The sequence below is a fragment of the Trachurus japonicus genome, chromosome 1 (genome assembly GCF_045865225.1).
Source record: "Trachurus japonicus isolate A0001 chromosome 1, Traja_1.0".
Taxonomy (NCBI): domain Eukaryota; kingdom Metazoa; phylum Chordata; class Actinopteri; order Carangiformes; family Carangidae; genus Trachurus; species Trachurus japonicus.
This window is the reverse complement of record NC_140907.1, coordinates 34,456,227-34,528,315: the sequence shown is the minus strand read 5'-3', so window position 1 is coordinate 34,528,315 and position 72,089 is coordinate 34,456,227. Positions and strand designations below refer to the sequence as shown.

Below are 72,089 nucleotides of genomic sequence, written 5' to 3'. Positions count from 1 at the left end.
TTTTGGGTGAACTATCCCTTTAAAATGAGCTTTTAAACTATTTGAAGCCAGATTTTTTTAAGATACACTTTTTACCTGTTTATTTGAACCTGATGAAGGGTTTTAGTCATCAGACGTGTGGATCTTAAGTTATCAGAAGAAAAAAAGAGCGAGCAAATGTTAGAAAGCTCAGCTCAGAGCCACTGAGCTGCTTAGTGAAACTACTTTATTCAGTGTTTTAATCTGCTGCTCAGTTTGTTATGGAGAGGAGGACACACAAAACAAACCTCTTGAACATCTGGATCATAGGTACAGTTCTCAACGGGTCTGAAAATTACAGCCTGACCCGACCCAGCCCGCGGGTTTTTTAGGTTTTTGTCTGCCCAAACCTGGCTTGCAGCTTACAACGGCACTGCTATAAAAGTTTAAAAAACGGCTGCGATCTCCAGCTGGTTCACCTGCAGCTCCACAGACGAGCTGTCAGAGGAGAATCTGCTGTTCAACAACATTGTTGATCATCCTCTCTCGACGATAGAGGAACGGGTTGCTGATCGGCGAGTCACAGACATTCAACAGAGCATTTTAATCTTATCAGTTAAAGGGATAGTTCAACATGTTGGCAAATTGGCCCATTTCCATAATCCCTATAGTCATAGCAGTAGGTTCGTTACCTTTAATTGTCGGTGCAAGCTATTTTTAGAACGGCGGAGCAGAGCCGCGAGCTGGTCAGAGCTATGCTACGGAGGTTCATGGGATTTCTTGGTTTCCCTCATCAAACTCATACAAATACACAATCCAACAACTCCACAACGCTCTGGTGGACAAGTTGTGACCTGCACATTCACCACGCTATGAGATAATAACAGAACATTACCAGACAGAGTTGTTTTAGAGGGAAATACATGCAAAACCGCTGATGCACGTTGCCTTCAGGGACAGTTTTTCAGCAGCAGTCTCTGCATTTCCCTCTAAAACAACTCTGTCCGGTAACGTTGTGTTATTATCTCATAGCGTGGTGAATGTGCAGGTCACAACTTGTCCACTAGAGCGTTGTGGAGTTGTTGGATTGTGTATTTGATGAGTTTGATGAGGGAAACCAAGAAATCCCATGAGCCTCCGTAGCGTAGCTCTGAGCAGCTCGCGGCTCTGCTCCGCCGTTCTAAAAACAGCTTGCACCGACAATTAAAGGTAACGAACCTACTGCTATGACTATAGGGATTATGGAAATGGGCCAATTTGCCAAAATGTTGAGCTTTCCCTTTAATGGTTAATGAGCGTTGGTTATCGGTCCGAAAAAAAAAAAGTGCATCCCTATGCACAACTTGCAACAAACAATAGGCCTATATAATTTACAACCACAAGAAATGTGTTTTATGAGAAAAAAAAGGAAGCGCGAGGCCTGACCCGACCTGAGTCATTTACATATTATTTTGTCGACCCGTTAAGAACTCTAATCATAGCTTATCATAGAAACAAAACAAACAACGTCCTTTGTTGTTGTTGCAGGCAGAAGTTACACACTCTGCATTTCAGGTTTTTCCTTTGGCGACTGGACTTGAATTATCTCAGGATGAAACAGTAACATTAGCAAAATGTGAGATGCTGCTCACAGAAAGTTGTTCACGGGGGTTTCATGTCAGACGGAGTCAGGAGGGAGGTGGGCGTCGGGCGGCGTCGTTCGTCTCTGTGAGTCACACCAGTTAAAGTGGTCGGCTTTTAAAAGAAGCCACGCTCTCGCACAACCAGATTGTATCTAATAAAAAAAAATAAAGAAAATATGTAGAGAAAAAAAAAAAGTGTCAAAGTGAAGTCAGTAACTCCAGGCAGATCTACACACATGCACCACAGACCATCTGGTGCCAGCCAGCCCACTGAGACAGGATATCACACTATACCTAAACCAGCATTTGCACGCCGACAAAAACACTTGGACAACCTTTTAGGGCAAGGTTAAACGAAGAACAAAAGTTTGGCAGCGACGCGGGTGTGATGCTGCGGGAGAAACATATGGTCTCTGCTCGGTTTGCAAAAAACTGTTAAACTGGTTTTGGCTGTGATACTCTGATATGCACGTTTTTAGTACACAGCAGCAGTGTGTGTGTGTGTCTGTGTGTGTGTGTGTGTGTGTTTTTAGCACAGACGCTCCTCAGAGATGACTCCACTAATAGAGCCGAAGCCGAAGCAGCTCTGTGTTGGCTGTCAGGATTTCTTGGCATTGTGTTGATTCTTCTTTTTGTCACATTTCTTTATTTATTTTATCATCTTTTAAATCTAATCTATCTAAAAAAAAATACCTAAACTACTCATACATTCTCAAACACCACAAAACTTCTGGAGTTGTTCAAACATTACACTTCGGAAAAAAAAATCCTCAATACCAAGTTAGTTTAGTAGCTTGTTATGCACCTTTATTAAACTTCTGCATTATATCGAGTGCTCCAGTTGTTTCTTTTGGGTTTAGTCCTCGTTGAAGTGACCCAAATGCACCTTTTTAGTTTAGTAGCTGTTGAGGAGCTCTCAGTCTTCTCACAAGGTCTTCATCAGCAGGTCCAGTCCAGTTTGTCTAATTATCAAAGAAATCTATGCACTCCAAGGACTTTGCAAAAAAAAAGAAAACTTGGAAAGTAGTTTCTGATAAAGGCCATGTGGAGTGATTGAAAAGCACTCGATGGACCTTGTGGCTCGACTGTTTTACTGAATGACCGTTTCTCAGGGTCAAGAATTGACCTTACAAAGATTTCTTCTACAATTGAGCGTGGACTTTGAAAACACATTTCTTTGGTCGAGTGTCCTACACACAAGGAGCTTTTAATCACACGTGAAGTATTTTAGTATTGCAGTGAAAAAAGCTACAACCTTGAGTTTGGAGTGATTTATCCTACGATTGAATAAAAATAGAGATTTCAGGACAAAAAAAAAACATTCAGAGAAACAAAAATCCTGCAAAGTGTTGGATGGTGTTGGATCAGATGGTGGACGGGGCTTTGGTGTGACTGCTCTGTTGTGACATCACAAAGGGATAGTTCACCCAAAATTCAAATTTCACTCATTATCTACTCACCCTCATGTCGACTAAGGGCTGGGAGAAGTTTCAGAGTCCTCCGTGCCTTCTCTGAGTTACAGGGGGCTCGGCGCAGCACTGCATGTCCATATGATGGTAGCGAACGGAGCTCACTTTTCGTCGTCCAAAAAGACACACCAAAAAACATCCAAATACCTCCATAGTGCTCGTCTGTAATGTCCCTCTTGTATTGAAGCCCCAACATGAGAAATTGTTCCGAAAAAAATGAAATAAGTAGTATATGTTTTAAGCTTGTTTGTAGCGGAAGCTCCCAGCACTGCTCTTCTTGGTCCGTCCAAATCTCGCGTGATTTGCATCGACACCCAGTTCACGGCTCCGCAAATCGCGCAAGATTCCGGCAGAGCAACACTGGGAGCTTCCGCTACAAACAAGCTTAAAACATAGACTTATTTTTAAAAAAATTCGGAACAATTTCTCATGTTGGGGCTTCAATACAAAAGGGACATTACAGACGAGCACTATGGAGGTATTTGGATGGTTTTTGGTGTGTCTTTTTGGACGAAGAAAAGTGAGCTCTGTTTGCTACCGTCATATGGACATGCAGTGCTGCATGGAGCCCCGCTGTAACTCCGAGAAGGCACGGAGGACTCTGAAACTTCTCCCAGCCCTTAGTCGACATGAGGGTGAGTAGATAATGAGTTTGAAATTTGAATTTTGGGTGAACTATCCCTTTAAGGCTCAGTTTCTGAATACAGGCTGTGTGCATTTCTCTGTGGACTGAGGCTTTGATACTTTCACAGTATTAATATAGAACCTAGAGCTGCTTTATAATCACACTACACATGGACATCTACCTTTTTACTGTATGGAGCTTGAAATGTCTTGGAATAAATCCAGATACTTAGATGCATCCTGTCACTTTGTAGTAGTTAATTTTTACCTGATAGTTCTTCTGACTTTGTACAACTCCTTATCTAAACAAAGGTGAAGTGCGTCCACTCTGTTGTGTAGCAGATTCAAATATTATGTTTCCAAAATATGCGTGACTGCACATTAACACCGATAGTTCAAGTAGCACTGCCGACTTGTCTCTAAGAGAGGTAATGGTGTGTGCAAGTGTGGAGTGTGAGTGTGTTAGGGGACTGTTGTCATGAACACAGATTGATGCGTGTCTCGGCGTCCATGCATGCAAAGTCACTGTTTGCACACAAACATGTATAGGTGCATGTCGGACAGAGGTCTGCGGTGTCACATGAATAATTCAGCGGCTTGCCGGTGGAAGACAGACAGACCCGGGGAGCGATCGGGTTACAGGAAGTAGGTCGGGGAACATCCACACACACACACACAACAGCCAGAAGCCATTTACTACTGTACTTCTCTTCCCCCGTGCGGTCATTTGACTTCTGTGCATTACCGCTATTGATTGACATAAAAGCCGGACAAATTCAGCTAAACCGTAATTAGCCCGAAGACCGTGACCCAACACGAGATTGGAGAGCGGCATTTCCAAAGGAGCTGAGCAACAGATTAGACAAGAGAGTCCGTCTGCAGGAACCAAATCCAAGGAGACTGGGAGGAGAGCGCTGTCCGTCACTGCTGCTACCGCTGCTGCTGATAATCTGAGCCTTCACTAAAGAGTAAACTGTTGGCTTCATGGTGGTCTGATGCCACTTGATTTCATTATGTTCAATGGTACCATTCACGCAGCTCTTCTGGCGCTCGCTATAGCAGACACAACCGCTGTGGGCGTTTTGCGGCCAGACGACCGACCGCGGCCTCTTTGACAGTCCGCGGAACAGTCCGTGAAATTCCCCGCCTCGGGCTCCCACTCCCCTCACTCCTCACTCGTCGGGGGGTCCTGCAGGCTGAAGAGATGGATTTAAGAGCCTGCTGACCTTCTTCTTTGGACCATATAGACTTAATCGAGTGTGTGGGGGCTTCGCACACATTTGCACATATGGATGGATGCAGAGGAGGAGGAGGAAAGACTTTGAAAATGGAATGCAGAGCTCCAGATTTAGTTTGGGACAAATCTCTTCTCCAAATCTCCTGTGAAAACCCGGCTGAGATTAGGCAGAGAGCAGCACTTTAAGCAGCCCTGACAGATGGACTGCCTAATTTACTTTGCCATTAGCTGGGAGCAAGGGACAACACTCACTTGCCTCACCCCTCTGCCTCCCCTCCTGTAAATCCCAATCCGCTGTCAGCCCTCCCCTCAGATCTTCCTCTCTCCTCTCTCCACCAGTTTCACGCCGCTCGGGAAGCCCTCGGTAAATCCTATTCCTCGCTTACAGCTGCTACGAGGAGCCCGGGACCTCCTCAGCCCACGTCCAACTGTGCCATATATCCAGTTATTCTCCTAAATCCCGCTGGGCCCGATAATAGAGGTCGGCAGGGAGAGACGCTCACTTCTTCCCCCCTCCCTCCCTCCTCCTTCTCCTCCTCTGACAGCCAACCTCCTGATCCTGCAGAGTAATCGCAGAATTAGGAGGAAAATTGGGTCTCACCTCCGTGGCGACATTTGAAGGGAGGCTCACCTTTTTGTCTGTTGGCACCAATTAATTATGCCGTGAACTGCGGAGTTAAAATAATCATCCGTCGTCTTAAACCTACATTTCTTCCCTACAATTACATTTGCATAAAATCTCCACATGCCCATAAAGTTGTAAAAATCTTGTGTTCATTCAACCTACAGCATATCATGATAATAATAATAATAATAATAATAATACACCTCATCTATATAGGCCTACATCATTTGACACAACCAAGGACACGTAACAATTTGAAAACATACGTCCATGTTACATGAGTCATGTTCATTGTGTAAAGTCACACAAACCAGACTATTTATTTTCTAAATAATAATAATAATCATTTTATTTATATAGCACTTTTCAAGCAAATGCACAAAGTGCTTTACAGATAAAACATCACAGGAAAAAGAACAAAAACAGAAGAAAAACCCATGCAAACCCCCCCTCCCTCTGAGGTCACATGACCCTCAATCAATAAAAATATAGCCCATAGTCAACAGCAGTGCACCCACCAAAACAGTAAAAGCACAAATTCACAAAGGTACAATACAAATGAATTTATATAAATACGTAGAAATGCTCTTGCAGTGCAGATAAAATGTTAGAATAATTAAACAAGAACAGGAAATAGTTAAGAGTATGCCATCCTATAAAAGTGGGTTTTAAGACGTTGTTTAAAAACTGCAGCGGAGTCAGCTGATCTAACACTAAAAAGAAGGCTGTTCCAAAGCCGGGGAGCCAGAGCTGAAAACGCGCGGTCACCAAATACAATGAAACCACAGCTCGGTGAAAACCTAAAACATGACGGACGACAGAGCATGGTGTCAACTGACCCTTGGCCATGTGAGGTCCTGAAAGGTCTCAAGGAAAGACCAGAGTGTCCGTCCCTAAGCTGCAGCATGTCGGTCTTCACCTCAGACCTTCTGGACCTCACGTTGGTCCAATTAAGTTCTTCTGTTTGCTGCATCACCTCTGACTTATTTTTCTTTCTGCACTTTGGAAGTAACTAAAGCTTTTCCAGAAACCTGTCTTTGCTTGAGCCAGGAAAGGTGAAATCCTGTGGATCAGCACCATAATACAGCCTGATATGATCGACACCTTTACTTCCTAATCTCTTCAATAAAGGGTCGACAAATCTTAAGACACTTAGAGTCGGATTTGGACAAAGCACACTGAATTTCATCAAGGTACAGACAGGAGGCCGAGTCTTAGACACATATACTGACAAATTAAAAACTAGACAGTCCTTCCTGTTGGTACTACCCCCCACACAAGATTACTTCAGTACTCATCTTTATATTGCTCTTCGTCTCATTGCCCCAAGAAATAAAGAAGATGCACATATTTCAACTGAAAAATATGTTTTAGCTTCTCAGCATCGCCGAACCACACAAATTCATTATTTGGATCTACCTTACTAAAATGTTTTTGTCTTATAAAGTCATAGAAAGGACGGATGTCACACAACATATCTCCCTGTCTCAATATGAAGACCAAGAATACCAGCATGCTAACCAGTTAGCCCTGTTTCATCACTTTCCGATAGAGAGTCCTATGGACGCAATGACGCACAAAGCTGTTGTCAAGTGACCACCAACTTTTTAAAGGGATAGTTCACTCAAAATTCAAATTGCACTCATTATCTACTCACCCTCACGTCGACAAAGGGCTGGGAGAAGTTTCAGAGTCCTCCGTGGCTTCTCTGAGTTACAGGGGGCTCCGTGCAGCACTGCATGTCCATATAACGGTTGCAAATGGATACCAACTGTCTTCGTAACAAAAAGACACACCAAAAAACATCCAAATACCTCCATGCTGCTCGTATGTAACGTCCGTCTTGTATTGAAGCCCCGAAATGCGACCCTGGTCTGTCCAAATTGGATGAACCAGGAAGAGGAGCTTCCGCTACAAACAAGCTTGAAATATAGACTTATTTATTTCGGAACAATTTCGCATTTCGGGGCTTCAATACAAGACGAACATTACATACGAGCAGCATGGAGGTATTTGGATGCAAGAAAAGTGGTATCCATTTGCAACCATTACATGGACATGCACTGCTATGCCGAGACCACAACAGGCGTCTCTCTTTGCATTTTGGATGCATGTATGAGGCAGTCATTCATTTGTGTATTTAGAAACACCTAATTCATGGAAACTATGTATGAGAACATGCTGCCCAAGATGTCGGGCATCAAAGTCCAGGGTCCATCGACTCCTATGACCTTTCTGCTTTGGGCCACGGATAGTTTATCTTTCCACTGAGCTCCATTGTCTGATATCAAGAACATTGCTCTCTATTTTCCTGCCTTGCATGAACAAATCATTTTGGAAACATAATAAAAAGTACAAACTGTGCTGGAGGCTTTATATCCTCTTGTATAGAGCTGCGTTTCATGGCCGCGAATTTGAATCTGAAGGCATTTAAACCTCTTTTTTTTTTTCTTTAGCACAAATAATTGCCTGGATGAAATGAATACATAAGATGTTATTGAGAGTAGAAGCCAAAACTTTGCCTCCAAAATGATTAAGTTCTCAAGGACGGACTCAACTATGCTTTTGTATAGTGGAGAAATTCAGTAAACACTTTTATTCAAATTGGACCCAAACCTCTCAAAAAATAATTGCCTGGGTAAATTGAACACATGGGATATTATTTACGGTATGAGACACATTAAAGTTGCCCTCCAAAATCATTCTGTTCTCAAGGATAGAGTCATCTGTGCTTTTCAGACCAAAATAATTCAGCCAGCACTTTTATTAAAATTGGATTGAAACAACTCACTTGTGATATAGAATAATAACAATATGAGCAGAAAGTCTGAGCAGCACAACAAGATTGTTTGGATTCTTTGCTGCTCTGGCTCAAGTGTGGGCATACATGGATCTATTGACTACCAAGAAGTATTGATAGGATGCAATGTTCTTATTTGTCCAGTTTCGTCATGTATCCTTTGGGGGGAAGGGGTGGGAGGATCAAATGAGCTTTGTCTACACCATTGAAACAGGATATTTTCCATGCATCAATTCATAACCAAACTGGAAGGTCTAAAACAGCAAATGAATAAATTAATTACCAAGGTCTTGTCCATTTGTAATCTTTTTCTTTTCTTTTTTTACTTCATCAGTGCTTATTGGAGGTTTTTATTCAGCTGCCTCTTCTATTCACTGCACTACAATGATTTGGAGAAAACACAGTGACCACAGAGGCTGAGGTGCTGCTAGAAATGTAGACAAGTTTTCCATAGAGATCACAGGTGTTGCCAAGGTGACAAAAGGTTGAGCCATTAGGACATAACAAAAAAAAGAAGCATAAACTGTTAAGGCTGAAACGAATCGAGTACAAAAAATGATCAAGGCAGTTTTTTCTGAATGAGGCTTCGTTTAATTACTTACTGTACACTCAAAATATACGGCATATACAGTGAATCATGTGTTTGTGTTTTTGGTTTTTATTGTTTTACGTTGTATTATCTTGTGTTGTATGTTGTGATTTTTGACAGCAAAAGGCTGTGATTTTGTGTTACTTTTCTGATGAGCTTGTCTTGTCAAAAAAACAAAATTTAAAATTAAAAAGAAAGTTAAATCATCATTTGCAAGATCGCAGTGGACTTGAACTTTGACCTCCAAAATCGAATCAGTACATTGTTGAGTCTTACATTTGTACCAAATTTGAAGAAACTCCCTTCATGCGTTCCCAAGACTGAAAACCTTGGACCTCCAGCTCCGATAGATCCTGATGATGATGATGGTGATGCTGTCTGAGACTTTGAAAAAAAACATCATCATAATTTATTGACCAATATTGTCTAATCCTAAAATCACAATCATTTGTTTTTAGCAAAGACCGAGAGCTGAACAGTAAATCTGACTAGATTCTAATGAGTAAAAGGAATAAACTCATATAAACATCAACAAACTGATTGGACTTTGTTTGTGCTGGATTAACGGTTAATAGATACCTGTTCACTTTGTGCTTCTGTTGTAGTGGAAGTCTAAAGCAGAAGGCGACGGCTCTTTGTGGATCTTTATAGCAGATTTTTCCTCTGTGGTGCATTCACTGTCAACTTTATAAAACTAAAACTGCTTTGTGCTGCTTTGTCGTCCAATTTGTGGCACTTAGTAGAATCAGTAGAAGTTCTCCTGATCCTGGCTGATCAATGATTTAGTAATTCACAGAAAATCTACGATGATTTAAGAGCCCATAAAATTTTGTGTTCTGTGTTTTAAAATTTATTTGTGTGTGTGTGTGTCTCCAGGTCTGCGTCATGGCCTGGGTCAGCTGACCTTCAGTGATGGGACGTGCTACACCGGACAGTTCGAGAACGGTCTCTTCAACGGCTGTGGGATCCTCGTCTTCCCCGACAGCTCCAGGTCTGAAGCTCACTCTTTGTCATATAAAACAAAAACAAACAAAAAAATCACTCTTTGTCCAGTTTGAAGCCACATCTTCCATCAGAAATCGCAGTTGTTTTAAAGGGATAGTTCAACATTTTGGCAAATTGGCCCATAATCGCTATAGTCATAGCAGTACAGTAGGTTTGTTACCTTTAATTGTCGGTGCAAGCTATTCTTAGAACGGCGGAGCAGAGCCGCGAGCTGCTCAGAGCTACGCTACGGAGGCTCATGGGATTTCTTGGTTTCCCTCATCAAACTCATCAAATACACAATCCAACAACTCCACAACGCTCTGGTGGACAAGTTGTGACCTGCACATTCACCACGCTATGAGATAATAACACAACGTTACCACACAGAGTTGTTTTAGAAGTAAATTCATGCAAAACCGCTGATTCATGTTGCCTTCAGGGACAGTTTTTCAGCAAGCAGTCTCTGTATTTACCTCTAAAACAACTCAGTCTGTTAACGTTAAGTTATTATCTCATAGCCTGTGTCCTTCTCTATTCATAAACTTTTCTTTTTTTTTAGCAGAGATCATCAGCTGAACTGTAAATCTGTCTGAATTTAATTACAAAAAGACTCAGTAACTCAAGAAACTGTATGAAAATATATAAAATCAAAACCTGTGTCCTCCAGAGACACATTGATTTGAAACTGCTGTACTGTATATATGGTCATTGATCATTTCTGTAGGTAAGAAGTAAAGGGTAAGAAAGTAAGAACTCAAACCGTCACATTTTGCTGAAGTTTCAGAGTCCATTCACAATGAAAGTCAGTCGGAGAAGAGAAATAATAAAGGAGAAGAAAGAAAACAGCGTGGATCAGGGCACAAAGACGGAGCTGCAGGTGGTGTGTGTGGTCAAAAAAAGAAAAAAGAAAAAAGAAATTCTTTCTAACTTCAGAATTGTTGCAGCACTTTCACGGCTAGTAAAACGGTGAACGTCAGACCGTCGGAGGCCGTTTCTTTCTTGTCCGTCGTATTAGCCGCAGTCATTCCAGAGCAGACTGAAAAATAAGCTTTTCATCTGCCGCTCTTTGTTTAGCGAAAAGGTGAAGAGTTCAAGTACAGCTGGGGATGGAGGAACCAAAGTGGAGCCTGTTCAAGGCCCATCGCTGCTGCTATTACCACTTGATTCATTCTTCAAATTCTTGCAGGGCCGTGGAAGCACTAAAACCAGTTTTTAAGGTATTGAATAAATCTTGGCCAGAAAAATCTGCCCTCGGCTTCAAGTTATTTGCTCCTGACGGCTCCATGAAGCTTGTGACACGTTTTTATTTTTAATTTTTAATCTGGCTGTGTGGTTGAGCTCGCTGAGGAATCTGCTGCTGCTTTTGGAGACTAAAAGTGACTAAAAAACTCAAGTGAGGATGTATTTAGTAGTTTTCTGGAGCTAGTTTTGATTATTTTCTCAATGAATCAATCGACTTTTAGTAGAAACGCAGTCCTAGAAGAACTCAGTTAGATAAAAGCAGAAGAAGTCGCCAGTTTACTGGTTTTAAAAACAAGATAAATCATAAATAAAATAGCTTTCATCACCATCCGATAAAATATTTCACTGATTGATTAAAAATACCTAAAAGGAGTCTGGATTTTTGTCTCAAACAGACGTTTTCAGGCTTGAGAGTCCAAACACTCAAGGACGACTAAGTGTCTTATTGTTCGTGGAGCGGTGAAAGTGTTTTTTTTTTCTTCTCGCTCTCTGTTTTCTTTTACTTACACTTCTGAAATTCCTTCAACTGATCTGTTATTGTATAGCTTCCAGTGTGGGAATGTAATTATTTTTATCCTTTTCTGGTAAATTGAGTGTGTGTGTGTGTGTGTTTTTTCTTTTTTTCTAGGTATGAAGGTGAGTTTGTTCAGGGGAAGTTCCAGGGCGCCGGCGTCTTCACTCGTTTCGACGGGATGAGGTTCGAGGGCGAGTTTAAAGGCGGATGTGTGGACGGCTACGGTAAGAACTCATCCCTCCCCACACGTCACAGTGTTTTAACAAGACAATCAGTGTCAGTCAGACTCACAATGAGACCAACAACACAAACAACAACTCCTCTGATTCACAACAACCAACCAACTTAAACCAGGACCTGACCACTGGGGGATTATTGGGACCACACACATTTGTAATGATCCTCAAATATGGTTCAAACACTTGTGACAACTGTTTAATAATAAATAACTTTCATTATTCATAATGGCCTCAGTGTATTGCTGCATTTAACTCCTGGAAAATGTCAATAAATTACATTTTAAAAAGCTAGAAAAAGGTCAAAAGAGGTAGAAAATCACTTTCTTCTTTTGCTCTTTCGCTTCTTCTTTTCTTCTTCTGAAGAAACACTGTTGCATACCTCCAAGTCAACAGTTGCTGAAGCTCAGCTGTTAATACTAATGCTAACTTTGTAGCAACAGCTAAATTTACAAACTGCCCCTTCAGTTAAAGGGATAGTTCAACATTTTGGCAAATTGGCTCATTGCCATAATCCCTATAGTCATAGCAGTAGGTTCGTTACCTTTAATTGTCCGTGCAAGCTATTTTTAGAACGGCGGAGCAGAGTTTACCTCTAGAACAACTCTGTCTGGTAACGTTGTGTTATTATCTCATAGCGTGGTGAATGTGCAGGTCACAACTTGTCCACCAGAGCGTTTTGGAGTTGTTGGATTGTGTATTTGATGAGTTTGATGAGGGAAACCAAGAAATCTCATGAGCCTCTGTAGCGTAGCTCTGAGCAGCTCACGGCTCTGCTCCGCCGTTCTAAAAATAGCTTGCACCGACAATTAAAGGTAACGAACCCACTCCTAAAACTACAGGGATTATGGCAATGGACCAATTTACCAAAATGTTGAACTATCCCTTTAAATTTAGATGCACGTTGAAGAGGTGCTTGAGCTAATTCTACACTAACTGTCAATTTAGTTCAATTAAATGATCTCATCTCTGCAGCTTCACTGAAAATAGTCGGACACAGAAATGTCCTGGTGGAACTTAAACACTTTTACATCCTATATTTACACGATACATACGTATACTTCTAACCAATAGTTTCATTCAGTTGTGAGTTTTTATAATTACTTCAAAGCTCGTGTCACTTTAGACAAATTAATTCAATTTATTCTCAACAGCGAGGATTTGAAATAAAAACCCGTCTGTCTCTGTCTCCGCTCTTCGCTCTTGTTGTGAAACGAGCATTTTAAATACTTTTTAATTATATTAAACAGTGAAACATGTTAATTGTCTGGGTTGGAGCCCCCAGCGAGTCACTGGAGGCAATCAACACGTTTTTTATTCAAAGGCTGGTGGCGTGCGGCGAGGGCGGAACAGTGTCACCGTGACAACTGGCTAATTTTTGTTCTTCTTGTAAAAATAGAGATGGAGCGGAAAGATTCCTCCAGATCGAGTCAGAAGGGGCTTCGCTCCCTGACATCGAGTCTGTGCAGTTAAACATTAACCTGAGCCTCAGGTAAGAGGCCACGCTTCACACGTGACCTCAAACACATCACGGAGATGAAGGTCAAGGAAGAGATCCGACACAAAAGAGCATGAACTCAAACCTTTTTTTACTGTAAAAGTTTAAATAAACCATCAAACTGTTGTGTAGAAAAAAATAGCTATGAATGAGTTTTCAGCCACAATTATAGTTTTGTTTTGATCGTAAAGAACCTTAATTTCATACCGTCAGGTGTTGAAAGTAGGAGTAGTAAAAAAATTAATTAAAAATTAAATGAACCATAAATCCTTCAATAAATACTTTAAGAGTTAATTCACACAAGCAGCATCAAACTTTCATCTAATAAAGAATCCAACAATAAATGTATCTTTAAAAAAATAATTGAATTTGCAAAACTATTTTTTAAAAAAAAGACTTTTTATTCATGAAGTTCTCCTGACCTTAAAGCCCCAGTGTGTAATAATTGTCAAGGTTTATTGACAAAATCTGAATACTACTAATGAATATATTTGTATAAGTGTATAATCGCTATAAAATAAAGTTTGTTTGGTTTTTGTAGCCTTATAATTCTTTTATATCAGGGTCAAGCTTTAGAGAGTGTCAACATCTTGCGCCGCCATATTTGTACGGAAGCCTGAATATAAAATCCAGCCAACCAGAGAGCACAATTCAAGAGTTATAAACCAATAAAGAAGAAGGAGTAGGAAACAGACATAGACATATCGTAAAATGGTTTAGATGGAGCCTCGTCCCAGTTGCGGTAAATACGTTTTTTTGTCCTCAGAGGCCACCGTCACTTTGCCGACAGGAGGGGTGAGTGCGAGTGAGGGAGCGAGTGAGCGCTGCAAACTAGAATCTGAACATTAGATATCACAGTTTTCCTCCAATTTTACACACTGGACCTATGTGAGATCTTTTAATGTGAGTTTTTATGTTGGTGTCTGTATGTTTATGTTTAACTGAGCCCAAACTGATGACAATTTTCTGTCCTTGTGACAGACAATAAAGTTTTTTGAATTGAATTGAATTGAAAGGATAAGTCAGCCAGCTGCAGCCTGTTAGCTTAGCCTAGCTAGCCTATCTTAGCTTAGCGTAACGACAGCAAACAGGAAGAAACCTGCAAGAACCTGAACACTTACGCCAGGATTCCACTGGATGCAGAACGATTCCGAAACGGGTCCGCTACGGACCGGCTGCGTACTCCGACTCCGTCAACTCACACCGGTTCCGTCCGTGATGTTGATTGTTGCGGCTCCGCCGCACAGCGGGAACACGTGATCTCGCGATAAAGCGGGTTGTAGTTTCCATAAAGTGAACCACAAAATCAAAAACAATTAATTTAATCCAGAGGAGTAGTAGAGAAACAACTTGGTGATTTTACAATCACTATCTCCTTGTCCATGGTGTAAATGGGGTGAAATGATGTCTGAAAACCTCCGAGCTGCTGACTTCAGGCCGGTCGCTGCCCATTACAACGTTTTTAAGGTGTAAAGCAGGAAATATGCTCCGCTGTAAACATGGTGTATTTTATTTTGAAAATTAACCGGGTGTTTTATATTGTATTTTGCCCGCGATTTCCTGTCATACACGACCTGCTCTGTGCTGCTTGATGCGCCGTGCTCCGGCGTCCGGCAAAAATAGAAGCTCTGCGTATGTGTTGCGAGGGCTGCCGGATGCCGGTGCCGTTCCGGACCCACGGCGCAGCGGACCCGGAGTCGGTGGACGCTCACATGGTGATTATAATTAATACGTTACGGCTCCACCGCCGTGCCGGAGCGGATCTGCAGCCGTTCCGCATCCAGTGGAATTTAGGCGTTAGGCTACATGTAGAAATTACAATTCACCGCTTTATAAGCTCCCCCGTGTTATGTTTGGTGAAGCTGAATATTTTCTTGTAGTTTATTTATTTTACAACACCTGTGATGTAGCCTAGCGCGTTAGCTCCTGTTTGCTCTGAGGAAACGCGCTATGAGGAGTCTGTCTGGTGCAGGAGTGCTGATGTTTGCGGACGGCGGCGGCGGCGGCGAGGGCCTGTTCGAGACCAACCAGCTGATGAGGAGGGAGAACAGCCAGGCAGCCGTGCAGAGGGCGCAGGCGGCGGCCGCCAAGGCCCGAGCTCTGGCCATGTGACCTACGGACTACATTACCCACAATGCCCCAGTGCCAGGACCATCCTCCTCCCGCCATGCTCCGGTGTTACCATTGGTTTTCTTTGAGTTTGTTTTTTTTACAGTAGAAATCACCAGCTGCAGTCGGTTCATGTGAATCATATGAACTCTTATTTTTTTTGCGATGGATTAAAAAAAAAAAAAAAAAAAAGCCACTGATTCAGGATCAGCTGAGCCAAAAAAAATAAAAAATCCCCAGAGTTCAGTTAACACACTGGTGCTAAATCTGCTTCAGGGTCAGCTCACCTGACAAAAACACAGCTCTGGATTCAAAAGTGCAAAACCAACGTTTCCCAGGAAGCTCTGATGTTGTGACTGTCACGTCGGAGAACGTCTGGGCCTCTGGGTTCGAACTCCGATAAATTCATCGTAAAGGTTCACAGGAGTCGTGTTTTATAAAACCAGAACATTATGTCTTTATTTCTTCAAACCCCCCTGATTGAATCCCTATCCGACTAATTAGATTCAGCTCTCAACATTTGCGAGTAATTAAAGTTATAAATAACTAAAACTCAAAGAATCAATTTAGATTTTTCATTATCTTTTGCTGATGAGGAGGAAGAAGAAAAATAGTTTAGTGGCAGCCTAATTAATGTTTACAACTTTTACCTTAAAATGAGATGAGCAGCAGAAGATAGAAAGTGTTGATTAAATGCGTCTGACACGTTGAAGTAACAGCTGCAGCTTTCCAACTCATATGTACATATATATTAACAAGCTACTTGCTTCAACTTTTGCAGATCCCACTTCAAAAGTGCTGCTGATCAGACTTTACTTTATTGATCGGAGTGATCGGTGAAGGTTTGGAGGTTTAGAAAGATTCAGATTTAAAATGTGAAAGCAAGAACTGAGCCATGGAGTCGTTTCTACTCTAGTCTGTGAAAAGAAAACAGTGAATGTTTGATTGGAGGTTTAGAGAATCCACAAACTGGTGCTAAATCCCAGATTTGAGGTCTGTTTACATCAACCAGCTTTATGTGCAGTTTGAAACTGTGAAAATGTAACAGGAGGCGATTCAACAAGGAAATATATAGAGTAGCTCGGCAGAAGCTCAGCGAGCCAAACAGTTAAACCTGAAGCATAAACTCCTCCCGCCTCTGACTGAATCTCATTTAAATGTTGTGTAACAGCTTTAACAACTTTTTAAACCAATTATCGATCCGATCGCTGAGGCTGAAAAATGAAGCAGCAACACTGAAGACTCGAAAGCTACAGTTCCTCCAGTTGCCACTAGAGTGAGTCGGTCTCCATAAACTCCAGATACGTTAAAATGTTCAGTGTTACTAGAAGTAAATATGTTTACAGCTTTTTTTTCTCTTCTCTTTTTTAATGATCAGGGATTTAGGGGGCGGAGTCAGACGCCACATTTCGGAGTCTGCGTCCGTCTTTTTTTTACGGTTTATGGATAAAACCAGGGACGTTAAAACTTTCGTTTTTTTGTGGGAGGAATAAGTCACGTATTACATGAGCGTATGCACCTAAACGCTACAGCGCTCAAATCCTGTTTATATTATCCATGTTTGTACCGTGTACAGTTCCTTCCATAATAAAACATGTAGGACCTAATCAGGAGATGGTGGACCTGGACAATGAAGCGTTATTATTATTAAACCACATTCATCCCAGTTTGAGCTCAGAATCCGAGACGTTTTCCGACCTCTGAATCACTGAATCGGTACTTTCTGGGTTTCCTGCCTTCCTCTTAAACAACAAACAAACAAAAAAAAGCCCATTTGTTCTGACATCTGGCCTCTCATTGGTGCTCTGGTATCAGAAAACATCCTCTTTACTTTCAGTTAGCGAGATGTCAGAGAGGTTAAGATCTGCTGGAGTATTTCTCTCTTTCCTTTTCACTCAGTGCCATTAAAGCTCAGTCTGATCTCAAATCAGCTGCAACATCCTCCCTCAGTGCCAAACACGCAGTGCCAACAGGCTGCAGCTGGTCCAGAGTCAGTGGCCTCCCCCATCCGCCCCCCCACGCATCAGAGAGGGGATGCTGGGAGGGAGCGGGAGGGGAGCTGCGGTAATGAGTGCAATTTCTGTTCTGGAGGTGCAATTTGATAACGACGTGAAATTTCTGGCTGAGAGCTTAAGATCGGCGTTGGGCAGCGGGTTGTACCAGGACGAAGCTGCAGGAGAGGCTTCCTGGGTCACAGGGGGGTGGTGGGGAGAAAGTTGGGGGGGGGGGGTCTGATGAAACAAAGCCGGGGTGTCGAGTGACTCCCTCCCTCAAGTCGAAAAGGTTTCATTCCAGATTTACATTCAAATGCTTTTTTGTTTGTTTTTTGGTATGACTATAGGGATTATGGCAATGGGCCAATTTGCCAAAATGTTGAACTATCCCTTTAAAGCCCCAGTATGTAACTTATTTGGCTTTTTATTAGCAAAAATCAAATATTTCTTTCATAAATACGTATTTCACTGAAGTGGAATCACACCCGCATACAAATGAAAGGTTCTCGTACCTTAGAATGAGTTGTTACAAGTCGTTACAAATACATAAGTGGGCGACGCACCGAACCGAGGCGGCCATGTTGCATCGCCATTTTTTTTATGTTGGGTGGCAGCGTGACCGTAGGTAACCACGGAAACTCAGCGGAGCTGTCGGCTCGGCCTGTTAAAACTGTCACCACTGTGTAGTGTGAGGAAGGACGGAGGCACTGGTGTTGCATTCAGGTGCAGTCAGGCAGACGGCCGCCGGCAAACCATTTTACTCTATGAGAGAAAGACGGTAAAACGTGGCTCAGGTAAACAATACGACATCACCATGACAACATATTGTCACGCCTGTTTACGCTTGTTTATCCTGTTACATGCAGCGTCTGTTGTCTGTCTGACGTCTGCCCGATTTCAGGTGAATGCAACATCAAGAATACGTTCAGATATGCAACCGCACCGCTAGATGGGGGGAATTCCTACATACTATACCTTTAGAGAAACAAAAAAGCAAAAGTCCAGTTTGAAGTGGCTGATCAGGAATCAATAATCAATAAGACTTTTGTGATTTTAGTGTTTATCTGGAATGAAACTCAAACTTGAAACGTGAAATCGCTCTCGTCGTCTGCTTCGTGTGTTTTTTTTCTTTCTTTCCACTTCTCACATCTTTAATTAATGATGTCACTTTCGGTGTTTAAGTGTGTTTGTGTGTAAATGACCAAAAAAAATCCCCCTCCCTCCCACCCCCCTCCTCCTCTTCCTCAGAGGACAACAAAAAACAAAACAAAAAAAAGAGGTGTAAGTGTCACTGTTGTGAACTTAACAAAGCTTGTGATGAGCTCTAACTAACACATACTTCACGTGTGTCGTGCCTGCTGGGAATCAGCGTCTGTCTGTTTAATGAGACTGGTGAGTAGACGTGTGTGTGTATATGTGTGTGTATGGGTGGATGTGGATGTGGATGTGGGTGTGGGTGGGGTGGGGGTATTAAATGGGAAATGGAGTTAATTGTCAGTTATGTGATTATCTCAGAGTACGATTAATTTCAGTTGTGGTTCGGGGGCCGATTCCACCCCCCCATCCCCCCTTCACCACCTCCTCCTCCTTCATCCCACTGAACAATTTGACTGCAACATGGAAAACAGCCGGACCGACGGAGGCACCACACACACACACACACACACACCTTTTTAATTGGCTCTGGGATCCGATCGGAGACACTGTTAAATGGAGCCGACTGTTGCCTTCGGCTGGTTTTTCAGATCTGGGAGGGGGTGGGTGTGTTAATATGCTGATGTGTGAGTCTTTGGACACCGTTGTGTTATTATTACCAGGCAAAAAAGAAACTAACCTTGTATTGTGACCACACTGTGTTTTTTTTTAATGGTTTTAATGTTACTGGACCGAGCGGAGTCGTCGTGAATCACTGAACCCTTTAAAGACAAAAAACGCACCTTAAAATCTCGACTTGAAAAGTTGCCATGTGACATTAACACTCAGAGTGTGACTGGTCCCATGTTTCACTGTGACGAGTCTCCATGAAGAAGAAAGGTGCAGGGCGAAATCCACCCGAAAAACAGAATTCAAAAAGTTTCACAAAAGAGACAGAGAGTTGAATCAATCAACGTTTATTTAAGTTGCACTTTATAACGTCCAAAACAGAGACCAGAGTGTTTACGTGGATAAAATAAAAGATGAACGATGAAAAGTAAAACACCAGGAGTGAGAATATATAAGTAGAAGTTACAGAAATAGTGAAACATGAGTGAGTATTGATTCTGAATGTGTAATGATGTGTAATGTGTCCACTTTAAAGTGTCTAGAACTGAACATATGTTACATATTGTTTATAGTTGTGTCCCTACATTATTGTCTGTACATATAAAGTAACGTATCGTGTCTTTTGGGTCGACCGTCGATTGCGCCACGATAAAAACTGGATGATGGACAGAAAACCTCACCTAACTAACCAAACTTGTTTGTAGCAGTCAGTTGGAGGTTTTGCCATTAAAGCAAAACCTATAGAGCGCTAACAAAGATGAAGCATACGGACACAGAAATACATGAATGAATAAAAACAGAAGCCAACAACTCCCATGATCCGTCACGACTTCATAAAAATGCGTCTTTTGCGATTGTTTTGATAAAGATCCCCCTAGTGGCTGAAACTATGTACTGCATGTTTAGTAGCATGTAAAACGACCACCCATCAGTGTTTACACCTTGACCTCAGGTTTTCTAAAGCTCTGTTCAGACTTAATGACTCTAAAGGCGTCTTACTGGGCGTCATCATCCCCTGTCCTGCGCTCTCATTGGCTGTTAGTTAGTTGGTAGGTGACTCATCCAGATATTTAACACACTATAGATATCTGGTCAAACAGCCTCAATAATCGCGTCTTTGTTCGCCAATCAACCGCCAATTTGTCTCGAGGCTTTTGTTGATAAGTCCGACTGTTAGACGGGTCGGGCCGAATGACCACAGAGCTCTGGTATGTGAGATCTCAGACAAATAAAGCAGGGTGAGGCCATTAATGGCTTAAAAAACAAACTTTAGAAGGTTAAAGTCAATCCTTTTCCACCAGCACTACTCGACTCAACTCTACCGGTTGTTTTTTGATTTCCCACCAAAGATAGTACCTTGTATCTGGTACATTTTTTGGTATGGCATTAGATGAGTTCCTTCGTTTAAGGCTGGAACTACGACGGTATCTGATCGTCTTCCAGCCTCCAACTTTCGTTCTTGATCAATGAAAACATTCTTGGCAAATGCTTTCGCTTTCGTCCACCTTGCGCTGGTCCAAGAATTTCACAGTGCACGCGGAGGCTCATGGGAAATGTAGTGGGAAAACACTTAACTTTCCAAAACTCCTTGTTGCCCCTTTAAGTTTGTTTATCTGCTATGTAATTGATGTAAACACAGTTGAAGCTAAGTGGCCGAGCTACAGGCGGTGGCTAAGAACAGCTATACCGCCATCAAAACGTAGTTGCTGGACGTGGCGATTACGACAAAGGCGGCTTCCATCTTCCTTTTTTTTCAAAGCCGGGTTTAGACTGAGAGTTATCGCTAATTAGAGGTGTTCAACACCCGGGGTTTATAACTGTAGCAGGCAGCAAAGACAGGAGACGCTACTGGATGGGTAGTGTGGCTCTGACTTAGCTCCTAACCAGTGGAAAAGCAAACTGGTTCTTTGGAGGCACCGAACTAGCACTGGAACCAGTTTGGTGGAAAAGGGATATGATTGGCCAGAGAGAGTCGTCACTGGAAGATTCATTAGCGCTACAATACAAGAATCACAACCGCTAATTTCAAAAACACACTGGCAACAGCGACCACTGATCTGTACTGAGACTGTTGTTATTCTGTCAGGAGAGTTAAATGGCTAAAACCAGGTGTAGACAAGTGCGTTTGGAGCTGATGAGAGGATTGAAAAAAAAAAAGCGCTAGATGGTGCGACTGTAGCCACCGTGCTATGACGACCACGTTGAGTAGGAACTATGACTACTCAGTTGCAATGGAAAATGACCAAAGCCGAGTAGAGCTCTAGCTGTGTGGTGGTCAATGGCCCAGAGTGATGCGTACAGTAGAACGACGAGTTGCAGCAATTTTAAGCAGTTGGAGGCGAGAACGAGCAAACTGGTCGGCTCCAACGTGAGCTTAGAAAAGCCTGAATTACTTTATCAAGCTTGTAAAACTGTAGAAACTGAGTCAATCTGTCAAACAGTTGTTGAACATTATCAGTATCGATTCTTAAATCCTGAGAAACGTAAGAAAAAACGATATATTTTGTAGGCTGCTAGCTGCAGCTTCCTCCAGGTGTCGTGCTAAGCTAAATACAGTTTGGAAATAAAGTATCAAGGTATCGAGATTATTAAAAATAAATAGATAAATAAAAGACTGAATTCTGTTTTCAAGGTGATTTCAAACAATCTGAGTAGACTTGATGCTTTTTTAAATTTGTATTTCAACAAAAATGTGTCAGTTTTGTGTTTGTGTTGATGTTTTTCTTCTTCATCGAGGCTCTGCGACTGTTTTACACTAAGACTCTTGTTGTTGTCGTTGTTGATGTTGTTGTTGTTGTTGCTGTTGCTGTTTTTCTCTCAAAATCTTAAGTTGAATGTAAAATTTGATTTTCTTTTTAATATTTAAAAGCCTGAAACTGTTTATACTCGAATCACAATATTCACCACACACATACACATACACACACCACACCACACCACACCACACACACTCTTTAGAGAAACAAAACCAAACCTGTCACCATGATCACCATAGTAATGAGAAAATATGGGCGGGGCCTCCCCACGGCTCCGAACAGGTGAATGAGAATGAAAAAAAAAAGAGAGAGAGAGAGAGGGAGTTAAACGAGTGCCTGAACTATAAATCCTTCCTCCTACTGTGCTTTGAATACTTTAAATACTGCCTGACTGTTTTACCAACTGTTCCTGAAATGTCACTGTTTGTTTTATTTAACGGCTGTTTGTCTTAACGAGGAGAGGGAAACGAGGCCGTGTGGAGGAGCAGCGTGTGTGTGTGTGTGTGTGTGTGTGTGTGTGTGTGTGTGTCTGTGTGTGTGTGTTAGCTACACTGTGGTGAGATGACTAACGACACCACTGACTCACTGCCTTCACTCACCACAGGCCTCCACATCTGATCCCAGTTCAGTTTCAGACACAGGAGCTCGAACAGATGAAGGGTGATAGTATATAAATATATATATATATACAGTATATAAATAAAAACATTGACTTTAAAGCTTCTAAAAGAAACTTTTGGGTTTTCAGCAGCAAAAAGAGACAAGATGAAATAGTTCAATTAAACCAGATAGTAAAGGTTAAAGGCTCATATTTATCTAACTGACATGGTTTTATTTTGAAAAACACCATGACTGCAAGAGCGATGCTACCAAAATAAAAGGTTTAGTTGTAAAACGTGATCTGTCGGTCTGCATTAGCTTCGTCAAGTTGGAGATAATGAAACAGCGATGCCATTAGACTAACTACCTGTCTTTTATTTTGAAAAACACCATGACCATGCAAGAGGAATGTTACCAAAATAAAAGGTTTATTTGTAAAACATAATCTGTCAGTCTGCATTAGCTTCGTCAAGTTGGAGATAATGACTCTGATGACGTCACAGCAATGCTATTAGACTGAGTACCTGTCTTTTATTTTGAAAAACACCATGACTGCAAGAGTGATGTTACCAAAATAAAAGGTTTAGCTAAAACGTAATCTGTCAGTCTGAATTAGCTTCGTCAAGTTGGAGATAATGAAACAGCGATGCCATTAGACTAACTAGTCTTTTATTTTGAAAAACACCATGACCATGCAAGTGGGATGTTACCAAAATAAAAGGTTCAGTTAAAGTTTTAAAACGTGATATATGAGTCTGGAAGAGCTTGGCCAGTCGGAGATGATTGACGACCCTAACTATGTCTCCAGAGTTACTACCTATCTTTTATTTTGAAAAACACCATGACTGCAAGAGGGATGTTACCAAAATAAAAGGTTCACCACCTCACTGACTTGATATAAACTCTGTTGACCCTGATGATGACAAGGCAGGGCAGTTTTATTGCTTTATCAGCTGCCAATGTTTTATTTTGAAAAAACACCATGGCTGCAAGGGTAACGTTACCAAAATAAAAGGTTTTGTTAAAGTTCACGGGCACAACAGTGATGTTACATTTAAAAAATCAGTTGTTCGATTTAAAACTTTTTAACAGAAACTCTGGATATAAAGTTAGAAGAAGCTGCCAGACAGAGAGAGAGAGAGTCTGAAAAGACTCAAACAAACAAACCAACACATTTCGTTTCGTTTCCATGTAGTGTTGCACTTTTAAACACAGACAGTGTTTATCCTGAGTGTTAATTCTTCCTGCTAAAACACATTCACGGCTGGTCTGAGATGTTGGTTTTTAACGAGCTTCTTCATCTTCATCTTCTCCGCTACTTTTGATGCCACATCAGGAGAAAAAGAAGAATAAGAAAATGTATTTAAACTGCAAAAGTCACAAAGTGTTAAACCAGAAAAAGAAAAAGATAATAAGTACAAAATGGAACAGAAATGTACTGAAAAAGCAGTCAAACAAAATGCCACAGCTACATTATGCCGCCCATGTCATTGTGTGTACGTGCACAACATAAATATATAAAGAAGCACTGAAAGGAAATGAAAAGGATTTATTTTCAACCCAGAAAAAACAAATAAAACAAATAAATAAAAACCATTTGCATTTCTGTTGTGTTAATGAAAACGATGGAGCCTTTCACTGCTTCCATACAAAGGTGTTTTTCAAAATAAAACTCCACAGCTCCGTCCCACTGTCTGAAACTGAACTGAGGCTCTTTAACTGTGAAGCTGAGGAAACATTTTAAGATTCAAACTAAAAAAAAAAGGGGAAAAAGAAGTGTGTAAAGTTGCACTTTGTGTGTTAAAGTTAAAGACATGTGAACATGAACTGTTTCTCTCGGGGCTTCGTCTCCTTCGCTCCTTCGCACCTTTAAACTCTTGAGGAAATCACCGAGGCCTGCTCGTCGTCACGAAGCCATAAACCAACCTCACTATTTTTTGGTCGTTTTTTTCTTATGAATCTGTTTGCAAGACGATGATGATGTCAAAACAAAAAAAAAAGACAGTATTTGGTATTTTGAATGGAAACTGATCCATGGATGAACAACAAAAAAAAAAAAAATGAAATAAAGGAAATGCATGAAAACAAACGAGATTAAGAGCTTTATATTTTCTCTTTTTATGTGCATGCATGTGTGTGTGTCTCTGTCTAACGTCAACGCACACACACACCTATAGAAGGATTTTGAACTCTGCTCACACATCTCGGCAGGTGTAGCGATTATTTGTGGAGCTCGGCTGTCAGAAACCGCCCCCCCACCCCCACCCTCATGCTCCGTCCTCCCCTCCTCTCCTCTCCTCGCCCCTCCCCCATGCACCCACTCTGCTCTGCTCTCTGCTGTCACTAAAATAGCTTTAAGGTGTGTTTAGGTTGGACTTTAACCCCGGCCGCCTATTTCGTCTCCTTGGAAACCGTCCAGAGTTTCTCCCCCCCCAACCCGCCCCCCTTCTACCTTAATTTGTATCATCTCAATCCCAAGTGCTGCAGCAGTTCTTTTTTTTTTTTCTTTTTTCTTTTTTTTTGCCTGTTTGGCCCTAATCATGGATCCTGTTGCCATGGCGAAGTATTTAAATATGCTCTGCAGATCATCTCCACCTCAACACAGCACAAGTATGGAGAGAGATAAATGAATTCCTTCCTCCTCTAACCTCCGTATCTGTCCCTTATATCTCACTCTCTTTGTTTTTTCTATTTCATTTTTCCATTTTTCATTTTCAGATCACACGATTCTTCCTCCTTTCTTTCTCTCTTTCTCTTTCTCTCTGCTTTTCTCTCCATCATCCTACAGTACAGTAACTCCTCAGGGAGGGATCGCCTATTTTCTTATTTCACGCCTTCCTTAAAGAGAGGAGGCTTTGTCTGTTATCTTATCAGCAAAGCTTCACGGCTCCCAAAAGCTTTGGCCATGTTTAGAGAGGAAGTGCACACGGCATGCTGATAAGCAGCGGAGAGGGGAAGAGAGGAGAGGAGAGGAGAGGAGAGGAGAGGAGAAGAGAGGAGAGGAGAGGAGAGGAGAGGAGGCCCGGGCTCTGCAGGGACAACGCTCGCTGTCGCCGCCGCAGCACGAAACACGCAACATGATCCAGGCTGAAATACAAACTGGCAGCCAAAAGAGACAAGGAGGAGGAGGAGGAGGGTTTTTCTTTTTTTTTTTTTACCTGGTTTTTAATTGCTCTGGGTTCCCATCGCTCACTGAGGCACATTTGGGAGTTTGTGCATGTGAGTGTGTGTGTTTCAGTTTCAGTGTGAGTGTGTGTTTGAGTGTGTAAACATGCACAAGTGCGCTGGGGGAGGTTTATGAGAAGTGTAGTCATTCATCTGCTAAATAAAAATTTTAGCAGCAGCTCTGACTCTTGTACTCTGAGCTGCTGCAGCTGAAGGAGAAAGAGGAGGAGGGAGAGGAGAGAAACTAGGAAGAGGACGAGGAGGAGGAGAACTTGGTGAAGGAGAAGAAGAGGAAGATGAGGTAGAAAGAGGAAGAGAAGAGGAGGGAGGAGAAGAAGATTAGAAAGAGGAGGAGGAGAGGAAGAGATAGAGAAAGAGGAAGAAGAGAAAGAAGAGGAGTAGGAGGCTGCATGGAACCACATTTATTTATAATATCTATTCTACACATTATTAAACATTTAACTCATCCCAGTTCTAAAAGTTTAACTCTATAATAATAAACTCATCTTGACGCAGTAACCTGAACTAGCCATGAAATACAGTATTGATATAAACAGTGATTAATTAGTTAAAGTCATAATCATACTTTCCCCAAAAGCAACAGATGATTAATTACCAGGAAAAGTAACTATTGCATTACTTGTTTTTATTATATAAAAGCAAATACAGAGACTGCTTGATGAAAAACTGTCCCTGAAGGCAACGCGCATCAGCGGTTTTGCATGAATTTCCCTCTAAAACAACTCTGTCTGGTAACGTTGTGTTATTATCTCATAGCGTGGTGAATGTGCAGGTCACAACTTGTCCACCAGAGCGTTGTGGAGTTGTTGGATTGTGTATTTGATGAGTTCGATGAGGGAAACCAAGAAATCCCATGAGCCTCCGTAGCGTAGCTCTGAGCAGCTCACGGCTCTGCTCCGCCGTTCTGAAAATAGCTTGCACCGACAATTAAAGGTAACGAACCTACTGCTATGACTATAGGGGTTATGGCAATGGGCCAATTTGCCAAAATGCTTAACTATCCCTTTAACATACAGATGACCTAACGTGTCCTTTTTAGTTTATAATCTCCTCTCCTTAAACCGGTGTGTTATTTTCTGATGGTAGCACCGTTTATTATAACACCGTTATTTCCATCACTGGATATAAAACATCTACTGACCATTAGTTCTTGTCTGAATCATTGTATAAGTGCAGCATAAATGTTCATTACATAGTTTGTTCATCATTTACTGACACTTTGTAAATTATGTTTTACATTAATTACTAGTTAGTATCAATGTAGGAAGAAAACTTTACGTATTAAAGATTTAATAAAGTATAATATTGTGTCGTTATGGGGGGAAAATCAGAGATGTGCCTCCACAGAGACGTTCACTGTCGCCTGATGTTTCAGGTTCAGTTTTATTTTTTGAGAGGAAGAAAAATTCCAATCATATTTTGAAAATGAAAAGATATTTTGGATTTAAAGAGTGGAAAAAATCGTTTGTGTCCTTGAGTGTCGACTTATAGACACATTCCTGTCTGAATTATGGCCACAGGGTGAGGAAGGTGAGGGTTTGTTGTTATATATGTCACACTGTGTCTCTGCTGTATGTGTTACACTTCTACATAAACCAGGGAATAAAACAGAACAATAAAAAATTAAATAAAAACTATAGGTCTAATTATGTAAATGCAAAACACTGTGAGCTGCAGACGACGTTGTTGTTGTGCAAGTTCACACTTCACCAGAGCTCAAAGTTCAGCTCACGCAGATTAAAATTAACTGGTTCATGTTCATAGTTCACACATTTGGATCTTGAACTTCGAGTTCACAGTCGCCGAAAAACAAACTGGTTCACATTCACTGTTTGTTCCTCCGAGGCTTCGACTTCCTCCTCGTCATCATCACTGTAAATCACTTCACACACAGACTGAAGGGAGCTCACTTTAAAACACATGATGAGTTTCACTGCTTAATGTGTAACTCAGCTCTAAATGCACAAACATGTCTTTGTTCTGCAGAGAGTTGGGGAATTAAACTATAGAAACAATGGAAATCTGATTTAACCTGCATGAACATGGATATGAAACAAAAAACTTCCATCATCGAGCTCTTCAGGCTTCATTATGAGCTTGTTTCTACTTCACTTTATAACATAAAACATACACAACACTAAAAAATAAATTGTCTAAAAATGTCTATAAATTAACAAACTTGTGTTTCAATTTCTTTTTTGTTCCCAATTTTTTTTTTTTTTGCAAAACTAGAGAAAATACAGGAACGCACCAACGTGTCACAGCAGGGGGCGAGGAGGCAACTTAAGTAAAGTTACGTGATTTCATTAAACGCAACGACACCAAGTGAAATATGTTGCAAACCATCAACTCGCCTGTAAAGATTATTTTTCCGCCCCCTAGTGGCTGAAATTATACTGCGCGATTTAACAACATTTAAGTCATGTGATTTTGTGTATCTCTTTGCAAAAACAATTTCTATTTTGTACATTTTTGTTAAAAAATTCAATACATAAATGAATTATGCAACATTCACTTGAAGATTTGTCACTTTTCTGTTGTATAACACTTAAAAATATCATTTAATTGGCTTTTGACTTGATTAATTCATTTTTTTAAAAAGAGATCACTTTTCAGAAATGTGTGCCTTTCAACAGATACAGAAATATTAAATTAATAAAAATCATTGCATTTTAAAGTAGAGAGGAACGACAGGACAGTTGCCTTTTGGTGGATGTCATTTACAAGATAAAAAAAAACAAATTTCAGTTCAGCAATCAAGTTTTTAAATGAGTCTGAAACTACTCATAAACATGTTAAGTTTCATATTTATGTTAAATAATTCATCATACCCAATAAGACGTTAAACTTTTCATTTTATTTTATTTTATTTTTCATTAACATGTGTCTTACAAAATCTGCTCTTTTCACTCTGAGTTAAGTTTAAGTGATGTTCTCTGTTGTTTCATGTTGATATTGAGTTATTTATTGTCTATTAAGTGCGTTTTAGAAATTATTTTATTCATTTCTTACATTTATCACTTGAAAAATTGTTATTTGAAAAGCTTTTCAGTGGACTGCGACTTTAAGGAGATCTCAGATTCTGCCAACCTGATTCCCCTTTAGGCAAGTTGTTAATTGGTTTTCACATTTTAATTTTGTCTTTTAATTTTTTTTTTTTTTTTCCACAATTTTCTCACTTCTTTTATTTTTATTTTTGACTCGTGTTGTTTTCCTAAAAGCAGGTCAACGTGTGAACTGATTCCCTCAAACACACGGAGCTCTATATAGTAGATGTTTGTGACTTTGTAAAGAGGCCAGAGAGCTGTTGTCTGTCTGCTCATAATTATTATTATTTCTCATTCAACTCCTTTTGTATTGGACTCAATTTCTCTCACAATGCAAACACACAGTCGATGGTGAGTAACTGGCAGCTAAATGCTTTTACACACACGGGGCAATTTTAGACGATTGATGGATGGAAAAAAAACGAAAAAACGACCTGAATTGTCTCTGAAATTGTTATGGATTGTGCCGATGGAGACTCTTCTTCAACATCGAACTCCCTCCTCGGTGTGAATCGCTTCACCACCACCGACGACGACGACACATCGATGGCTCACACACAACAGTTGTGGGTATAAACATATTAAATTGGAGAATAATTGTGGCGTTTGTATCTATTCGATTTTGATTAAAAAAGCCTCAATAATGATATTCACGACAGTCAAGACTCTGATCCACACCTTCATTTCGTTTTCCTGCGTTATTAAGTCAAGTCTTTATTACAGTTTCCCTCGGGCGAGTCATCACAGCACATCTTGATTTTTAAGACCAGGACACATTATGTCGCTGTCGCTGTTCGTCGTCGTCGTTTTTTCGCTGCAGCAGGTGCTTCAGGCAAAATGGAAATAAAAAGGAAGAGGAGGAGAAGAGTATACTGTAGGAGCAGAATTAAAGAGGACAAGAGGGATGGAGGTGTGAGTGTAGATGTTAGAGAGAAAGAGGAGGAGTAACCCTGAGCTAACAGACCAGAGGGGAGGAGGAGGGAGCTGAAGACATGATCTACATATTCAACATTTTGAGGCCCGATGGAGGAAAAAAACAAAAACAAAGAAAAATCCACAGAAACTTCTCTGCAACCATCTGCAGCCGCTCTCTCTGCGACATAAATTTGTACTCCTCACTCAGCTGAGCTCAGAAAGGTGTTTGAACTCCGACGCCGGCCTCAGGCAGCGGCGTGGGCGGGAGGGAAGGCGATGGCGGCCGGTTGTGTGTGGCAGACGAAGAGGTCACCGGCTATAAGAAGATTTAAAGTCCAAGTCCAGCAGCATGTGTTGTTGTTGTGGCTGCTCTGAAATCTGATCAATCGAGGCGACGCTGGGTGTTACAGCGCTGCCTGCGGGGAGTTGTTGAACTTGTCCTTGTTTTCTCACAACGTGGAGATTGACCGACCTTCAACTGCAGCAAGTTTCTCTGGACAAGAGTCATACTTACCTAAAATAATCCAAGTTTAGGTGGTCCAAATACGACTTTACGTCCCTTTGTATAAGCACCTATTCGAAGACGTCACTGTCTATAAACCTGCAGCTTCAGCTTCGTCCACTTCTTTGTTTTAGTTTTTAAAGTTTTCAAGGCCTTAAAAAAGACATTTTTATAAAACACTACTGAATGTTTTACAGTTCAACTCCCACACACTGTCTAACTTGCATATGGTTTTAATTAACGTTTTGGTCATAAGAAGGTGATGTTACATTACCTGATGAAGGTTGCATATGCAAGTTAGACTCTTGTACTTACTGTAAAAGTACACGTCATTAGAAATAGTCGATGTTTAACTTGATAAATAAGCATCTTATCCTTGAAGACACACCAGGGTCGAAACAGGTTGTTTACAATCAGGGTTTTTCAAAAGAAAATGCACTGTTTGTGTCTGTATGAATTTCTTTCTGGTCAAATACAAGCATAGATGATTTTGAAATACTGAATATTTCAAAACCTTGGCTGTACACTTGGTTTTCCAGGAGTTTTCCTTTGTTGTAGGCCTACTTCGCCATTCTGCTCCTCTCCTTCCCACCTGTCTGCCTCTGTAGGTGTGCATACGTTTTAGTAGGGAATGTTTTCTAGTTGAAAGTGGTTTGTGTTTGGATGAAAAAGACACAAACATCTAGGTCGCTCTCCAATTGTCTCAAATCAACCTCAACTATCAGTGAGGAAACAAGTGGATGATGTGTTAGCCAACTCTTTGCCCCTGCTGTGCAGTTCGCTCGCTACGACTGTGTTTGCAGCTCCATTTTCACAGTTTTCTACACAACTAAACAACTGTAAAGTTGACAATCTGCTCACGATTTACACCTGCAATGAACACCTCCACTGTACGTTCATGGTCATATGATATTAGATAAGAGATGGTAAGAACAAACGTCCAGCAGCAACGCTAGTATCATCTATGGTATCACGTATACGGTGTTAGCCATCTCAGTTTTCTGGCGTTAGCATGCTAGTAGTAGAATAATGAGAAGTCGTTAGTGTTGTTTGTCGACGGAGGACAACAAATGTAGCCTATTCTAAACATTTCTTGACAAATCATCCGATAGTTTGGACATTCAAGTGGCGGGCTGACCAACGTTAGCATCTCTAAACGCCACGATGCTAATGTGGCTAAAGATAACACTACGACGGCTACTGTACAGGAGTTTGAAGGATGCTACATGACCGACCAAGAGCTGCACATCATTTACCGAGACAATAAATCACTGAAAATCAAACTTTCATGTTGTTTCTTTCCTGTGGAAGTTGATTAACAGTTTTCTGCAGCAGTGATTTATTGACGTTCTCCCTCGTGTCCTCCTCTGACTCCCAACTTCTACTCCTACTTCCACCTTTGCTTTCTATAACGAGGCCGATAATTGTTCTGTAATTGTTGAAGCACACGCGCGCGGTCGTCGTTGTTAAAAGCTTCTCTTCTGAACCATCGGCACTAGGTTTGGTTTGTCTCTTTGTTTCCGTGTTAAAGCAGAAGTAGGTCACGCCGGAGCTGCTCAATTAAGCTTAATTTTAGATCTGCTACACCCATTTTGACTAGTTGTTAATCAGGTTGTCTGCACCTCTGCAGCTCTCTGATTGGACCGGCGTCCAGCTGCAGAGAAGAAATCCCACTGAGCCGCTGTGACTGTGCAACACGGTCTGTTCCCTCCAGCTCCTGTTAATGGGCCCAGAAACACCACACAGCCCAGAGCTACACCCGCTTCATCGTTTCTTTCTATTTTTTTTCATATATATAGCCTATATACTTTCTCTTTCTACTTTTTTATCTATCTCCCACATCCACCATCACTCCTCAGCCTGATCCACTCTCTCTTTGACACTGCACACAGGCTGCATCATCTTTGATCTCCTTCCATCTTGTACGGGAGGTTCCTCTGTCATCTTCCCCTCCTCACTTCCCCCTATCTCTCTCTCGCCTCTCGCCTCTCGCCTCTCGCCGTGGTTCGGGGATGGGAAACGACAGAGTGGTGATCAAACGGCAACGTAAAATAAAAAAAAATAGGACAACACAAAGGTTGATAAAATTGAAAAGGTGTCCTGGTGTTTCCAGGTTTCTTCATGTTGCTACTGCGGATATTATACTGCATATATATATATATTAAAAAAAAAGCATGTGGCAAAAGTTTTACTTTCAACAAATCAAACATCAGTTCATTTTAAAACAGCTGGTGACTTCAGGTCTTAGTAAACATCTTGTTGCTGGGGGACTATTTTCAACAGAGGATGAATCTACTGTACGTTTGATGCTTTGGGGCAGAACGTGGGATTAAGTCAGAATAATCTTTTAACAGTGTTTGGAAACAGTGGAGCTCTGTGCTGCGGAGGAAAATGATTAATCAGGGAAAATATATAAAATAAATATACAGTATTTAGTTTATTTAAGCAGTATAAAGTTAGATGTTTGCGTTAAAGCTCCCTTGTTAGAGCTCCATACAGTATAAAGGTAGATGTTTGTGTTAAAGCTCCATACAGTATAAAGGTAGATGTTTGTATTAAAGCTCCATACAGTATAAAGGTAGATGTTTGTGTTAAAGCTCCATACAGTATAAAGGTAGATGTTTGTATTAAAGCTCCATACAGTATAAAGGTAGATGTTTGTGTTAAAGCTCCATACAGTATAAAGGTAGATGTTTGTGTTAAAGCTCCATACAGTATAAAGGTAGATGTTTGTATTAAAGCTCCATACAGTATAAAGGTAGATGTTTGTATTAAAGCTCCATACAGTATAAAGGTAGATGTCCATGTGTAGTGTGATTATAAAGCAGCTCTATAGGTTCTATATTAATACTGTGAAAGTATCAAAGCCTTAAAACCAGCCGTCAGGACTTCCTGTCACTTTGTGATGTCACAACAAAGCCCCGCCCCCTCACCACCTGGACTCACTATCTATCCAACAAGGATTTGGTTTCTCTGAGTGTTTTTATTCTGAAATCTGACGATGACAAAAGTGAAAGTGTAATGAAACTTGAGGCCTTTTGCAAGTTAAAAATATTTGAAGAAGCTGCATAACGTCTAATTTCAATAAATAATAGATTTATTAGTATCTAATATTCTGTAGCTCAGAAAAGAAATAAAAGGAGATAAAGACCACGAGCCTGAGCAGCTTCTGAGTTTTCCTAAAGAGAAGAGGCAGATGTTTCCAGATGTGTGGGAAAACCAAAACACAGAGGCAACGATGCTGAGAGAGAAAAGGCATGGGGGGAGGACGGAGGAGATGGAGAGGCATAAAAACAGATAGATAGATAGATAGATAGATAGATAGAAAGATAGAAAGGAAGGAAGGAAGGAAGGAAGGAAGGAAGGAAGGAAGGAAGAAGGGGGGAAGGGGAGGAATCTGGGAATGTTTTAAGCTCAGTTTTAATCTGGGGCGCCGGAGGAACGACAGAGAGAAAGAGGGAGAGAGGGACCGGGCATTACATGCTACACTACACAGAGAGGTCACCACATCGCCTGAAGGGCTGAGAGAGAGAAAGGGGGGGAGGAGGGGTTGGGGGGGGGGGGGTGAGAGCAGAAAGATGATGATGATGATGATGGAGAGAAAAAGAAGAGGAGGAGACGGACGACAAACTGTCAAGGTGTGGAGGGATGATGAAGTGCAGACAGCGAAGGGGGGGAGAGAAAGAGAGAGAGAGTGTGTGTGGAGGGGGAGTGACGGGGGAGTGAGAAGGGAGGTAGGGAAGGGGTCGACTTTTTTTTTTTCTCAATTTCTTTTTTTTAAATATAATATTAATTCAATTCAGCCATTTGGACAATTCATTTTACAAGTGGTATATTAGTAGACAGACAATCGTCTTTTGTTTTTGTGTTTTTAGATTTATATAAACGTGTAAAAAAATAAATAAATCAGGGGGGTCGACTGGATGTCCTCCCGGTGTCATCCTCACCCCCCCTCCCCCTCCTCCTCCTCCTCCCTGTGACGCTGCAGCGCTGAAGGCAGCTTTTGCTGACTCGCCACTTGCTCGCCTCCGGGAGCAGCGATGATGGGGGGAGAGGAGAGGAGAGGGTGGGGAGGGGGAAGGGGGGGACATGCCTGCACTCCTTCCCTCTCTCCATCCTCCCCCTCCCCTTCTCATGTGTGTGCCCACCGGGAGCGTTGGCATCACCCCCTCCCCCTCCTCCCTCCTCAGAGGTCCAGCAGGATCCTCTTAGCTGAGATCAAAGCGACGCTGTTCCCTTGACGCTGTTCGGGCCCGAGCATCAGCAGCTGTCGCCCCCTTGTGGCCGTGGACGGAAACTACCACTGTGGTTGTTGCCTGGAAGTGGAACTCTCTACCGGTTCATATTGCTCATGAAAGTAACAAAGATCGGTTTAAATTGCTGTTAAAACAGTATCTCTTAGAATTTAATGAAATATGGTTTAATATATTGAGGTTATTAAAGGGATAGTTCACCCAAAATAGAAATCTCATTCATTATCTACTCACCCTCATGTGGACTAAGGGCTGGGAGAAGTTTCAGAGTCCTCCGTGGCTTCTCTGAGTTACAGGGGTCTAGGTGTAGCAGTGCATGTCTATATGATGGTTGCAAATGGATACCAACTGTCTTCGTAACAAAAAGACACACCAAAAAACATCCAAATACCTCCATGCTGCTCGTATGTAATGTCCCTCTTGTATTGAAGCCCCGAAATGCCAAATTGTCCCGACAAAAATTAAATAAGTCTATATTTCAAGCTTGTTTGTAGCGGAAGCTCCTCTTCCCAGTTCGTCCAAATTTGAAGCTTCCGCTACAAAACAAGCTTGAAATATAGACTTATTTAATTTTTGTCGGGACAATTTGGCATTTCGGGGCTTCAATACAAGAGGGACATTACATACGAGCAGCATGGAGGTATTTGGATGTTTTTTGGTGTGTCTTTTTGTTACGAAGACAGTTGGTATCCATTTGCAACCATCATATAGACATGCACTGCTGCACCTAGACCCCTGTAACTCAGAGAAGCCACGGAGGACTCTGAAACTTCTCCCAGCCCTTAGTCCACATGAGGGTGAGTATAGATAATGAGTGAAATTTCTATTTTGGGTGAACTATCCCTTTAAGAAGACTGGCTACAGTTGTGGTTGTGTACCCCTTTTCTTGGAGTGTATGTGTATGAGTTGTTGAAGTGCATGGTCGCAGTTACATCAGACAGTCAATTATAGCTTATTATATGATCGATTTATTTTCATTTATTTACTTAGCGGTTGTACTACTCAAGGTATTGAAGTATTGAATGGAATCTGAGTAAAGAAATGGTGATGTCTGTGTTGTCTGTCAAATGTCTGTCAGATTTCTGTGTGTTTCTCGTGTGTATATGTGAATGTATGTTTCTTATGTGTATGTGTGAATGTTTAAGTGTATGTTGTGTGTATGTCGGACCCCAGGAAGAATAGCCGATGCTGCTGCAGGTGCTAATGTGGGGATCCTAATAAAGAAAAGAAAAGAAATGAACTCCCACAAGGCTGAGCTGAGCTGAGCTGAAAACAAACTCAAAGCAGTTTATTTATTTACTTGTTTATCCACTTTTACATTGAGCTTGTTGAGTGAGCTTTAAGAGCCGTTACGTTTGATACAAACTGTGTGAATGAAAAAAAAAATAATCTGAAAAACGAATTTGTAAAGTTGGAAGAATGTCAATAATCATCCCTCCTACGTCTGCGTCTCTGAAAGGAATGAAAGGTTTAGCAGCCTCAGAGAAAAAGCAATGACACGGGTAATAATAATAATAATAATAATAATAATTTTTTAAAATCCTATTAGACGGTCTTTTTATTAAATTCTTTTGGAAAAACCTGAAGCGCTGCCGCCGCCGCCCTTGAATGAAAGGAATTCAGCCGGCACGGAGAGAAAATCCTTGAGCAGGTGGTTTTAATGTTGATGGAAAAGTTTGTAGGCGTTTACACAGTTAATGTCGTCTGAATGGAGGAGTTGTAACTAACGTTTCCCCAAACACATGAATTCATGTGAACTTGAGACGAGAATGTCTGCGGCTCAGAGCCTGAAGAGAGCGTGGAAGTTGTTCACCGAGACTTTTTTTGAATGAAGCTTTTCTTCCTCTGGATGTTTTGGAGAATTTATATCAGTGAACGACTCAAAAAACGACGCTCGGAGTTTGAGGCCACAGGAGAGAAGGTTTTGTTGGACCAGTTTCTACATCCTGTCCCCCCCTTTATCAGACTGGCTGTAGCTACGGTATGGTGGCCCTGAAGGCTCAACACACCACAGATTCAGAAAAATCACATGAAAAGATACAAATGTGCAACAAATTAAGAAAACAACAACACACTCCTATGTGTCCTAGACAGCTTCCTGTTAGTGGGGTTTGAGAATAAACTGAGTTTGTTTGGTTTATCAGAACGTTAATATCACATGATTCACATGTTATTGATCACATGGACTGTTAGCTTAACGTTAGCCTTTAGCCTGGTCCCTCACTTTACAAGTCAAACTATAAAGGAACCTTAGATTAAAGGTGTTTATGTTCATTGTAACAACACAGAGCCTCTAAAACACCAAACTGATAAACTACTGTCATTTAAATAATGATGAGATTTATTTTTTCCATCCTCATACTTTTCTGCAGCTTAAAGGTAGCTACATTGTGTAGGAATTACTCCCATCTAGCGTTGCGGTTGTGTATCGCAAGCAACTCAATCGTATTTTTCATGCTGCGTTCACATGAAATTGGGCAGACGGCAGACGGACGACAGCCGCTGCAGGTAACAGCATAAACAAGTAGGTAATCAGCAGACTTGGCTTGCTCAACTCCACGTATGAACAAGTAAATCGGGTGCCAGTCCGAAAAAATCAAAGTACAAAAAAAGGCACTCACTTTCAGTTAAACACTTTTTAATTCATTAAAACTGCTCGGCAGCAAGAAACGGACGCGTTTCGCCAATCAGCTGATTGCCGAAACGCGTTTAACTGAAAGTGAGTGCTGTCACAACCTTTTTTTGTAACAGCATAAACAAGCCTCTATGTAAACAAGTGGTCCGTCAGCACGAAGCAAAACAATACACGTGACAATATGTTGTCATGGCGATGTCGTATTGTTTACCTGACCCACGTTTTACCGGCTTTCTCTGGACTTCTGTGACTAAAATGACTAAAATCTGGTTTGTTAGCGACGGCCGTCTGCCCGACTGCAGGTGAATGCAGCATCAGTGTAACGCTCCATTCCTCCTCACTGCGTTACCACGGTGACTTTTCACAGACGCCACCTCGACCTGAGCCGACAGCTCCGGTGTCTCCGCTGAGTTTCCGTGGTCTCCTACCGTCACGCTGCCACTGAAGGTAAAAACATGGCGACACCACATGGCAGCAGCACCGAGCTTACCGTCTCCATGGAGATATGAATGATATGAACGGCTCATTCAGAGCTGAAAGGAACACTTCACTTTGTTGATGGGGGGGATTACTGATTAATGAAAAACAGACTTTTGAACCAAATAATCGATTTTCATGAATAGATAACAGGAGAAGTTACACAATGTCCCTTTAAGAACTACACTGTAAAAAACTACAGGTTAAAACGTTTATGTTTAATTCCAATATGTAGTTTGTAGGTTTAAAAAAAAGACATTATCTCTTCACTGTTATTGATTAAATATTATTTTTTGTCTCCACACATGGGTGCATCAGGATAGTGGATGTTATTGTCGTTGTCGATGTGTAAAGCAGCAGCTGTGAGCTAAGCTGTTAGCATTTTTTTTTTTTTTTTAAGTCGTTGTGACTCTTCAGCCTCTTGTGAATTTCTTCTTTTCCCACGAGACTGAGATGTGAGGAAATAAAAGAGCAGCTTTAATCACGCTGGGATTTAACTCCTCTTCTCTCTCTGGTGGGTTTTCGTATCATCATCATCATCATCATCATCACTCCTCCTCTGTTCCTGTAAAAACTTTCTCCACAAAACGTCACATAAAGCTGCTCTGAATGACGCCACACTGTTGTTATTTTTATTGTTGTTGTGTCTGGATATCAGATATGAAAAAGCCGCAGTTGTGATTTGATTTAATTTATCAGTATCTTATTCATCGGCACACGGAGGAGGAAGGTGAAGGTAAACACTCCTCCTCCTCCTCCTCCTCCCCCTCCAGAGACTCACTAAGCCTCGTCTAAATACCCAGTACTTACAGAAGCTAACTGCCATTTAATTGCACCTTTGATGATGTTTGATGACGCTGGTTTTCATTTTAGTCTGAGTGTTACTGAGCAGAAATCAGCAACAACAGCAGCAGCAGCAGCAGCAGCAGCTAAATGGGATGCAGCCAAAAACATGAAGAAACACACAAGACACACAGCAAAGACCAACAGCACCTTGCAAAAAGTATTCATCATACCCCTTGAACTTTTCCACATTTTGTCACGTAAATGTATTTTATTGGGATTTCATGTGATAGACCAACACAAAGTAGCGCATCATTGTGAAGTGGAAGAAAACGATACATGGTTTTTAAGATTTTTTACAAATAAAAATCTGAAAAGTGTGGCGTGCATATGTTATATTGTTGAACCACCTTTCACTACAAGTACAACTCCAAGTCTTTTGGGGTATGACTCTACCAGCTTTGTACATCTGCAGCTACAGTTTTTGCCCATTCTTCTTTGCAGAACTCCAGTTGTGTCAGATTGGATGGAGAGCGTCAAATTTCAGGAATCTTAATATCATATGATATCTTATAGTATATGTGTTTTTTTTGAAGGGATAGTTCAACATTTTGGCAAATTGGCACATTGCCATAATCGCTATAGTCATAGCAGTAGGTTCGTTACCTTTAATTGTCGATGCAAGCAGTTTTTCATCAAGCAGTCTCTGTATTTCCCTCTAAAACAACTCTGTCTGGTAACGTTGTGTTATTATCTCATAGCGTGGTGAATGTGCAGGTCACAACTTGTCCACCAGAGCGTTGTGGAGTTGTTGGATTGTGTATTTGATGAGTTTGATGAGGGAAACCAAGAAATCCCATGAGCCTCCATAGTGTAGCTCTGAGCAGCTCGCCGCTCTGCTCCGCCGTTCTAAAAACAGCTTGCACCGACAATTAAAGGTAACGAACCTACTGCTATGACTATAGGGATTATGGCAATGGGCCAATTTGCCAAAATGTTGAACTATCCCTTCAATAAAAACACACAGGACTCACAGCGAAGACATTTGACAGGTCAATAAAGATTTACAGATATGGGAGTCGTTCCTCTTGTTTCGTCACTTGTCTTGTTGTTTCTGTCATTTTTGGAGTTAAATTCAATCTCATCTCATTTAATTCCCCCAATTTCCACCTAAACTAACCATCAAGACAAACAAAAAACTCACAGCGACAAATATAAATGCTCTGAGACTAATAACAAAATAATCTTTAATTTGCAAAGGAGATGTCCTTAAACGCCTCAGCAACAGAAGCCATTCACCTGTCAGCTTCAGGTGAGGAAGCACAAACTCCATCTGTATTTTTTTTATTTCTATTTTTCTAAATATCTCCTGCTAACAAGGTGCTAATTGGAGTCATGGTTGGATAAAAGCCAAAGAAAAACCTGAAGGCTCTCATCGTCATGGCGACCTGTTTCTCTCTCTCTCTCTTGTGGCTTTAATTACCGTGGTAATTTTGGCTCTTTTAACTTTTTCTCTTTTTTTTTTTTCCATCATCAAAGAGCTCGACCTTTTTCCTCCAGACGTCCATGGGATCCTGCTGCGTTCACTGCCTCAAGCTTTTTTTTTATTATTATTTACTTCATTTTGGACGCAAGGGGCTGTGACACAACTGATAGGCAGTGGCGTGCGCAGACTTTTTGAAGGGCAGGGGCGAAAAGGAAAAAAAAGGGCACATAATAGCGAGTCCTCGCCACTGAAGAGGGCACTTTAGCACACGTTTTGGCTCCCAGATGTGGCTCCTAGAGGGCACTTTCAGGGCTGCCAAGTTTCAGAAAATGACAAGAGTGAGACTGTAGCGACATGGTGCGGTGAAAAAAAATTGGTCTTTGTTAACGTCTATTTGGCCTGTTTTATAATATCAATACCTTAAGACTAAAAAACGTTGATTTGGCCTGTTTTAACATGTGTTTTGGCTCCCAAGAGGGCACTTTAGCACAAGTTTTGGCTCCTAGAGGGCACTTTAGCACGCGTTTTGGCTCCTAGAGGGCACTTTAGCACGCGTTTTGGCTCCTAGAGGGCACTTAGCATGTGTTTTGGCTCCTAGTGGGCACTTTAGCACACATTTTGGCTCCTAGAGGGCACTTTAGCACGTGTTTTGGCTTCCAAGAGGGCACTTTAGCACGCGTTTTTCAACAATTGGGCCACGAGGGGGGGCGACCGCTCCCCCTGCCTGTGCACGCCACTGCTGATAGGCCTACATTTCCCACAATGCCACAACAACAAAAACGCCGGTGTCCATAGAAACTTGCAGTTTTTCTCAATTGCTAATTGCTTTTCTCTAAACTGTAAACACAAAACCCGATTTTCAAAACCAAAACATTGCCTCAAAACGGTTCAAACTGTGCTAAAAACCAAACGTTGTTGTCAGATCAGACCCCGAGTCAATCAAAATGAAAAACACCACTGAACAGTCTCATTACACACAACATAGAAAAAAGGAAAACACAATGATCAGATCATAAAGCTGTAGAAATAATCTTTACGTTCACAATAGGAAAATGGATTTTGCAAAACAAAACAAAATTCCTGCTTAGCAACAAAAATAACAAGTGATTGACTCGCAAATTATAGTTTGGTTTTGCAGATGTATTGTGAATGTAGTTTGAAAATTGGATGGAAAAGGATGGAAGGAAGGAATTCAATACAATAAAAAAAACCACCACAGTGCGTCTTTTTCTAGCTCACATTTTATATTTATATCTTATGTATTTACATCTTTAATATTATATTTCATCTGTTCTTAGCTTTATATTGTGTCTTGTTCTGTCACTTTATTGTGTATTTACTAAAATTTTCCATCAGGATGATTCATGTTCTGTCTCATCTCAACAGAAACAAAAACATCTGGATTCTTCAACACCAACACAGGACTCAATGTCAGGTCCTTTAAATTCCATTTAAATTTGTAAAATATGTCATATTTCTTCAACCATTTCTTGCATTGAGGCCTACACCTGTAAAAACACAATAATAAAAACCTCATACACTCATTTAAATGTTTCGCTGTGACCTTTGACCTTAAAGTCTGAGTTAATATGTTTCAACTAGATTTGAAGAAACTCCCTGGAGGTGTTAATGAGACGTTGTTTCTACGAGGTCAGAAATATGTTTTGACCCCAAAATCTAATCAGTTTGTTCGTAAAAAATCCAAATTAACATCAGCGATAAATATGAGGAAGTCGAGTCTCGGTGCTGTAGAGATGAAAACAATCCACACCGTCGCCATGGAGACACATAAACAGGACGGCAGAGATGTTTCAGGTGAGGGAGAAGGAGAGTGAAAGAATAATAAAAAAATATACTAAAAATGTGTTAATGCACAGTGTTTCTCACCAGTTTCAAGCGGCCAATCAGAGAGAGAGGGGAGGAAAAAAAAAAACAAAAAGGCCGACTGATAAATATTATCCAAGTGAGATGAGTTTTTATTGTCAAAGCAAACCACAATGGAGTTTTATTCTTTCACATTTGTCTGATTTTACACTGAAAACATCTGTCATTCTCCAAAACTCACTGTTCTTGTTGTGTCAATTTAATATGAAGATGAATAAAAACTTTATAACAGTGATCCGACTCTCAAACTTCATTAAAGGGGAATTTCCGTTTGTTACAATCTGGACTTCATTTCTAGCATAAAATACGATCATTTACTCACCCAGATAACTTTGGTGTCATTACAAGTCGTTCTGATGGAATTAGCTCCAGCCGAGAGCCGCGTATATCCATACAGTATAATGGAGTCTACAGGGCAGCAGAATGCAGCCTCTAAATGACACATTATCTGCAGAGAAACTCCTTCATTTCACCAATATTTAGTTCTGATACACTAGTGCTATTCCCCTCTGAGTCCGGGGTTAGCTGTTATCAACATCCGGGGTCTGTAGGTTGACTACTAACCTCTGACCTGGATGATGTCATCTCCGACGCTTGTTGCTAGCGCTAATGCTACAGTTCGTTTCTGCGTGTTTCCGACTTGTCAGAACAAAATGAGCAGCTGGATGAAGTTCAGCTTCCACAGGCTTCCTCTCCTCAACCTGGACTCACTAAAGCTCCGGCTAGTTGAGATAAAAATGGACCCGAATGCCGAAGCGGAATGATTATTATCAGAATGAGCTGGGCGGCGCTCAGAGATGACATCATCCAGGTCAGAGGTCAGTAGGTCAACCTACAGACCCCGGATGTTGATAACAGCTAACCCCGGACTCAGAGGGGAATAGCACTAGTGTATCAGAACTAAATATTGGTGAAATGAAGGAGTTTCTCTGCAGATAATGTGTTATTTAGAGGCTGCATTCTGCTGCCCTGTAGACTCACATTATACGGATATACGCGGCTCTCGGCTGGAGCTCATTTCATCACAACGACTTGTAATGACACCAAAGTTATCTGGGTGAGTAAATGATCAGATTTTATGCTAGAAATTTGTAAAAAAAAAAAAAAAAGTAAAAAAATGGCAATTCCCCTATAAGTCCTTTAAAATCGTGTTTTATGTTTGATTGTTTTTTTTTACAGAAAAAAGTCAAATGTGATTCATAATAAATGATTTTAGTATCAATGAAGTGAATTGATGAAGGTAGATTTATCTTCCTGCCGTGTTCATCCTGTATCACACATCTGACACTTCTGAGGACTGAGCAGCTGGAAGGTTTCCAGGTAAAGTGAACACACACACACACACACACACACCTACACACACACACACACACACACACACGCCTCACAGCCAGCCGTTGGAGGCGAAGTCCCTCCTCAGCTGCTGCGTCTCGGCCTCGCTGAGCGGCTGCAGAGGTGATCGACAGGCGCCGCCGTGGAGACCGAACCACTCCATCGCCTGCTTGAGGGCGGGAACTCCCAACTTCCTGGTCACCTAGCAACACAGAGCTCCAATCAGTCTCTATACATACATACATACATTCATACATATATATATACACCCCTCCTCCTCCTCCTCCTCCTCCTCCTCCTCCTCCTCCTCCTCCTCCTCCTCCAACAACAGGAGCTGCAGTGTCGTTTCAAAGCTTTATCAATACGACACTTAAAATCACATCGCGTCGCCACATCGTTCTGCAGCACAAGGAGGAGGAGGAGGAGGAGGAGGAAGAGGAGGAGGAGGAGGAGGAGGAAGGAGGAAGAAGGAGGAAGAGGAGGAGGAGGAGGAGGAGGAGGAAGAGGAGGGAGGAAGAGGAGGAAGAGGAGGAGGGAGGAGGAGGAGGAGAAGAGGAGGAGGAGGAGAAGAGGAGGAGAGGAGGAGAGGAGAGGAGAGAGGAGGAGAGAGGAGGAGGAGGAAGAGGAGAGGAGAGGAGAGGAGGAGGAGGAAGGAGGAGGAGGAGGAGGAAGGAGGAGAGGACAGAAGGAGGAGGAGAGGAGAGGAGGAAGAGGAGGAGGAGGAAGAGGAGGAGGAGGAAGAGGAGGGAGACAGAGAGGAAGAGGAGGAGGAGGGAGGAGGAGGAGGAGGAAGAGGAAGAGGAGGAGGAAGGAGGAGGAGGAGGAGGAGGAGGAGGAGGATGGAGGAGGAAGAGGAGGAGGAGGAGGAGGAGGAGGAGGAGAGGAAGGAAGAGGAAGAGGAGGAGGAAGGAGGAGGAGGAGGAAGGAGGAGGAGGAGGAGGAGGAGGAAGAGGGAGAGGAGGGAGGTCAGGAGGAGGAGAAGGAGGACTGATGCCGTCAGGGCGCTGACATTTAACAGACTTTAACAGACACATTTGTTGCCTGGAGGAGAAACAGCATTCAGCTGCAGCTCTTCACTCTCAGACTCTCAGAGATGTTTAACTCTGTGGTGTCACAAAGTGCAAAACACTCAACAACACACACACACACACACACACACACACACACACACACACACACACACACACACACACACACACACACACACACACACACACACACACACACACACACACACACACACGGCCAGAAGTTCACTCAAGATTTTTCAGTGAGTCCAGTGGTTAAAGGGATAGTTCAACATTTTGGCAAATTGGCCCATTGCCATAATCCCTATAGTCATAGCAGGTTTGTTACCTTTAATTGTCGGTGCAAGTTATTTTTTAGAACGGCGGAGCAGAGCCGTGAGCTGCTCAGAGCTACGCTACGGAGGCTCATTATGGGATTTCTTGGTTTCCCTCATCAAACTCATCAAATACACAATCCAACAACTCCACAACGCTCTGGTGGACAAGTTGTGACCTGCACATTCACCACGCTATGAGATAATAACACAACGTTACCAGACAGAGTTGTTTTAGAGGGAAATTCATGCAAAACCGCTGATGCGCGTTGCCTTCAGGGACAGTTTTTCATCAAGCAGTCTCTGCATTTCCCTCTAAAACAACTCTGTCTGGTAACGTTGTGTTATTATCTCATAGCGTGGTGAATGTGCAGGTCACAACTTGTCCACCAGAGCGTTGTGGAGTTGTTGGATTGTGTATTTGATGAGTTTGATGAGGGAAACCAAGAAATCCCATTAGCCTCCATAGCATAGCTCTGAGCAGCTCACGGCTCTGCTCCGCCGTTCTAAAAACAGCTTGCACCGACAAATAAAGGTAACCAACCTACTGCTATGACTATAGGGATTATGGCAATGGGCCAATTTGCCAAAAATGTTGAACTATCCCTTTAAGTCTGTACTGTATATGAACCATAGAGATCCTGAGTCTTTCTGCTTTATACTTTATACTACTAGTTTTCCTCAAACAGTGAACAGAATAATAGAAAAACATTTTGGCCTTTATTGAACAAACTTGCACATGGCCAACACTGTAAATAAGAATTTTGATCTTTATGTTTTGCCTGGTAAAAATAAAGGTCATAAATAAAAAATAAAATAAATAGAACGTGACATTTTAGGAAACTTTATTTGCGATGTGTTGTGAAGAGGATTAATCAGTCAGCACTCGACTGAACTTTATCCAAACACATCAACTACAGATAACACTGATGAACCACTCTCAGCATTTAAAGCTCATATATACAGTATATATGTATGTATATACCATATGTATGTACTGTATATGAATATGTATGTATATATATAAAGGTGAGAGGGTGAGACGTCCCCAGAGCCAGCGACAGGCAGAGCAGCTCCAGGTGATGGTTTAAAATAAGAGGCTCGTTATCGCTGCTGTTAAACTGCAGCTCTGTTTCCTGTGGAGCAGAGTTCAGAGTTTCTTCATCTGTAACTCCACAACACAAACCTCTGTGGCGCTCACTTTCACCCACTGTGACCGGAAAACATGGAAAACTCCACTGTTTTTCTTTTTTTACAACTTTATAAAACAATGCCTGATCGTCATTCTGACTTTTTAAACTTGTGTTTCATGTTTGTTTTATTTTATAAAGTACGTTTCATATTATAAAAAATTGCATCCTGCAGTAAAACTCAGTCTGTATGATGTTGGTGATGTTTGATCTATAGTAGGAATTAAAATTAAATATTTTACCTTACCTTGTCACCTTAGAACCCAATATTGCTGTACTTCTCAATCACAGTTCTGTATACTTTATCGTGGACCAAGAATATGGAATTTATTACCTGTACATTTTTTTGATTTATCTTTACAACAATTTAGGAGAGCACTAAAGTCTCTCCTGCTAACCAGCCAATACTTTCCACATGGTCTGCCTATCTAAACTGGGATTATTTTATATTTCTTATCATATGTTTATCAAGCTTTTTGTATTGCATTGTACAATGTTAAATCATGTTAAACCATGTTTGTATTTATTATGTATGAACGACTTTTGTACCTCACAAATGTGTCTATGCTCATTACCTTAGAACTGTAGTCAGAGAATGCCACCCTACAAGCCCCTGGAGGGTTTTTTGGCATTTCCCCTTCACATTGTTTTGGATTTTATATGTTATATCTTTTTTAACTTTGATATGTGAAAATAAATAAACAAACAAACAAACAAACAAACAATAAAGTGCTATTTCATAGGAACATTAGATAAACTATATATATTAAATATGTCTTTATTGTCAAGGACATTGAGCTGCATTGTTTTGCATAAAAGTTGCGCTTTATGAATAAAGTTTTATTCACACAACATGAGACAAACGTTTCTCTGCTCATTTTCTTTTTGTTTTCAGCTCAAACGTTTCATCAAAGCTTCACTTAAACCACAGTCGATCAGCTCTGCCTCCAGTCTGTCGCTCTGTGTGTGTGTGTATGTGTGTGTGTGTGTGTGTGTGTGCGTGCAGCAGATGGTACTCACGGCGGCGTTGGGCTCGATGAGACGCTGCTGCAGGACTCTGGCTTCCTCCCAGCGACCGGACACACACAGACGCTCCAACTCGCACAGCTCACGGCCCAACACGTTGGCCAGCGCACACACTCCGCCGACTGCACCTACAGACACACACACACACACACACACACACACACACAGACATAAACAGGTGAGAGCTGAACAATCAGTTTCCACAGACTGAAGCATTTTCCTCTTCACCTTTTCATCTTCATTTCATCATTTGTGTAAATGAAGAAGGAAACTTCTTCACAGGAAAAAGAAAACATTTGGAGGAGGTATCGCTCCTCTGTTGCTCACCCTGAGGTTTCTCCAATTTTTCCCTGTTAAAGGGCATTTCCAGTCATAATCAATGTTTACCTCAGATATCAGGTCACCTATGATCAGTTCATTTTATATCATCCATACGCCAAACTGCACCGTGTGGACGTTTATTATCGTTTTTTGTTCAAGAATCTATCGAATTTTCAATGTTCATTAATGGGCTCCGGACTAACTTTAAAATTGTTCTGCAGAAAGTCCAAATTTTGCTTTAATTTAATTGTAAAGCTAATTTTCAAATTTAAATGATGGTCAAAAGAACGTTACTTGTGACCACAGAACAATTTTAAAATTAGTTTACAGAAATGTTGCTGTATTGTTTCAACAGTACGATGATAATAAAGGTATCTTGATCTTGATCTAAAGGTTTAAACACCTGGGACTAGTAGTAGGGAGCGCCCGCGACCAACGGCCGTGTCCACCAAACGCGCTCTCTATCTCTCTCAGAATGCTGCCGTAACCAGGTTACAAAACGAGCCGTCTCACTTCCGAGCCGCTTGATGAGCGGCGCGCTGTTCCAAAAGTTGAACAAATTTCAACTCTGAGCGCCACGACAAAAAAATGAAGCGCCCAGAGCGTTTTTTCCACCGAGGGCGCTGAGCGCTGTGAGCGCCGAACTCCATAAGATCTGAATGGAAAGTAGACGCCCAGAGCGCTGAAAGCGTGTCCGGTGGACACGGTCCCTTAATGTAGAAATTCTCGTTTTATTTTAGAGCTTTGTCTCATGATGAGGACATCTGTGACAGGATCCAAAATCCTGTATTCGGTATTTAAAGTTCAGATTTCTGCGAACGCTCTGAACGCCGGTGAGTTTATGGAGGGAGGTTGAAGGGGAAGGGGTGGTGGTGGTGGTGGGGGGGGGGGCAGACCGTGGGCTCACAGCGAGCCGCCACTCAACTCCGTCGACAGTCTGTTCAGAATCTTAAATGACCCGTCCGTCCATCAATCACGGTGCAGCCGGCGCTCAGACATTAACATGCACCACAGCAAAGTGCAAGAAGCTCCTTGTGCTGCAGATAAAAACACTCCTGGTGCCTTTTCCGTCTGATTTCCATCCTCGACGGTCCCTCTTATACAAACACGGCCTGGTTTTACATCTCCACTGTGAACACACACAAACTGACGATTTACCCTCAGCTTTTCTCCATCCTGCTCTTTCTTTCTTTCCTTTTCTTTCTTTCCTGACGGATCAGTAGGCAGCTGTCTGTTCGTTTTATTTATTTATCTACAGAGTGAGATGCACAGACATTTTCCCAGGCAACAAGATATCATGGCCTTTCAGTGTGACATCTCATTGTGTGTCGGGTGGGGGAGCGGAGCGGCAGCCTCGGGCCGCGGCCTTGGAGTTGTTCTCGTTGTTGCTGTTGTTGTTGCAGACGACAGACGAGCTGGAGGCTGATGGAGAATTTCTCTGTCTGGTTTATGTTCCTGTGGCCGGTGGACGCTCAGATCACACGGCTGACAGCGGCTTACCTAACACCTCTGACTGACGGACGGACTGACGCCCCGCCTCCTCGCTGTCAACAGAGACACCATGAGGCCAGAGACCAGGCATCATGAACTACAGACATATGTAGATGTAATGAAAACACATGAGCTATTTCTGATCGATCAGACTTTGGACTGAGGTTTTTCTGTAAAAGCAGATACATGGAAAATACTACAATTTATCTTATCTGCATCTTAAGATCTAAAGATATGGATGTAAAGAAAAAACTCTTTGAAGCTCTGAAGCTGGAGGAGAAATTTGAAGAAAAACCCTCGAGGCCTTAGTATAGAGATTAAAAGTCCTTGCAAACCATAGTAGTCTGAGGAAGGTGAATTCACCTCCGACCTCCAAAGAGGAGAGATCAAAATGCCTCTGAACGCAGTTGGACAGACCTCAAACCAATCAGAGCTACCATCCAGAAAACGTAAAGCTAATGCTTCTTGTGGAGTTGTAGTAAAAAAGAAACTGGACTTCTTAGTCCAGTTGCTTTTTTACTACAACTCCACAAGAATAATATGACCTGGATGACTGAGAACCTTCACGGACATAAAGCTAATGCTATTTTACAGCCGAATCTAACGCTAGATACTCTTCAATGGTCGCTATGTTGAATGTAAACAAAAGCTTCAAGATGTCACCTCCCTGTCCAACTTGTTTGTGATTGGTTCCCCAGTTTTCAGGGAACTGGAAGTCGACCTCAATGTCTTCTTCTTCAGACGGATTCACCACGCTATGAGATAATAACACAACGTTACCAGACAGAGTTGTTTTAGAGGTAAATGCAGAGACTGCTTGATGAAAAACTGTCCCTGAAGGCAACACGCATCAGTGGGTTTTGCATGAATTTCCCTCTAAAACAACTCTGTGTGGTAACGTTGTGTTATTATCTCATAACGTAGTGAATGTGCAGGTCACAACTTGTCCACCAGAGCGTTGTGGAGTTGTTGGATTGTGCATTTGATGAGTTTGATGAGGGAAACCAAGAAATCCCATGAGCCTCCGTAGCGTAGCTCTGAGCAGCTCACGGCTCTGCTCCGCTGTTCTAAAAATAGCTTGCACCGACAATTAAAGGTAACGAACCTACTGCTGCTATGACTATAGGGATTATGGCAATGGGCCAGTTTGCCAAAATGTTGAACTTGCCTAAATGATGAAGCAATTAACAGATTACAGTTGGTACAAAATGCGGCGGCAAGACTACTCACAAACACTCGACGCAGTGAACACATCACCCCAGTCCTCGCAACTTTACACTGGCTCCCTGTCCGTTACAGAATTCAGTTCAAAATCCTCTTATTCGCGTACAAATCTCTTCATGGTCTAGCTCAGATGTTGCTCGTTGTCCCACGTTCGAAACTCAGGACTAAGGGAGATTGTGCTTTTTCTGTTTTAGCTCCATTGTTGTGGAACAAACTCCCCCTCTGCATCAGATCAGCTGAGTCTGTGCATCATTTTAAAAAGCTTTTAAAAACCCACAGGTACCGACTGGCATTTGTGCAATAATTTTAATGTTTGTTTGTTTCTATTGTCTTATCCATTTCCACTATTTTATCTTCTGCCTGTTCACTGTTTTTCTGTATGATGTTTTCTTACTTTCTAATTGCTTTATTTTTTCAATGATATTGTATTTGTATTTTGTGAAGCATCTTGTAACCTTGGTTTTGAAAGGTGCTATAGCAATAAAGTTTATTATTATTATTATTATTAAGTCCAGAATGAATGAGTACTTTTGACACCTCTGTCTGTCAGTAACTATGGCGATACAACGATGTCTCTGACTTCTGCAGTATGTTAATCATTGGACCTAATCAAGCTACAGTGTTGTGTCGTCAGATGAGTAGTTTCCTCCTGCAGGTCTGGAGCCATTTTAACTCTTCTTCATCAAGAGGCTCTGGGAGGTTTTGATTGACAGGTGGAAGCCCCGCCTCCCTGTCAGTTTCATCACCATCATCATCATCATCATGGGGGCTCGTTGAGAGCATCAAAACTTCAACACACACTCGCAGCGTATACGGACACATTATCATATCAATCACTCGGTTTTACCTCTCACACACACACACACACACACACGCAGCCAATTATTCCCATATTTCAATAATGGAGATGTGATGTCAGGGAGCAAAGATCAGAGAGCTGTGGTAGTTAAAATGTGTGTGTGTGTGTGTGTATATATGTGTGTGTGTGTGTACATTTTGGTTGGTCCTCAGTTCTTCAAAGGTTTGTTTGAGCGTTTGAGGCCGTGGATGTAGTTTAGGTTTTTATTTGTGATGGTTAGAGTCTCACGCACGAGTGGTTCCTCTCCACAGTAAGACAAGTACAAGTGTTTGTGTGTGTGTGTGTGTGTGTGTGTGACAGTGTGTGTGACAGCTCTGGCAGAGGCAGAACATGACTCATTAGGTTCCTGAGCATCGTATTGATGCCTTTCCCCCGACGTGTTATCTAATCCAGGCGTACAGTCGCCGCTACGTGACCGACGTGTCGAGCAGCAGCAGCAGCAGAAGCAGCAGAAGAAAAGCTCCTCATCAGGCCGCTCCTCTTTATGATTCACTGCAGCTTCACATGAAGGAGCGTGTGTGTGTGTGTGTGTGTGTGTGTGTGTGTGTGTGTGTGTGTGTGTGTGCGTGTGTGTGTGTGTGTGTGTGCAACATACTGTATTCCTATTAAGGTTAATATTGTGGTTGTTGCTGAACGATGTGTTTACATGTAGCAGCGGCCACAGAGATAATCACATTTAATTTAAATTACTCAGCATGTACTTACCCATCTGTATCTGCAAACACCTCCCAACATGCAAGACCATGCTCAAAACTCACCTTTTTAAATTAGCTTTTAATATATAATTTTTGTGTTTTATACTGTTTCTTCTTTCTTTCTTTCTTTCTTTCTTTTTATTTTGCACAATTTAAAAAGAATACAACATAAAACAAATGTAAAACAGTGCAGGGAGAGGCAAAAAACCACGATGGGCTTATCTGAAGCCTCCACCTTATAAAATATTAATGTTAGAATTTAATGTACAAAAGCACAAGAAAACATGAAAAAATTAATAGAAAATAATAGTGACTAACAATAATAACATAAATAATATATTTATATAATAATATAAGACCATGCTAAAAACTCACCATTTTTAATTAGCATTTAATAATTTTTGTGTTTTATACTGTTTTATTGCTGTTTTTAATCTGAATCCCACTCTGATTTTGCTCTATTTTATGATTTTTAAAGTGTGAAGTGTCTTTGAGCATCTTTAAAAGTGTTTACAAAAACAATTTATTATTATTATTATTATTATTAAAGGTATATTGTGTAGGAATTACTCCCATCTAGCGTTGTGGTTGTATATCGCAAGCAACACAATCGTATTTTTCATGCTGCATTCACGTGAAATTGGGCAGACGGCAGACGGACGACAGTCGGTGCACGTGACGGCATAAACAAGCCTCTATGTAAACAAGACAATATGTTGTCATGGCGATGTGGTATTGTTTTACCAGCTTTCTCTCGACTTCTGTGACTAAAATGACATCTGATCGCCAGTTCGACTCCCGACATACCTCCACTGTCTAATTATCTCTATGATTCTATCTAATAAAAGGCAAAGATTTATACAGTTACCATCTCTGCTTCAATAGTATCTATTTTAGACTGTAACAGACTAAACTAGACTTTATTATTACTTATTTAATCTTTGACTTATTTCATTAATTTTTTTTCACATCCTGTGCTTTATGGGGAGTGTGCATGTATCGTTATATATTATATATTATGTCAAACTCTTGAAGGTGCATTTTTAGAAGTATGAAAAGTGCTGCAGAAATATAAAGTTCATTCATTAGTTAATTCAGTCACACAAACTCACATCATCTTTCCTCGCTGAGAAAAGATTCACAGCCGTTCACACTTTCAACTCTTTTGACACAATTATGACATAACTTCAAGCAAATGACTGAAAGTTGACTAATTATCCTCCGTGATAAACTTCATATCTCTAGTCATTTCCATACTTTTGCTAATTGGTTTTTATTTAAGTGAGATTAAACATAGCCGTAAGATCCATCAAAGGTAAGAAAATCAATCTAAAAATAGAGCAGGTATAATATTCTTGACACTAATGTTAATGTTAATGACTGTTAATATGTGTGTGTGTGTGTGTGTGTGTGTGTGTGTGTGTGTGTGTGTGTGTGTGTGTGTGTGTGTGTGTGTGTTATTTGTCTTGTATCCGGCCAATAATCAGGAAGACGTCCCTGTCAGTGGACGGTGACAGACGATGCCTTCAGGGAGCTGCTCGGGGTTTATTATATGAAGCATGGGTGAAATCTGAAACAACAACAGGAAGTGACCCGGAGTGCAAAGGTTTCTGGGTAGACAAAGGTAGGGTAGACCCCCTTAATTTCCCTCCTGACCACTATATGGTGACAATTTTTTATCTCAGCTCTTTCCTTGGATCATAGTGGCCTTGCTAATATTTATTTAGCATTGACATCATTTTACTATTTGGCAGGAAACCGGAGAAAAGATTTTGGGGTAAACTGATGTAGTATTTTGACGCTACAAAATAAGCAGCTGTGTTTTTGTGGAAGGATATATACACAAACTTTTTTTTAAATGTTAACATAATAGTCTTGAGGAGGTTGATCCATTAGTTTGAACAAAAAATACCAAATACTTTTTTTGCAATACGTGAAAGTGTAAAAGTATGACTTTGGGGGGAAGACGCCCCTCACCCATATTTCTGATAAAAAAAATGTACACCATCATCTAACATAATTAACCTATTAGCTAATTAGCGGTAAAAATGTATTATTACCAGTTTAAAAAGCTCCTTAGCTGACTTTATGTCACGATAATAGCATTAAAGCAGAAGTAAGTGATATATTTGTGTTAATATAAGTCTTAAATAGTTATATCTTCCGACAGCAATCACTTACATAGAGTGTTTGGACCGAAACACGGGTCTGTCAGTCCCTCTGCTCTGCTCTGAGCCGAGGAGAAAACTTTTCTCGTATCCTACAGTTTTTATCCAATGAGGAGAGAGAACGGCATGCAGGGCTGTGTGTGCAGCCAAGGGACGCCGTGAATGTGGCGACGTAGGGACGAGGACTGTTATGGTGCGTTCAAGGAAACTCGTATTTTTCCGACCGTGAAGTGGTACCAGTTCGATCTGGTACGAGTTCATGGGTCAGAAGTTACGAGTGGCCGTTATAGTGACTTTCACCGGTAAAACAGGTCGGAAAAACACGAGTGGGTTGCCTGGAACGCTACAAAGTCGTAAGTTGTGACTTGAAGCTGTAATTTACGATTTCAAAAGCCTGCCTGGAACGCAGCATTAGCGAAAACGACCGGACCACTTACTTCTGCTTTAAGCTAGCTGGATTCTTCACAAACTGTAGTCTGTGTACTGTACACGTGTGTGTGTGTGTGTGTGTGTGTGTGTGTTTGCATGTGTTTGCGTGTGTGTTCGCATGTGTTTGTGTGAGTGTGTGTGTGTGTGTAGACACCGTGGGGGCATCTTACCCCAGTAGGGGGGGGCTTCCCCAGGCCCTGGGGTAAGATGCCCCTTTTCAAGATTTTACATTTTGTTTTATAATAACAAAGTTGTAGTCTGGTGTGATTTGATTACCCTATAAATGTGTTAACTTAGGCATACTTCTTGTGTACATATTATGTTGACATTCAAATTATTTATATTTTCAGAGAAAATCTACATTGTTCTTAAGGGGGGTCTTTTTTTTTTACTCTTGTGACTACAAATGAAAGACGGACTAAACCGACTTTGGTTTTTGGATAAAAGACAGAAACAGCGGCGGCGGTGGCGGTGGAGATGGCGACCGCTCCCTGTGAGGAACAACGGCTCCGTTAGTCTCATTTTGAAGGCTTCTTACCCACACAATAGGCGGTCATGAGGAACCCCGCCGAGCCCGCCAACACCTGGAAATCCTGTGTTTTGGTTTTGTGAACAATCAGGCCGATCCGTGTGATCTGAGGAACGGATAAAAAGAAAAAGAAGAAGGTAAAAAATAAAATATCAGGACTGTTTCATTGTCAACACTCCTCCCTCCCCGCTGTCAGGACTAATTCCTGGTTTTTTAATCCCCGGGGGAGGCCGTCACCAGGGACGACGACAAACCCAACATCTCACAAGGTAAACAAATCGCTCAAATTGAGGCGAGCACCGGCTCTTTGCACGGCGACGGCGGAGGTTTTGGGAGGAGGGAATCGCTCAGCATCCAAAATGAAAGACGGAGAAGGAGAAAAGAGGAAAAACAGACAAGTCCCATGTGAGATATAATAGAGGAATCAACTTCAAAAGAGGAGGAGGAGGAGGAAGAGGGGGGGTGATGAATAATTTATAAGCTCCTTATTTTGTTTTGCATCTTTTAATTCTCTTTTGTCAACCCGGATATGAAGCGCAGAATCCAAATAAATCTGAAATGTTCAAAGGCAGCTCCACAGGGAAAACCTGCAGCCTCTAGTTTTTTTTTTTTTCCTCCTTCAGTCTCCATCGCCGTTACCACAGAGGCTCTATTTTTATCCGCCGGGTGTCAATCAGTCCCCCCCCCCCCCCTGTATATCAGTCATTTCAAACACGCAGGACTGTAATTGATCAGTCAGTCAATCAGGTTACAGGAGCTCCTGCTGGTCTCTTGAAAGCTGCAGCACTCTGGCTATTTAGATACAGCTCCCTCAGTGGGGGGAGAATAACATCGCAGCGAGACCACGACCGTCTGCCCCTAGTGACAGGAAAACACTCGTTAGCTTTTATTTTTTCATTATCCTCCCAACATTTATTGTCATTAGTCTGAAGTGAGCTCGTGTCTCAAGATGGTGCAGGAAAAAAAATGAACCTTCTGGTGGAGAAATCCAGTTTTCTTGACTTTGTTTCTTTGTTTCTTGACCAGTTTTCTTGACCGCTTTATTGTTAAAAGGATAGTTCAACATTATGGCAAATTGGCCCATTGCCACGATCCCTATAGTAATAGCAGTAGGTTTGTTACCTTTATTTGTCGGTGCAAGCTGTTTTTAGAACGGCGGAGCAGAGCCGTGAGCTGCTCAGAGCTACGTTAACGGAGGCTAATGGGATTTCTTGGTTTCCCTCATCAAACTCATCAAATACACAATCCAACAACTCCACAACGCTCTGGTGGACAAGTTGTGACCTGCACATTCACCACGCTATGAGATAATAACACAACGTTACCAGACAGAGTTGTTTTAGAGGGAAATTCATGCAAAACCGCTGTTGCGCGTTGCCTTCAGGGACAGTTTTTCATCAAGCAGTCTCTGTATTTACCTCTAAAATATATATATACTGTAGATAGATTCAACGACTTCACACACTCACATTCAGACCTATGGCTGTTGTTACTCGCTCACTTTGGTTTATGTGATAGTAATTCAATAACTTAAAGATCATTCAAATAGTTGTACTAAAGTATCTGCTTGTGTTAAACCATCTGAACAACTTGGTGTCACCAGTGTGAACAGTGGGAGGAGACTTGTGTTCTTCTGTTCAATCCAAACTTTGTTTAGATTAAATATGGTTTAGATTTTAGATCAAATCATCTTTTTTCTTTTTTATCTGAGGAGGAATAATGTAAATATCAAGACACATGATTATTATGAGGACTGGTTCTGGATACAGTGATGGTCTTGGAAATGGTCTCTCATTGGTTTGGTCTTGGTCTTGACTCGGTCTCAGGTTCGGGTTCGGTGGTCTAGTTTCACCTGAACCACTTGATCAGTTGGTTCCTGTAAAACCATTAGACTGGATGATTTCAAACTGGGAAGGACAGACTGGAGAGAGAAAGACGTGATCTTCCCTCCTCACAGATGCAACTATCTTTAGATGTGATGTGTGACTCACACCATCACCCAGACCCAGACCATCCTCAGCGTCCATCACAAATAAAAGACCGACCAGGAATCTGGACAGACGGTTCTTCTGGCTCCAGTCTACAGACCCAGGCCGATGCCACGAGGCTCAGGTTGTAGCTCTCCACAGCTGGTGGGTGTGTTTAACTAGTTAAAACCAGCAATTATGCTGATTTAATGATTCACACACGCACACACATAATAAGAAATCTAATTATTTTGAGGTATTAAATCTTACTCTTTTCTGACATGTGCATCTGCTCCAAAAAACCCATGTGACACGTTGTCAGATTTAACTCTTCGTATATGAGGGTTTAAACAGAGAAAGGGTCTTAAAGCTGCTGCATCACAAACGTGTCCGTTTTTGCGACAAGTGGCGATGAAAACCATCTGCAGCGTTAGTTTAGCTCTCATCACGTTGAGGCGTATTAAAGTGTTTGCTGCTGTTTCTCAGGTGTGAGCTGATGAGATGTAAACAACGCCAGCGACAGCGATTAAAGATGGGACGAGGTGAGAGGAAGTGAAACTTTAATAATCCCTGAGGGGAGAGGACTGCTGAAGTCGCAAATAGGAACATTAGAAACATTTCTGTGTCAGGTTGGAGGCACACTGCAAAAACCCAAAATCTTTCCAAGAATATTTGTCTTATTTCCTGTCAAAATGTCTAATTTCTAGTCAAAACTAAACTCTTTTCACTTAAAATAAGACTTATCACCTAAACATGATCTTGTTTTTAGATCATTTTCACTCGTTTCAAACAAATTTTCACTTGAAATAAGTAGAAAAATCTGCCAGTGAAAGTAAGTTTTTAGTGCTTGTAATAAGAAAGGAAAACTTGCTCAGATTTTTCTACATATTTCAAGTGCAAATATGCTTAAAAGAAGTAAAAAGTGTCTAAAAACAAGCTACCTTCTAATTTGTTGAGTCTTATTTTAAGTATAATGAGATTTGTTTTGACTAGAAATAAGACAAATATTTTTGGTAAGAGTTTGAGTTCTTGCAGTGCAGTTTGCAGAGACCTGATAGTCCACTCTTGGTTTTCTAGCTTCAGTCCACAGCATCGTATTGATTTATTCACAAATATCCACTCATCATCATCTGTCAGGTCCGACTGCTGCCCATCATCGGCATCACAACAGAGAAAATAAAAACACAGGGCCGTCAAACCGCTGCAACGGCCCCGACGGCGCCCAAAATAGAAACACGGTGGAAGCCTTGTGCAGCTTTGTGACGTTTATTTCAAAAGCAGCAGGAGAAAATCTGAGGGTTTTGCAGCTGTTTGATGCTTTAACGAGTCTCAGAACAGCTGCTTTTGAAAAAGGAGCAATCCACCACAGAGAGTTAATTCACTGAGCTTCACTCTTATTCCACCTTCTCTTCTGCTTCGAGGCAGAGCGAAGCGCAAAACTAAACAGCTGGAAGAGTTTCTACACCCGGGTCGGGGTTGGCGGCCTTTGTGACATAGAGGTAAATTCATGCAAAACAGCTGATGCGCGTTGCCTTCAGGGACAGTTTTTCATCAAGCAGTCTCTGTATTTCCCTCTAAAACAACTCTGTGTGGTAACGTTGTGTTATTATCTCATAGTGTGGTGAATGTGCAGGTCACAACTTGTCCACCAGAGCGTTTTGGAGTTGTTGGATTGTGTATTTGAAAGAAATCCCATTAGCCTCTGTAGCGCAGCTCGCAGCTCTGCTCCGCCGTTCTAAAAATAGCTTGCACCGACAATTAAAGGTAACGAACCTACTGCTATGACTATAGGGATTATGGCAATGGGCCAATTCGCCAAAAATGTTGAACTATCCCTTTAAAAAACTCCTCTCAAGGCTGTACTAAGAAATTCTACAATGTGTGGCAGCCATTTATGGATTATTTCAATGAGGAATTCTTTATGCCTGCACATGATGACGCTTCGTTCTATGTTGTAGTAATGCGCTTTATTCCTTTGTTTTTTGATTGTTTCGTTTTCTTGTCCCTTTTTTTCCCCCCTTCGGCTGGTGTGTGGTCATATATGTAAGCAACACTATCTATTAAAATTAAAATTCAATAAAAATATTTGAATATAAAGTTTTCATCTTGGAGATGCTGGAGACGCAACTGTGCAAATGTTTTTCTACTTTTCCACGCTGAGTCTGAGCTGCAGCAGCTTTGTTTTCACAGCAGAGACTCTATTCAAAGTGTTTAGACTCCACAGGCAGAAGACAAACATGCAGCTCCACTGTTGTACAGGATATTTCACACACAGTTTAAGAACCAGTGAAGCAGAGAGCTGTAAATGTACAGCAGATATACAATTTTACTTTGATTATGGTACAGTATAAGGCCAGCACCACCTCCCCGAGCTTCTGTAGTAACCATAGAAACACATAGCTCTCCCCAGACACAGGTGAAACCTTAACATGGCAGCATGAGCTGATCACGGTGAGGAGATGAAGCGTCTCTGGAAGCGTTCAGGAGGTTTTTAGCACCAGGTGATTTGTAAATAGGGTTGAAAAATTCTGGGAATTTTCAAAGTTGGAAACTTTCCATGCGACTTAACGGGAATATATGGGAATTAACGGGAATATATGGGAATAAATCGGAATAAGAAAGAAAGAAATGTACAAAATTGAAGGTTGGCCCTTAACAGGGAACTTAAATATAGTTGTGAAAAATATATTGTAGCATAATCTTGGCTAAAACAACCAGATTTAATGCAAGTACACTTGAATATCTATGGAAAGCGAAGTGTTTTCACTACATTTCCCATGAGCCTCCGCGGTGCACGGTGAAATACTTGGACCGGTGCAAGACAGACAAAAGCGAAAACATTTGCCAAGAATGTTTTCATTGATCAAGAATGAAAGTCGGAGGTTTGCAGACGATCAGATACCGTCGTAGTTCCGACCATAAACAGCGATTCGGTGTCATTATTCCCATGACCCGCCGGGCAGCGTCCGCAAAACCGAAACTGGGAAATGCTGGGCGAGCCGACCACAAAATAATAATAACAAAATAACGATAAAGACAAAACTATATATTTGTCGAAAATGGAGCCATTAACAAGTGTAACAACGTAGATTCATCCACATTAATATGATACTTTTTTTTTATAACCGAATACAAACTCCTCGTTGTCCCTTTAACGTTTTGAATGGGATTTTTTTTTTTTTTTTTTTTTTAAGGGGGGTTATACTCAACATTAATGTTTTTGTTGTTCAGTAAATGAATTGATTATTCATACAAGAATTAAAACTTGATAAAGTTCTACTCACAAATAAATCTGTTGAAATGTCATGTTTTTTAATTGTAGCCTATTATTTTGCATGGATGTCTGCTTATGACAACAAAAAATTGACATTTATGTTTGGATATGATACAGCTGGTTTAAATCACCCCCAATTTCCAGTTAATTCCCATAAATTCCCATAATTCCCATGGAAAGTTCAAATTTTCCGCCCCTTTGCAACCCTATTTGTAAATAGCTCCTGATTGGACAAACTGTCCTGTGTTTCAACCGTCCTCTCATCTCTCCCAGTCAGGAAAACATTGTCACCTGACTGGAATTGACAATCAGCTCTGATGAAATTTAGTCACAAAGGGCCGAGCTGCATGGAAACGGTTCGTATGCAGACTAGAGACAGAAGCAAAAGCAGTGGAGAGGAAAAAAAGACAATGAAGAAGCTGCTTCTCCACAACCAATCAGAAGCAATTTACGATCAATCAGAGTAGAGGACGTGCAGCGAGCGACCGCTGTGAGAGCGATGTGAAAACCCGCAGGCTCGTCCTCTTCGTCGCCGAGAACCTCCTTGACCAGAATAAAACAGGATTCAATTTTTAACCGTGATAAAAAATGTATGACATTTTAGACGAAGTAATCTGGCAGACAGCGGGAGAGACGGACTGATGTGTCTGTCTGCCGTCCATGTTCTGAATTATCTTTCCTGCAACTTGTCTGCCTTCCCTCAAATTGACCCATCACCCCTTGTTTTCTGTGTTTGGCCTCTTCGACGCCCACAAATTGAGCGGGGCCAGTCTGCGCTTGAACTACACCCACGCTGCTGTCTCTCAGCAAGTGGACAAACATGTTATTTCCCAAATCAGAAATCCATTTGCAACTTCTGGCGCACACTTCCCACGCAGACAAAAAGGTGTTAAGAGCCTCGACAAGAGCAAACTGTCCTTTTCTTCCCCATCAAGTAACCCTGCAATCAGCCCCGCAGGATAAAAACTACACACACTCGAGTTTTTTGGCTCTTCAATTAGTCATCACCCTGTTCTCTGCAGATACTTGGCTGCTGCATGGTGAACCGGAGGGGAAAAAAACACACAAAAAAACAAAACAGTTTAGTGAGGGGAATGATGTTGAGTCCAGGCTGCAGAAAGATAATGACGGCTTTTCACATCTGTCAAGAAGTTTAAAGACAGACTAGCAAATTAGCAAAACATTGTATTAGCAGGAAAACGTTCTCCATGTTTAATAATGATGTGATGTACGCAGTTGTTTCAGAAATAACATGAAATCACAAGTACAAGCTGAAAATAGTTGAATAATATTGAAAGTTAACTTCAAACAGGAGCAGCCATTTTCTCCCTGTTGCCATAGGAACGTTAGGAAGCTACAGTATACGCAGTGGTGGACAGTAACGGAGTAAATTTACTTGAGTACTGTACTTAAGTACATACAGTATCCAGAGGATTTGTACTTTACTTGAGTATTAGATTTCTTTGGTACTTATTACTCTTACTTGAATACATTTCCAAGACAAATATTTTTACTTTTACTCGAGTTAATTTCTAGGAAGGCTGAAAAGTACTCGTTACTTTCAGGTCTGCTCTTTTTTTTTCTTTCTAAAATCCTATTGGACACAAGCTGTGTTTGTCAGAGAAGGAAACCCTAACCCCTAAAAGCAGCTCATCAGTGCAGTTTCCAAGAGTTCATTCTCAGAAACAAGAGTTAAAAGCTCCTTAAATTCATTTAGAAACAATTATAGTAATTCATTGATGTGAAAAATAAGAAATGTACTCTTACTCTTACTCTTACTTCTACTACTATACTCTTACTCTTACTTTTACTTAAAGTAAATTTAATGATTATGATTTATGATTATGCGACAAAATGTCATATCTCGCAAGAAGATTTTTATCTACCCGTAAAATCTGTTAGATTTCTATATCTATATTTCTGTATCTAACTGGGAAATCTTACCGGTTTTCCATAACCTACAGAGGGATTATTTGTTTACCTACACGGTGGATGCGCGCGCAACCCGGCTGCAGAAAGAACCGGTTGCCAGTTTACTCTAGGGTTGTTTGGTATACCGGTACTAGAGTGGTACCGGGGTACTGACGCATTTAAAACGGTACCATACTGCGCTTAGATGGGACCGGTACTTTCATTTTGCGCCGCCGGCAGCGGTGACGTCGCCGCGTTAAGTCGCCGCATTGTAATTTGAGCCGAGGCGAGTGAGTGAGCGAGCCACAAACGAAGCAAGGTGCTTTTTATTATTACCGTTACAGCGCCACCTGTCCATGTGCCTGTGTGTGTGTGTGTGTGCGTGTGCGTGTGTGTGTGCGTGTGTGTGTGACGGCCGCCACAGACTCATTAATTAATGCAAACGCTGCTGGTTTATAAGTTTTGTTTTTACCGCGGATCACCACTGGCATGCATGCTCTCTCTCTGTCTGTCTGTCTCTCTCTCTATGTGTGAGTGAACACAGCGAAGGAGCGCGACGTGGAGATGAATTAACGGAACGATATTGCGTTGATGGGGGGGGGGCAGAATCAATTTGGTCTACGTATGGGAAACAATGGGTGTGTGTTTGAGTAAAATGAACGTTTAGTTTCATTCTATAAACTACTGATAACAATTTCTCCCAAAAATTACAACTGGTCAAAATAACAAAAAAAGATGCAGTGTTGCTGTTTTCAGACCTCAAATAATGCAAAGAAAACTAGTTGATATTCATTCATATTCTACAGACCACTAATGTTTTAATTTAGGAAGAGTTCAGATTAATATAGATGGACATTTAATCCTGCAGCAGCAGTGACTGTTTACTGATTTACTGATTATTTACTGATGCATATGTTATAGTTCTAAGATTTTCTATTAAAATAAAGCCAATAATGACATTTGTTGTGTTCTCTTTTTATTTGGGAAAGTACCGAAAAGTATCGAAAAGTATCGAAAGACATGTTGGTACCAATACCGGTACCAAAATGTTGGTATCGTGACAACACTAGTTTACTCCATGGATCTGGTTTACTCAAAGCGATGTTAGCTAGCGATGTTGTCAGCGTACTACAACATTTCATTTATTACCTAGTGATTAAAGTGTTTGTTTTATACATAGGCTGTAGGTTTTATAACGGCAAAAAAAAACAAAAAAAACATCGTCAATCATCCTCTCAGGACCGAGGAACGGCTGTCAGCACAAGCCACAGAGACTCAGAGCATTTTAATGCTACCAGTTAAAGGGATAGTTCAACATTTTGGCAAATTGGCCCATTGCCATAATCCCTATAGTCATAGCAGTAGGTTCGTTACCTTTAATTGTCAGTGCAAGCTATTTTTAGAATGGCGGAGCAGAGCCGCGAGCTGCTCAGAGCTACGCTACGGAGGCTCATTATGGGATTTCTTGGTTTCCCTCATCAAACTCATCAAATACACAATCCAACAACTCCACAACGCTCTGGTGGACAAGTTGTGACCTGCACATTCACCACGCTGAGAGATAATATACTGCAAAAACTCAGAATCTTTCCAAGAATATTCGTCGTATTTCTTGTCAAAATGTCTTATTTCTTGTCAAAACTAATCTCTTTCCACTTAAAAGACTCATCACCTAAAAATTTACTTGTTTTTAGATCATTTTCAATTGTGTCAAACACATCTTCACTTAAAATAAGTAGAAAAATCTGCCAGTGAAAGCAAGTTTTTTAATGCTTGTAATAAGTAAGAAAAACTTGCTCCACTATCAGATTTTTCTACTTATTTCAAGTGAAAATATGCTTGAAAGAAGTAAAAAGTGTCTAAAAACAAGCTACTTTTTTAATGTGACAAGTCTTATTTTGAGTATAATTAGATTTGTTTTGACTAGAAATGACATTTTGAATAGAAATAAGACAAATATTCTTGGTAAGATTTTGAGTTTTTGCAGTGTAACAGAACGTTACCAGACAGAGTTGTTTTAGAGGGAAATTCATGCAAAACCGCTGATGCGCGTTGCCTTCAGGAACAGTTTTTCAGCAAGCAGTCTCGTACCGTTCTGTTATTATCTCATAGTTTCAAAACAGTTTCCAGATGTCTCAGATGAAAGTGTGAATAAATAAAGTTGAATGGATGACTGAATGGTCACTGTCTCTGGTAGTAGACGTAGATCCAGTGCCTTGCTGCTCAGCAGGAAGTGGCTCCTTTAGTTGCTAAACAATGAGCTGAAACCGTCTCAGGTGATAATTCTCTGTACCTGACGCCTACTTTGTTGCACTTTTTCACATTGTCATTTTATTATATTATTATTTTATATATTATATGTTATATAACTGTAGTCCTTCAGTGAAACCAGCAACAAACAGCTGATGGGATTTACTCAGAAGCACTCGTAGCTTTGTATCCATGTTTGTCAGGGAGGTTTCAGAGTCATTAGAAACTAACAATGTACATTTTCTGCAGCTGAGTTGTTCATAAATATTATGGTCTGAAGGATACAACATGAATACAGCAATAATGTAGGGCTGAGACTAAAAATAAAGCCTTTAATTTAGGCAGCAACCCTCTTCTTCGTATACAGTTTTGATGGTGGGTGGATGTGAGAACAGGAAATTGGCTCAGTCCTTTCATCAGCTTTGTTCCAAACGACTTAAAGCTTTTAAAACTTTCCTGAAATGAAACTATTTCCAGGTTTGTGTTTTAAAATGTAAGCTGAAGGTTCAGGTTTCTATGAGGCTAAGTTTGCCGACTGAGCCGGATCGTCTGGCCTCACAGTCGCTCCTCAGTGTTTTTCTTGACTTCTCTGTGAGGAACAGACCTACGGTGGCCCGGAGGTGCAAACCAGAATTACAAAATGTGAAACACTTTTATGAAGCTTGAGACAAAATTTACATTTTGGAAAACATTTTTACACATCATAAAAGAAAAATGACATTACCATAACACTTTTACAAGTCCCGAAACACATTTACATTGAAGAAAACAAATGATCAAGATGCAAAACACTTTTACAAATGACATCAACCGGAAAGGAAACGTCAGCAATCAATGTGATCTGACCTGGTGGCCCCAATCCAGGTGTTTGTAGAGGAGAGATCCTTTCTGGATTTGGTTTGTTCCCTTTCCGGTTGATGCCAAGTTTTGCATCTTGTTAAGTTGTTTTCTGAAATGTAAATGTGTTTCAGGACTTGTAAATGTGTTATGGTAACGTCAGTTTGTTTTATGATGTGTACGTACACGGCAAAAACTCAAAATCTTTCCAAGAATATTTGTCTTATTTCTTGTCAAAATGTCTAATTTCTAGTCAAAACTAACCTCTTTCCACTTAAAAAAAGACTTGTTTTTAGATAATTTTCACTTGTTTCAAACTAATTTTCACTTGAAATAAGTAGAAAAATCTGCCAAGTTTTTAAAAGAAAGAAAGAAAGAAAGAAAGAAAGAAAGAAAGAAAGAAAGAAAGAAAGAAAGAAAGAAAAACTTGCTCCACTATCAGATTTTTCTACTTATTTCAAGTGAAAATTTGCTTGAAAGATGTAAAAAGTGTCTAAAGACAAGCTACTTTTTATGTGATGAGTCTTATTCTAGGTATATTTAGGATTTGTTTTGACTAGAAATTAAATTCTGACTAGAAATAGGACAAATATTCTTGGTAAGATTTTGTTTTATTTTTGCAGTGTACATTTTTTTTCCCCAAAATGTAAATTTGTCTGAAGCTTCGTAAAGTGTTTGACATTTCCCGGCCACCGTACCGTCCTGATAAGACGTCGTCTGTCTTCATCGGGTCGGTGTTGAACAACCTGATGTAAAATGTGACTGACTAAGCTCCACTGTGGCTTCTCCTCTCTGCACTGACTCACACAACAAAAGAGAAAACAAGAAGCAGTGGTTGTGGAGGTGTTTTCTTCTTACGTCTCCTCCGCTGTCTTTGAGGCCGACGACGTTGGGATGCTGAGCCAGCTGCACCACGGCGTCCAGCGGCAGCTCCAGACCGGTGTTGGCCGGAACGCTGTACAGGACCACCGGCACCGGGCTGCTGTCCGCCACCTGGGAAATTTCACAGATATTAGGCTATATACTGTATATTAAACAAACAAACACTTTTCTCCAGGACGTTATCATGCATGTGTTTTTATTCCCACTTGTTCCAAAGCTTTATTATAGTGACAGCAAATGATTACTACAAAGAATATTGGTATTAAAAATGATTTTGAGAATGTGAGGAGGAAAGTTCACATCAGTTTTGAATTAGTAAGATTTGAAAAAAATATATCTAATTTAAAGGGATAGTTAACTCAAAATTGAAATTTCTCATTATCTCATTATCTACTCACCCTCATGTCAACTAACGGCTGGGAGAAGTTTCAGAGTCCTCCGTGGCTTCTCTGAGTTACAGCGGGGCTCCGTGCAGCGCTGCATGTCCATATGATGGTTGCAAATGGATACCACTTTTCTTCGTAACAAAAAAGACACACCAAAAAACATCCAAATACCTCCATGCTGCTCGTATGTAATGTCCGTCTTGTATTGAAGCCCCGAAATGCGAAATTGTTGGATGGACCAGGAAGAGGAGTTTCCGCTACAAACAAGCTTGAAAAATAGACTAATTTAATTTTTTTCGGGACAATTTCGCATTTCGGGGCTTCAATACAAGACGGACATTACATACGAGCAGCATGGAGGTATTTGGATGTTTTTTGGTGTGTCCTTTGGTTACGAAGACAGTTGGTATCCATTTGCAACCGTTATATGGACATGCACTGCTACGCCGAGACCCCCTGTAACTCCGAGAAGGCACGGAGGACTCTGAAACTTCTCCCAGCCCTTAGTCCACATGAGGGTGAGTAGATAATGAGTGACATTTCAATTTTGGGTGAACTATCCTTTTAACTTTTATGTTGCCTGTTTATAATGATAATATTATTAAAACATGTAGTAAAACTCCCCGATGTGACCTCGAGACATACTGTACTGTATGTTCCTGCATCTGGTTATACACATTCCACCACAAGTGAATCACAGTTAAGTTTTGCTTATTTCCTCTTGGCTTGAATGTTCGACCTTCACTGTGCAGATGGAAGTTTGTACACTAAACGTCTGTTTTCACATTCACCAGCTGAAGAGGAAAGTTTCTTGTTTGGCCTTTAAATGTTTCATATTCATATTCAACACTGCTCCTGTGTTTTATTTTGAAGTGTCGATCCATAAGACACGGTTGTTTCAAGAACCAAAAACCATCTCAGTGTAGTTTCACATCGCTCTAGTAACAACAGGTCGGTGTCAGCCAATCAGAAGAGAGAAAGAGGCTCTGAGTCTCTCCTCTGATTGGCTGACTGTTTTCTGAAGCGATTCAATAAAAAATAGAGCAGATTTCAGAAAAAAACACTCAGAGCAACTAAATCCTGCAAAGTTGTTGAAAGGTGAGTCCAGGTGGTGAGGGGGCGGGGCTTTGTTGTGACATCACAAAGTGACAGGAAGTCCTGACGGCTGGTTTTAAAGGGGACCTATTATGCTCCTTTTTGCACAAACTAAAATAGTTCCTGGGTGTCTTAAAGACATGTCTGTGACGTGCTTCGGTCAAAATACCCCAAAGATCAAACATCACAGCATTCTCAAAAACAGGGCTCTGCAAAACGGTCTGTTTCAGTGGCCCCTCCCTTTAAATGCAAATGAACCACTCCCTCAGCATTGCGTTACCATGACGATGTCTACTACTAGTACCTATACTGATTTGGCCAAAATGTAGTATGCAAACAAAAGCTAAATCTGCAGTAGGCAAATTGCCAGATCTCCAGTCTGCATCTGACCAGTCTACATTGTGTAATGAAATGTGCCCATGACCTAGTCTCACCCTAACCAAAGATGGTATAGAGTAGTCTTTGCCATGTAGGCTACTGTAACCATGTAACATGTAATATAAAAATGCAAAAATAAATATATAAAATAAATTAAAAATATATGCAGACTGGTCAGTTCATTGTAAAACAGTTATTTATTGATGTAAATGTGGTGATTTGTGCACATAGACTACAGCAGCGCAGCACTGCTCCTCTCCTCCTCCTTCTCACAGCTTCACTTTTCATTCAAACTAATTCAACTGCCACAAGATTTCATCAATGAGACCAACATTCTGCTAAATAGACTAACCACACGGCGGTAAACGTCTAAAAAAACCTGCGGGTATGTTTATTAGCGATGGTTTTCTCTACCGCGATGAGCACGGACGCCTGCCCGGCCAAGGAGGCCTGCAGACGGGCTCTGCCTGTGTGAGGAGCCGCTGCAGCTCCGGAGCTCCGGTGCTCCGGCGGTCCAGCGTTACGTCGGTCCGGCGAACAACGTCGCCCCGGCGGTACGTCGCTCCTCACACAGGTACAGCTTCACTTACATGAAACGTCGGCGTAAACTTCTAAATAGAACTTAGTAAAGTGACGCTACAGCGCTAAAACATGCAGGGAAGAAGCAGGAAGTAGTCCGCTCCGCTCTCCGCTGTGACCCCAGCCACAACAGAGCAGCATGGGAGGAGGCGGGGCCGGCTGGAGCAGAGACCTCGGCATGACCATGTAGGGGAGTCCGGCACGCATCGACGTAGACGCGAGCTCATGTCAAAAAAAACTCAGCGCAACCGAGTGTAACAGGTGTGCAGAGAAATCCCAATTATCTAGCAGGGTTTACCTCCAAATGCATTAACCTCAGGATATGACACTTCCACGGCCTCTAGAACCATTATCCAACATTTTAAACATATATAAAAGTCTGAAAAGCTGGAAAAGCATAATAGGTCCCCTTTAAGGCTCAGTTTCTGAATACAGGCTGTGTGCATTTCTCTGTGGACTGAGGCTTTGATACTTTCACAGTATTAATATAGAACCTAGAGCTGCTTTATAATCACACTACACATGGACATCTACCTTTATACTGTATGGAGCTTTAATAACACAAACATCTACCTTTATACTGTATGGAGCTTTAACACAAACATCTACCTTTATACTGTATGGAGCTTTAATAACACAAACATCTACCTTTATACTGTATGGAGCTTTAACACAAACATCTACCTTTATACTGTATGGAGCTTTAATACAAACATCTACCTTTATACTGTATGGAGCTTTAACACAAACATCTACCTTTATACTGTATGGAGCTTTAATAACACAAACATCTACCTTTATACTGTATGGAGCTTTAACACAAACATCTACCTTTATACTGTATGGAGCTTTAACACAAACATCTACCTTTATACTGTATGGAGCTTTAACACAAACATCTACCTTTATACTGTATGGAGCTTTAATAACACAAACATCTACCTTTATACTGTATGGAGCTTTAATACAAACATCTACCTTTATACTGTATGGAGCTTTAACACAAACATCTACCTTTATTTTGAAGGAGCTTTAATACAAACATCTACCTTTATACTGTATGGAGCTTTAACACAAACATCTACCTTTATTTTGAAGGAGCTTTAACACAAACATCTACCTTTATTTTGAAGGAGCTTTAACACAAACATCTACCTTTATACTGTATGGAGCTTTAACGTCTGGTTTCTAACATTACAACTGGTTTGGAAGTCAGTGTGAGTATTAGTAACTTTCCATCTCATAACATTTGGCCAGTTTTCATTTCCTCAACAAGCTCTTCGAGGAGGAAGACGTGACTTTAGGATTTTATTTTCTTGTCAGACTCCTTGGTACCTTGGTAAAGTGCTGGACGAGAGCTCGGCTGTCCATCTTGCCCTTGTAAAAACACGGAGTCACCACCAGCACGGCGTCGGCCCCAGCGGACGCCATCTTGTCCGTGAGCTTTACAGTGGCTCCGGTCGCTGAGGAGATGAAGGATGAGAAGAAAGAAAAGAAAAAAAAAACTCACATTCAGGTTTTTCATCTTCACCTTTTTAACTACACAACACTGTTTTGTAACAGTCCAATGTATTTCTGTACAAGGCCTCCATCTAACACTCCCATCAACTGGAGATATGTTTTCTTTGAGAGACTTGAATAGGACGGCGCTGTGGCCTCAGGTTTTTTATACAGAGTCTGTGTGTGAAGAGCAGCGCAGAGGAAGGACGGACCGAGCTGAACTGAATGTCAGAGGAACAAGAAGAAATCATCTCCTCAGCATCAACAATGTCTCATGGAAGAAAAAGGCAGATAAGACGAGCAGCAGCAGCAGCAGCAGCAGCAGCAGCAGCAGCAGCAGGACCTCGAAATGTTACATGATGACAGACGCACATGTTTCTCAGAACATTCATCAATGAAATAAGAGCCAAAGAACCCTTTTTTTAAACAGTTTCAGCAGTGAATGGAGGAAGAGGAGCTACAGAGATACAGTATGTCCATCTTATTTCTTATTATGTCCTGCAAAGACGACTGCTACCAACTCCACTTCACTTTAACATCAAGGTGCTTATACTGTATCTCAAAATCCTTCTTTTCTAAGTTGGTTTAAAAGCATAAAATGTCTGCAGCTCTGAATAAACACTGGAAAAGCTTCATGCTGTTTTCATCCAACTCATACAGTTTTATTTTTTTTAATTAAAAGTAAATCAAATAATAGTTTTTTATATATTATATATATAGTATATATATATAAAATTTCTCGATGGCCTTAATTTTAAAAACATGACATTCAGTTCAAGCAGACGTGATGTGTTGAATAAACTCGCTGACAGTATGGACAAACTCCTGTTTTTGTTTTGATGTGCTTAATGTCCGTGTCTGAGTTTGTTTTGACATGATCAGTTTAAAAAAAAAAAAAAAGTAAAAGAAAAAAACTTATGATAAAAATATCTTGTTTTAACTCGACTGCTTAAAGGGATAGTTCAACATTTTGGCATATGTAGTCATAGTAGTGGGTTCGTTACTTTAAATTGTCGGTGCAAGCTGTTCTTAGAACAGCGGAGAAGAGCAGCGAGCTGATCAGAGCTACGCTACGGAGGCTAATGGGATTTCTTGGTTTCCCTCATCAAACTCATCAAACACACAATCCAACAACTCCACAACGCTCTGGTGGACAAGTTGTGACCTGTACATTCACCACGCTATGAGATAATAACACAACGTTACCAGACAGAGTTGTTTTAGAGGGAAATTCATGCAAAACCGTTGATGCGCGTTCCTGTCGGGGGCAGTTTTTCATCAAGCAGTCTCTGTATTTCCCTCTAAAACAACTCTGTCTGGTAACGTTGTGTTATTATCTCATAGCGTGGTGAATGTGCAGGTCACAACTTGTCCACCAGAGCGTTGTGGAGTTGTTGGATTGTGTATTTGATGAGTTTGATGAGGGAAACCAAGAAATCCCATTAGCCTCCGTAGCGTAGCTCTGAGCAGCTCACGGCTCTGCTCCGCCGTTCTAAAAATAGCTTGCACCGACAATTAAAGGTAACGAACCTACTGCTATGATCCCTCTGAACTTCGGACTGAGGAGAGAGATGATGTTTTCTGGTAACAATAGCTGCACATTATAGACACAAACACACACACACACTGATCCGTACATTCGCAGCCTGATCCGGCCATCAGCAGTTTGCCGGCGGGCAGCGAGCGCCGCACCGCCCTCACCACCTCCACCCGCTCCTCCTCCGTCAGGTAGGGATACTCCCCGTTGGAGCCTTGAACCACCAGACCTGAGACACACAGACGGAGCAGAGGGTTTGTCACAAAGTCTGAAGACATGAAGAGAAATAAAAACCTGCTGGAAAACCTTGAAGAACCCAACTGGACTGGTCACACAACTAATATGGATGTTTTCTCTCAGGTTAATTAATAAATAACAATGTTTTGCTGTCTTTGTTTTCAGTTATTGTGCATTCAAAGAGTTCTGTTTAAAATGAGACGGGAGAGTTGAGTTAAGAAGTTTTTCCAAGTATCTCCAGGAAGTAGCACAATGTCACGTTGAGGCCTGGCTCTCTTTATCTTTTTATATTGTATTGTTCCATTGTTTTAATGTTGATGTGTATGTTTATACCAATCCTGCCCCAAACCAACCGGCAACTGTATGACCTGTTGTATTGTATTGAATTATATCGTGTGCAGCAAAGAGATCTTGGATTGTGAGTCGTTAATTACCTAATGACCTAAATAAAAAACTAATACAAAAAATAAAAGAACTAGACATATAAAAAAACAGCATTGGATAAATAAGGCGTTTACATTAGAGAGTAAGAATAAGTTAAAGTGACAATGAGGAGTTTTGGAAAAGCGAAGCGTTTTCACACTACAGTTATGAGCCTCCGCGCGCACCGTGAAACTCTTTGACCGGCGCAAGACAGACTCATGTTTTCATTCATCAAGAATTAAAGTCAGAGGTTGGAAGACGATCACATACCGTCGTAGTTCCGACCATAAACGGAGATTCGGCGGCGTTATTCTCATGACTCGCCACGAAACCGAAAGTAAAGAAACGCTGGTCGGCTCGCCCAGCATCTCCACCACCACTAATAATAACAAAATAACGATAGAGACAAAACGATATATTTATCGAAAATGGGCC

General features: G+C 41.2%; 2 protein-coding genes across 2 annotated transcripts in view; one reads left to right on the top strand and one right to left on the bottom strand.

The window, feature by feature from the left end:
* The window catches only part of LOC146992383 (MORN repeat-containing protein 4-like), a 22,011-nt gene extending 6,440 nt beyond the window's left edge, over positions 1–15,571 (top strand). The window contains exons 3-5 of the mRNA XM_085792595.1: positions 9,801–9,915; positions 11,782–11,891; positions 15,374–15,571. Of these exons, the coding sequence (XP_085648721.1) occupies positions 9,801–9,915; positions 11,782–11,891; positions 15,374–15,513 (365 nt within the window). The 3' untranslated portion in view covers positions 15,514–15,571. The remainder of the gene's footprint in view (positions 1–9,800; positions 9,916–11,781; positions 11,892–15,373) is intronic.
* A 27,266-nt stretch (positions 15,572–42,837) lies between these two features.
* Positions 42,838–71,272, bottom strand: hoga1 (4-hydroxy-2-oxoglutarate aldolase 1). Its single transcript, XM_085790491.1, has 6 exons — positions 71,095–71,272; positions 69,293–69,420; positions 65,496–65,630; positions 54,408–54,504; positions 46,677–46,810; positions 42,838–43,326 (listed from the first exon to the last, which is right to left on the bottom strand). The coding sequence occupies exons 1-6, from the start codon at positions 71,270–71,272 to the stop codon at positions 43,177–43,179; spliced, it is 822 nt and encodes a 273-aa protein (XP_085646617.1). The 3' UTR covers positions 42,838–43,176.
* Positions 71,273–72,089: the final 817 nt, after the last annotated feature.

Coding starts and splice junctions, on each gene's coding strand:
- hoga1 (XM_085790491.1), bottom strand. CDS start 71,272: ATGTCTTCAGACTTTGTGACAAACCCTCTGCTCCGTCTGTGTGTCTCA. Junction 69,421..71,094: donor GGCCGGATCAGGCTGCGAAT/GTACGGATCAGT, acceptor TCATCTCCTCAG/CGACCGGAGCCACTGTAAAG. Junction 43,327..46,676: donor TCATCGAGCCCAACGCCGCC/GTGAGTACCATC, acceptor CTGTGTTGCTAG/GTGACCAGGAAGTTGGGAGT.